This window comes from Brachyhypopomus gauderio, chromosome 6 (genome assembly GCF_052324685.1).
Source record: "Brachyhypopomus gauderio isolate BG-103 chromosome 6, BGAUD_0.2, whole genome shotgun sequence".
Lineage (NCBI taxonomy): Eukaryota > Metazoa > Chordata > Actinopteri > Gymnotiformes > Hypopomidae > Brachyhypopomus > Brachyhypopomus gauderio.
Window position 1 is genome coordinate 16,241,914 of NC_135216.1, and position 70,757 is coordinate 16,312,670.

At 48.2% G+C, this 70,757-nt stretch overlaps 1 protein-coding gene and 1 long non-coding RNA gene across 3 annotated transcripts; one reads left to right on the forward strand and one right to left on the reverse strand.

Annotated features, from left to right (window-relative positions):
- Positions 1 to 4,006: 4,006 nt before the first annotated feature.
- Positions 4,007 to 5,652, reverse strand: LOC143517063 (uncharacterized). Its single transcript, XR_013131838.1, has 2 exons — positions 5,123 to 5,652; positions 4,007 to 4,492 (listed from the first exon to the last, which is right to left on the reverse strand). It is a non-coding gene; the product is annotated as an uncharacterized LOC143517063 (long non-coding RNA).
- On the forward strand, positions 5,629 to 58,999 carry tnrc18 (trinucleotide repeat containing 18). Of its 2 annotated transcripts, none has more exons than XM_077009174.1 (30): positions 5,629 to 5,802; positions 7,360 to 7,691; positions 19,534 to 19,692; positions 25,148 to 25,252; positions 25,920 to 27,635; positions 29,090 to 29,192; positions 30,654 to 30,856; positions 31,422 to 31,565; positions 31,744 to 31,928; positions 32,031 to 32,442; positions 33,103 to 34,083; positions 34,474 to 34,625; positions 35,003 to 35,136; positions 35,296 to 35,439; positions 35,569 to 35,749; positions 35,844 to 36,219; positions 37,037 to 37,300; positions 40,332 to 40,586; positions 41,236 to 41,672; positions 43,433 to 43,561; positions 44,433 to 44,577; positions 45,002 to 45,119; positions 50,018 to 50,093; positions 50,568 to 50,676; positions 51,252 to 51,368; positions 51,758 to 51,910; positions 52,228 to 53,507; positions 53,697 to 53,933; positions 54,061 to 54,135; positions 54,438 to 58,999. In XM_077009174.1, exons 2-30 carry the CDS (start codon positions 7,481 to 7,483, stop codon positions 54,642 to 54,644), a joined length of 8,808 nt encoding a protein of 2,935 aa, XP_076865289.1. In that variant the 5' UTR covers positions 5,629 to 5,802; positions 7,360 to 7,480; the 3' UTR covers positions 54,645 to 58,999. The 2 variants fall into 2 exon arrangements, with proteins under 2 accessions (XP_076865289.1, XP_076865290.1); XM_077009175.1 differs by having other exon boundaries at positions 35,847 to 36,219.
- Positions 59,000 to 70,757: the final 11,758 nt, after the last annotated feature.

Sequence of the window (70,757 nt, forward strand, 5' to 3'; positions counted from 1 at the left end):
CGGACCAGGAATTGCAGTCGTATCTCCATAAAGTGCAGAGAAGGCTATAAAACAGATGGCACCTGGCCCATGGGACTGGTGTGAAGGCTTCATGTGACTGAAATAACAGCCACATGGGAGAAAGTCTTTAAATCAAAAATAATTCTGATTTTAAAAGGGTGTCTTGACTTGTGGGTGGTACTCTTGCTGGAAAGAAATGTGTCTCGCATGCCTGAAAGACAACAGTGACAGTGAAGGTGTACATTTCACTGTTTGAGTGCTTTTCATTTTCTGAGAGGTGCACATACGACACATTCAACGTCCTCGCGGCTGACCTCTCACAGGCGAGATGCAGAAGACCCAATCAAACAGGAGCCCCTGCACAGCCCACCACTGCAATGCACTGCAACTTTGTTCTGTACCATGGAAAACATCTCAACATATGAAAGTACATCTCAGTTTTTTATCAATTAAATTACAAATTCAATAGCAGCTTTTATCTTTAGCAGTTGATATTGTTTGCATTGATATCTTTTTTATTATACTAATTTTTCATGAACATTCAAATCTCTTGTTTTTAAGCAAGCTTTTCAACTGTATGGAGCAACACTTCTTGAGTAAAAACTGTACTAAAAAAGTTTTCTAGGGTTCACAGGAATTTTCCTAAGAGGGTAAAAAAAATACTGATTGAAATATGTGTGACAGGCATCTGTGAGTCATTGTGTGTCACTGAATTTAGCATTCACAAGAGAGACAAAAAACCCCTCCACTTGAAGTGAGGATTAAAAGGTAGGACGTTTTACAGCACCAGCCAATGGCAGACAGGTTTATTTTGTCCTTGACAGAGAGCTGAACATACCAGCTAACTAGCTTCACTATTGCTGATAGAACTAATTTTTGGTCATGGTCCAAAGATCTGTGCTTCCTTGCCCACATGCTTGGTAAGTGATGTATGGTGGCTGGTCAGATTCAGGTGCTTTGCTTCGTTTCTCCTGGGCTTGTTCCACTTTTGCATGAGGAGGCCATTCCAGATTTTGTAGTTCGGGTTAGGGTTACAACACCAGCCTGTAGATGGCGCTGTTCCTTGTCGGCTGTGGTGTGTGGTGTCTGTTTTAAAGTTTCCTCCAAAATACGAGCAGCAAAATAATTTAATGTTCAAAAACATTATCAATGAATAATTGACTTGCAGCCCACTGTTAACTCTGATTTTAATGACTTTACTGCTTGAATAAACTATGTTCAAGAATGTGTATAAACAATGTGGTCCCAGTGCACTACATAGACTACCACAGTCTACCACTGATACATACCAATACACCCAGCCTCATTCTTCTGCCTACAACATTTTTTGCACTGCCTGATTGTGATTAAAATAGCAACTCTGACCATCCTAATTTGTCATTATGTATCTTGTTACTGAAGCTTCAAACACTCGGATTAGAACCAGACACATATCCTTATCTTGTATAACAGCCCGGACAGTAATGTTTCTGTTTTTTACTCACATGCCTTTTTATATATATTTTTAAGGGCATTCATAATTATGCACTACGCCAGCAACTTTGCTTTCTGCAAAACCTTCTGGAGATATTGAGGTGTCTTTCAGTATGACCATACAGCTTTATTTACAAAGAATGTAAGCAATAAAATGGCAAGCCATCAGCTTTCAGATCCCAGCTGTTAACTGTTAATTCTAGGCTGCACTCATGCTATAAGTTCAGGGATTTCTGCCCAGTGAACAGTGACAGAATGTGAATTGTTTTGGGAAGCCCAGATGCCAGTAGCTTTTTTTCCACCATGATTATGGGATATTTTCTCTACTAAATGTTTGGAAAGCTTGTTTAAGCCTGCAAAAAACCCCACTGTGTCCTGTACCCAATGAGCCCATACCCCCTCAGGACCATGTCGTGCTATCCTGCCATACAGAACTCTTCATAAATGTTGAACCATTTCCTGTCATTTCATAGTTATCACATTTGTTATTTAAAGGATCTTTGTGGTCATGTTTTCAGTGCCAAAATATGCACAGTCAAGCACACAAGATACAAACACTGTCAACATTTGAACATAACTTCCAGCACTCAAATGAATAATTTGGTCCCTGTATAGCCATAGATACATTAACCACTTCATACCAAAACTCGTACTATACATCCCCAGGGAAAAGGCTTAGGCTATATATGCAAAATGTGCCAAGAAGTGTTGAGAAACAGTATATGTAGTGGAATCGTACCAAAATGTGTTGTATATTACATTTTGTTTTACTATATGAAAATCATAAGCTGACCAAAATAACAAGCAGTTTGTGTGGTGAGTGTTACATCATCTGCTTATCAGGTAGTCTTTAACCACTAAAGCCACACAACGTTCCCCAGCTCGGACGGTATCCGACATCATATCTGGATCAAATAAGGATGGTAAGGTTTAAAGACGGCCATCTGTGGTGAAAGAGATACCACCTCATTTCCAACAAGAAGTCTTCAAGCCACCCACCACCTGCCATTCTGTAGTCTGTGTTCTCAGGGCCCAGGAGTGAAACTTGGTCACCACTCTAGCTTCCCATAATTTCTATAGTGCCCGTGAAAATAAAGATTGTGTAGGAGAAAGCTGCAGCAACCACGGATGGCTATGAATGCTCACTGCTGTAGCTTCACGAATTAAAAATGAAAGAAATATTCTCCAGAGTGGTCTGTGCATAAAATAAAGTATCCCAATGTCTCTGAATCACATTATTAAGTCACACTTTCATGAAGAAATACATTACAGAAACTTTTTTCTACCTACACGTTTATTTTACGTGAAATCATGAAGTGGAAACGGGACTACTGCGTTACAGTTATGGTGCAACACGGAGACTATTTTAATCACGTACTTTGATTATTCAGCAGGGATCCAGGAGCGCGCGACCACTTTCCATATGAAGGGGATGATTAAATTCGAAGAAAGATTACCTTAACCTTCTCTAATATCCTTAGAAGGTGATTCTTAGGCATAATATTTTATGCAGAGTAAACATCCCTTTACGCAGTTTGTTGAATTTGTTGCGCATGTAGACCTAAAAAGACGCCCTGTTTTTAGTTTTCATAAGAGAGCTATACTCTCTCGCATTTCAATGCTGGATAATCGCCAGTTGCATAATTGTAAGATTTCACAGAGCAAGGCCTTTAACCAAAAATTTTAATGGTGCCTACATTTCAGTAGCAGGTTATAAATTCTGTTATACACAATTTACACATCCAGTAGGTAGCTACAAATGCAGGTTACAATTTATTTCGTAGCAGCTTTAAAAAGAGTTCGTTTAATAGTTTCTTTCCCGGTAGCTAACTGAAGGCTTCTTGCAACTTACACATGCAAATGAGGTTGGCCTACGTCGACTTAATTAGAAGAAAACTCGCGCGATTGCTGCAATAGGCTTCATCAAACACACCACCTCACATCAACTGATTGGGAGGTCACGGAGCATCTCTGGCACAGTCAGTGTAGGATGAGGACATTCTGGACATGTCGGGTTCTGTCTACTACTCCCGTTATGTTTACGTGGTAGCAAATGTTTAATTAAGTAAATTGTTTTGTACCATTTATTCATGACAGACAGATAATGAAGTGTGGCTAAGTGGAAAAACCTACAAGTTATTTCATTGTAGTTTTATTCTTAGAATACATCATCACTCGCGTTGCACATAGCCTATATGCAGTCAAGTCCACCTTGTGAGGTAATCTGCGAATACTGCTAAATTGGTTTTAGTTATGTAAAATTCAGTGCAGCCCATCTCATTGAATCCAACAATACTTTAACAGTAGTTTACATAGCTGAATGCAGCTGACTGAACAATATATCGCTGGGGCCTCGACTCCCATAGCAGAAACGTATTGTCCTAATATCGTTAAAAACGCCGTGTTCACATATAACGCAACGTTAATCATTCCAAATATTCTATTATGAATTATGCATGATTTATTAGATACAAATACGCTGTAATTACATATGCCAACCGACATAAACAACTGAAACAAACAACAATAGATCGAACGTGTTGATCATGTTTATTTGCATAAAATGCGTTCAACACCCACCTTAACAACCGTAGTGATTGTCACCGTGAACAATGGTTGAAGGAACAAACACTGTGTATCCAAAAGCAAACGTCCATGCCCTGCTGGACTAGCAGAACAAAGGTGTCGGTCTTACTGAGGGTTATAGAGCAGCAAAAGATGAGTTTGGCGTAAAAAAAAAAACTCTTGCTAACGTGAACCAAACCATTATGAGGCAGTTGCTATTTATTGCCGTTCCATTGATCATTAATAACCTGCCCAGACAGCCGTGAACCTCAAGACTGCATGATAGCCCTTGTTTCAACGAACCATTCCCACGACAAATCAGCTCTTATTGTTCCGGTGATCCTTGGGGGGCGGAATGAAACCGATCCAAAGCCAACGTTTGTTTGTTTTTTTCATTAGATGCCTAAAAGTCATTTAGTGAGAGTTGAAGACGGCTGTCGACAAACGTTCTCCTCTGAAAATGTAAATTCACACAGCTTTATCCAGTGCCGCATCACAATCTTGCTTACTGCCCTGTTCTGCCCGTAAGGGGATGCCTCGTCGGCGCGCGACAGGGGGTAGTTTGAAACCGCACCAATTTCTTTTCTTTTTTTGTAAATCAACATTCCCCTTTACACATGGAAAGTCCTGAAAACAACCTAAAAATCACGTACTTGTTAAATCTGAAGAACAAATGTGGCTGTTGTTACTAACAGAAGACGCACAATAATGTTTTACTAAAACACATTCTTTACATTGTGTAACATTATAAAACAATAAGAATATTTGTCCGACTTTTCTTGCGTTTTAGTTCAAATATACTAAAACGTCTTTATGGTAAAACATGACAGTAGCTATATAATGCAGTTCCCACTGACAGAAGTCTAAAACATCGTAAGTGGGCCTAAAACATCCGATTTATGTATTAACATAGTATACAATACAAACAAATAAGTGACATTTAAACAAACCTTAATTTACAACAAACGTGTCAAACCTAGACTTGCAGAACATAATCAATAAACTGCTATATGATTTATCACAAACACTGTCTGAACTTAAAAACGTAATATTAATTAAATGTGTCTATTAGTCGTTTACTTACCACTGCGTTCTTTTTAATAGGTGCAAATAAAACACCGCATTAATTTTAGCATTCATTATAAAGCGCTTGGAGTTCTTTCTAAACATAACCTTCACACAAATCTGTGAATGATGTACTTCACCACAGGCCAAGGCAAATTCCACTCATACGTCAAATGTTTATAAAAACGCGTCGCCCAGAACACAAGATCGGTCTGCAGTTTTGTAATCTGTGTCCATTGTGGAATAATCAAGTCTGTATCCGTCTATTTTAATCAGTAGAGCTCGAGCGGCCTTGAAACTGCCCTCCACAAATTCTCTGCTTGTTTTGATCACTCAAGTCTTGAAGGAAAGGGGGGCTTGAAACAGTCCGGCCTCCTTGGTCCATAATTGGTTTTATAGAGCTGGCGAAGAGCCAAAATGTTTACATCGCGATGATTGACAGTCCGAGAGACCTATCACGGGCTTCGTTGTAGAATTAGTCAGGTTGGGTTCATGGGGGCGGGGCGTGTTAAACAATGCTTGTTTCATTGCAGAAGAGTTTACGGAGATCTACAGTGGTTTGTGCGCGAGGCCTTCCTCCGTATAAGCGATTGCTCTGCGTGACTACGGATGGTCTGTAAATGGAGTGTGAGAAATATTCCACCCTGCGTCTGGATATTGCGACGAAACGGGATTCTATAAACTGAATCGCCATTGCAAGTAAGATGTCGTTACCGATAGTCCACGTTATGTAGTTTAGTTGCGTTTATGAAGCAAACCAGAGGCACTTACTCAAGAATGTAGTTTTGGTCTCGGCGGTGAAAAGGCGGGGAACAGCCTGGTTTATCATGGTTGCGTGTAAAAGTATTTTGTAAGCGCAAATCCGTTCACAACCTACTTCGCAAAAAATGGCTCTGAATGCTTAATGTTTCCGCGAAAAAAAAGTTTTGTCGCTGAAAATGAAAAAACACGTATCCGATACTAAAAGTTTGAAACGTGGCCGTCGAATGGGCCACTGTTGCGATGGAGCGTGGTTGATAAATACACGCATATATATATTTGTTCCAATTATGTAGCGATAGCTCAGGCCTAGCGATGTGATCCAGGTTGCTATAAACTTTAAATTCGAGTTGCTACAAACTTTAAAATTGTTGTTAAACTGGCAGCAGTTGAGCAGATTATTGAACTGGAACCTGTTATAGCGTAACTTCAAATCCAGTATCAAATATTTAACATATACTGAAGTCAGAACAGAATCAAACAAATAAATAATGATAGCTATAAATGTTTAGAAAACCTAGGATCGTCCACGGCGTTATAGTGCAGTAGGTAATGGTAAACCAGAGGCTTGGTATGCTTTCATTTGATAGCGATGTCTTCCAACAGTCAGGTTTCAAGATCTCGGAACAAATTAAGTGATCTATAACAAGGATAAAATTGCTTGGATTTCATAATAAAACCCTAGTTATTCTCTAGCGGTTTACACAATTGACGGAGACTTTAGCCGTGGGAGTTTCATCTGTCTCCTTTTCTTGTTTGTTTAGTCGAAATTGAAAGTCGACTAATGTATGTCTAATAATGAAGGCAATACACAGACTCCATTTATCCCACATTAAACCTGCGTTTTGGCTTGACAACGAATCTCTTCAACTGTGGACACAAAAATGAACCATGTCCCTGTGCGCTGGGTAAATAATTCAAAAATCAACTACAATTGGATGCCTCGGCGAAACTAGGATATATCCATATTTAATGCCACAAGTCTTTATTTTGCTGCTCATGCTGTGCGCGGTGGACATTTTCACGGTGGACATTATTAGATCTGATACTTCCCGCGTTTTGTAATCCATAACGTTTAAATGTGGAATAGTTTTCTCTGCGTGGTGGTCCTCACCCCTCTGCTGGTTCGGGTCACCCGGGCGAGAGCTGGAGCGGGTTCCCGAGCGCGAGCGCCGGACTGCGGGTGTGGGGAGCGCACGAGGAGCGAGACATGTCCCATTATTCAGGGCAGCGCACCACCATCAGCATCTGTTTAAAATGTACAAAGCTTCGCTTCTCTCGCTTCATCGTTGTTTGCGGTTCATGTGCCGTGTTCTGCACCGACCCAACTTGGGAGGATTACTTTTTTAAATCCCGGTTTAGTTAGATTCAAACTGCGTCATTACGCCCTTGTTTGGAATAGCCTGTTTTTTTTTAATCTACCTTTCAGTTCAATTCAAATTTCATAAATTGTCATTTATATTTATCCAAGACTCGGTTTTCTTTTTTGTTTTGTAGGTCGGCACAATGCCGGATAAGGACACTGATTTGCCTAGAGATCTAGGGACATCATAGCCTGAACAGGCTCCTTCGGAATAGCCGATCTCACAGTTTCTTTTATCAAGTTTACCCGTTGTGGATGATGGATGGCCGAGATTTCGGCCCCCCCAGATCCGTCCACGTCCCTCCACCGCTGCTCTCCGGATTGGCAATGGAGTCGCACCGACTCGGAGCTTCCGCTGCGGCCGGCAGAATGCCACCGTCTCCCGGGCGCTTGGGCGCGGGGCACCCGGCGGCTCTGCACGCTGGAAAATTTCTCCCCTCGGCCATCAACATACAGCCTCAACATAGTAAGTATCGCTTTAATTCAATACGAAGGATGCACGAATAATGCGAAACACGGATCGTCTTGTAACCTTGTATTTCAGGCGAAACTTCTTTTGGAAGTCACGCCAAGCTAATGTTGTTTGGTGCGGTGTTTAGGTGACGACTTTTAGCCAAGTTGCATTAAAAAAGATCGGAGACAGCCTCAGACTGTCATTTAAGTAAACGCTGAGACGTTATGCCGTTTAATGCTCTACTGTTGCAGCCAACGCAGCGCGATTGCATGTTCCGTCTTGCTAATCACCATTTAGTAGCCCGACAGAAAATGAGTAATATCTTCCCGATCTTGATTTATAATCTCTGCTTTGTACGAATCCAGTTATTTTCTGTATTCCAGTCAATGATCGAGCTCTTAATGGGCGTGAACATGTTTGTTTTGTTGTTGTTGAACGCTACATAGTTGTCAGATGTAATGTATAGGGAGAAATGACCCCAGTGTTCTCCATCGCTCGAGCGCAGGCTAAAACATCGGCCCGAGCGCGCGCTCGCAGGATGAAATAGTGATCGAGTAAATCTGAGCTCATGCTTGATCTAACACTGTTAGGCAAAAAATAAGTTTGATTCTGGTAATGCGTACGTAGGCCTACTGTTTCCTTTAAAGTGTCGAAAATCGTCTCTGCTGAAATTGAGCCGAAACTAAAATTGCTTACATCTCGCGCTCTTTCCCTCGAACGATCTGGGAGCGACACTATAATTAGACTCCTGCTTTACCAATGTGCGCTGTCGGATGCTTTACTGATCGCTGAATTGTGGTGCAATGCATGGTCACCGTCGGAAATAAACAAACGTCGTTTCTTCTTTGGAGTGAATGTTGCTGGGCTTGTTATGAATTAGTAGGAAAATAGCGATGCTGGTGTGAGTTAAAGCTCGACATCTAAACACTGCATTTATGGATAAGGGCTTTCGTAGTTGAACAGAATGTCCTTGCAAAAGAAGCATGGGTAGATATTGCGTGTAAATCAATATTATGCCACTGAACAGACTGTGGTTCTGTCACGTTTATGTAACCCTCTTTGGGTTATTGTGACTGAGACAAAGTGGCAGTTTTAATGTGGACAAATTACATGATATGTCATTGTTGCTTTATGACTGTCAATGTATTGCCACGAGATGCATTTAAAAGTAGATAAAAATGTTGTGACTACAGTGCAGATGATCTGCTGGAAGTAAAGATCATCTCAGAATAGATGTGGATATGGGCCAGTTGAGCTGCAGTGTCTGATGGGTGAAGTGGGGTGGAAAATGCACACTGTCATATGCACATCTGGAGTCTAGATGTACAGGGTTAACCTTCATTTGTGGCTTTCCTCAGTGTTGAGCAAAAGCTTTTGTGGTCACTGCCCCAGCCTGTAATTCAACAGTAGGAGGCAGTTTGTTCTATATGGTGTTTTTTTTTCTTTCCTTTTTAGTTATTAGTGTGTGTGTGTGTGTGTGTGTGTGTGTGTGTGTGTGTGTGTGTGTGTGCGCGCGCTACATCCATGTGTAGTTTGATTGTAGAATTGACCTTATTTCTGATTCGGTGGCAGCATTAACATGGTTCAACCTACTGATATTTCATTACATTTGATTTATCTCACAGATTGTTTCTTTAGGCATATTGTCTGTTTACAGTAGAATTTGCCACAATACAACATTGTACAAAAGGCCAGTCACTATGGGCAGACTGTAGTCTATATCTGTGTTTTCTTCAACATTAAAAATCTACTGGTTTTCAATGTGACCCTATACTGCAAACTTCAGCTGATCAATATAAAGTATGCTCAGACTTTCTCTTTCTTCTCCTTATGTCTACATTAATAGCTGCATTACTGTTTTGCAGTGCTCTCTGCCCACATACAGTCTATTTTAGACAATGAAGTTCTGTGGGACTCTTCCCATTAAGAGTCATGGGTGCTTTGGAAGGTATTAATATAAATACAGCATGCTGCATTAGGATATGTTTTTGGAATGTCCAAATATTACCCCAATACCTGGAGGCCTAAACTGGAATTTATTTATTTAATGCCATCATTTTCTTGCATAATCTGGTAACTGTTTTACATCAGTGTGAAGTTTGTCCTAATGAGTTCATATTTTGGTTCACCCTAAACTGACCCCAGGTGGACATTAATCAACTAAAAATAATGTTGGCACCCTGCTATCTTGGAATGCCTGTTCAATATTATCGATTGTTTTTATATTGATAAGATGCTGATAAGAAACAGACATGTCAGTGAATTTTGACTGCTCCTTAAAACTTTAAATGATTAACCTTTAGGAAGGATTGTTTGTTAGTGCTTTGATGTATTTTTCCTGGTTTTGATTTGCATTTGGATTCTTGGTTCTGAATTGGATAAAAGATTATCTGCGTGTGTGTGTGTGTGTGTGTGTGGGGGGGGGGGGTGTGGATGGATGGAGTAACTGCCAGTGTTTGATACGCATGGATGCTGTTTGTTGTGATTTGACGTGCTGGGTGTGTGCTGTTCAACGTTACTCTACCTATCTGGTCTCGCATGCCATCCCAGCAGTGGCTGCATTTCCTCTATGTTCCTGTTTTACAGTGATACTCTGGCAGCAGGTTTTTAGTTGTTCTTTGGCTGTCCAAGAATAGCATTCTCCCTAACATCTCTAGTGCAAAGGGCACCTCTTCAGACAGTTCCTTTTTTTTTTTTTTTACTTGAGTCTTCCCAGTGCATAAGGGAGGACTAGGATTACTCTTCTAGAAATTCTTCTTGTCTGAGGTGATTGTTTTGTATCAAATAATTTGAGTTTAACGGAAGAGGCCTCTATTCACAGTGCCAGTGAGCTGAAAATGCATCATATGTTTGTAGAATCATTCAGTTTCCTGAAAACTAATAATTAATAATAATCACTAATAATTCAACAGCCAAATTTCACTCATGGTGGAAAAAAAACAGATGTGGTCTGTTGTTTTGTAAGTTTTGTTCCAGAATCAACCTCCCTAATTAAATTAAATATATAAGTGCTAGTCTGTTTTATCTTTTGAGCGGTTTTATGGCAAAGGTTGATAAACACGTGGGTTAAGCTGAGGTTATTGGATAACTCGGGGAGAGAGTGTGCAGAAGTGAACGTTGTAAATGTAGTTGTTTTATCTATTGTTCTCATGCAGCAGGAAATGGGAAAATAACCTTTTTGGGTTGAATTGGAACTGCCCTTTTTTTTTTTGGAATTTAAAGAAGTTATAAAATAAGCCTGTCTTTGAACCCTGTGCACTCGGTCAGGCAGTGAAAAGGTTCTGCTGGGCTGGAACCAGGTCATATTCTAGATGAGCGGAGGAACTTGTGTGCAAAGCCCTGTGCCTCCGCACATCAGTGGAGTGAAGCGTTCCTCACATTTCACTCTAGCTTCTCTGAATGTGTAGATGTTCGTATGTGCAGGTTCTAATCAGCACCCATCCATGAAATGCAGTTTTTCTGTATAGTCTATTACACAGGGGTCTTTTCACACATTGCTCTCCATGGGCGAGGTGGCTGAGGCATTAGCCGGCTCTTCCTACCTGTAGGCAACGGAGCAAACGTCGCTTACAGAAATGTGCGGCGGGAGATGAATGTTGTTCGCTGAATTGAAATGGCGTTCTGAAGGAGTTCTGTGAATATGACCCCGTAGCTTCTACTGGCCGTGTAGTAAAACTGCTGAAAACAGACCCGTCTGTAGCGGACCAAGTCTGCTCGCTCCCCAACTCCTCCCTGTTCCCTAGTCTGGCTTCATCCGTTTCACGGGATTTGATGAAGCAGCCTGTCTGTAGCCCACGCAGATAGACGGATCAGTTGATCTATTTGTCTTTGGTATCTCCTCTTGTCAGCTACCTACATATTCTCCTTCTTCCCTCATTGCTTATATGAACTGATGAATACACTGTTCCTAGCACTCGTGTTTTACATGGCGAGCTGCCATACAGTTTCAGTGGTTCAGCTTGAAATGAAATGACTGATGGCCGTAGTTTAATGTGGCCTGATCCACTGCTGCTGAAGTCCATGTTTCATGGCCCAGTGAGGTTCCATGATGTGGTTAAATGTTACACGAGTAAACTATATAGTAATTACTTTGAAGGTCTTGGTTGATCTTTTGCTTTGCACTGGTTTGGTAAAGATTGGCCTTTTTGTTTGTTTTTAGCCATGTAAATAAATGCTCAAAAACCTTCAAGGTTCCTGATGGACACATTTCTTTGCATCATCGACAGTTATGGTGGCTTTGGATATGTGTGGGGTTTTATTTTTAATTGCTTGATTGGTCAGTTTTGAGCAGTTGCTGTGTGTTCCAGTTTATTCTTTTGAATCTACTGGAGCTAGAAGCTCAGAATGCTGATGCACAGGGAAACGTAGTGGGAACAAAAATCAACTAAAATTGTGTAATGGTCAATAACCGTAATTGCTTACAAGTTCAAATTTTGTCAGACCATGTTAACCTACTTGGACTTTATATGGCTTTCTATTCCTTAGAGAATGATTCACCAAATTGACTTGACCTACGTTTGCTGGTTAAAGTTTTTTCCATTTTTCTTTAGATAATGATCTTTCTTTTTAAGGCTGAACGCATTTCTGCAATCTTTTTAAGGTCTTTGACTTTAGTAATGATTGTGTCGTTGGGTCGAGCCATGCTAATGGCGCAAGAAGTTTAATGTTTGTTTTATTTTTTTACATTTCATTCATTGTGCACAGCATGAAATGAGTACATATTTCTGTGCCAAGCACACTAGGTTAAAATGGGGTCCATGAAAGCTTGTCTAACTAAAGGCCAGGGGGCGGGGGAATGTAAATCTTGGCTTGATGTGTGTTTGAAGTGGGGTGCCTTTGGGAGAATGCGATTGATCACCTTTCACATGGTGCATCAGAGATTCCAGCAGTTCCAGCGCTGCTGCCGGTTCAGGGCCTGCTTTGAGTTTGCGGATCCCGGTCGGCTGGCCTGCAGTCGGGGTTCACTGTTGACATCTTGCCCCTCTCTGTTTCCTGTTGTCTCATCAGTCCCCCACTTCTTTCTGTCCAAGTCCCTGTTGGTCTGCTCCACTACCCTCCGGCCCCACACAATATCTGTGACTCCGTTCCATTTTGTATACTAGGAGGGAGGGGGAGGGGTGTTATGGCAGTGACATGTTCACGGTTCTGTAACCTCCGTTGGCGGTGGAGACGAGCTCGCCCAAGGGCACCGGGCAGATTGGCACATTCGCGTGCGGCTCGGATCAAGGCTGAACTCCTGCTTCGTCTGGCTGGACCCGGCTGTCCCTCACGCCCTGCTGAAGCACCCCTGCTTGGGGTGAGCGTGACCGCTCCTGCCCCTCTGCACCCTCCTCATCGCCTTTCCACTTTAGAGCCGCGGTTTGGTTATGCTAGCTTCTGATGACTGTTGGGAGAATTGCTCTGTTGCCTAACTTAAGAAAAGGCACAAGACCAGAATTCCGCCCTGAAGGGCATAGGAGGCGATTGCTTGTAAACGCAGGCTCTGCAGGCCAGGTGTTATCGTTTCCACGCTTCTCTCCACGCTCCAGTTTCAAGGTTAAAGGCACGCTCCCATAAAGCACGCTGCAAAACTCTAAACTGGTGATTTGTCGCTGTTTGTTTAGCGGCACGTCTCACCGGAGCGCTGAATTGATTCGTGACCATCCCCCAGCCCTGGAAGACGGGTTTCTGCTGCCGTTGCCCTGGTGTTAGCCAGAAGTGTTCTGCTGTCGCTGCCCTGGGACGACGTCCTTGTTGTGATCCGCTGTGCCAGGCAGGGGGCTGCAGTAAAATTCAGGGGTACTTGTGTTTGGGGGTGGGCTCTCTACCCTCCCTCCCCCTGTCCGGCATGGTGTGGTGGAGGGGATGCACACACGCGCACACACACACACACACACACAGAGCGAGGGAAGGAGGTGGAGGGAGTGTGAGTGCCTCCTGCAGCCTTGACTTTCCTCTGAATTAAACATAAAGTGTTTAATACCCCGGTACCCAGCCCCGTTGCCTCATCTTTGCATGAGCTGTGTACTCGGCCCTCTTAAGAGAAACCTCCTGTCACACAAGTGCATTCTTATGATGGGAGATGGTGGTTTCCCGCAGGGCATCTGCAAGTCCTTTTATTTGCTCCTCTTAATGTTTGGATAAATGAGTAATTATCATTTGCCAAGAGAGGAAGGAAGCAAGCTTTCCTGCCATATTTGTCTTTTAATTTTCGGCTGCCTGTGTGCGTCTACGTAGGAATGGTTTTCTCCTGCAGGCCTTTTGATCTTTTTCACCTTTTTAAACCTACTCAGTGGGAAGTATGATGGCAATGGCGTGAAATAATGCTCAGTTCCTTAGAAAATTATCCATTGCATGCTGAAAATGGCTGGGATTAAGCACCTTGACTTGATAAATCCCTCATTTAACATCTGCCAGAGATGGCCGCTGAAGCAGCCTTATTAAAATGTAATTTGACGGTAAGTGATTGGAAGGCGGATGAGATCAGGTTTCTGTGTTCCACAGCCCTGTGCCCTAGAAAAGATACACCGTGTTAGTGCTATTTAATTCATCTCCCCATTATGCAGTCAAACACAAACGGGCCTGCTTATTCTGCCAGCCTAAGGCACGTTAGCATGTTGGTTCCTCCTTCCTTTAGTGGTGGAAGTTCTCAGTAGTTTAGTAGGAAGTCACATTGTTTGGTCTTTCATAACTGTTGTTTCACTCTGCATATTGCACAATGACACTGTCAAAGGTAGGTTCAATTGGAGAAGCTGATACAGGGGGAGGGGTCATTTTCTTTAGTAGTGGAGTGATATTACTGGTGCTGATAGCTAATCTACTTTTGGTTGAGTGGAGTCACAGGATGATCACACATGCACAGATGCACACAAATGTGGTTCTGAGGTGTTGGACAAAGGGTGTGTGTGTGTGTGTGTGTGTGTGTGTGTGTGTGTGGGCAGGGCCTCACACAGGAGCAGTGACCTGGCTGGTGCCACTAGGATTAAAGCGTGCCTCTGAAACGCTAACGAAGGCTGTGAAGTGTAAACCAAGCCAGCAGCTCTTCTCTCTCCTATCATGTGTTCAACGATCACCACAAAGTGTTGAAGAGCGTCCAACTCTTCCTCTTCCACTTCGTGCGGCAGATCCTGGTGAACAAGCCTCTCTTAGCAAGCTAATTCTGCCGCGTAAGCCGTTGTTTACATGGATGTGTAATTTGCACGCTTTGTTGTACACTTGGCTTAACCTCCCCTTAAAGGGTTATTGTGCTGCCTGTGGCAAGTCTGTGTCAGTTGTCCATTTTGGCTAAACCCTTCAGATTGTTACTCTGCTCTCCGGTTTCCGGCGTCTCGGGGAATCCTAACCACAAGGTTGACATTTTCTTCTCCTGGTCTCTCTCACTAGCCCATTTACTATGACACTTAAAACACTGTCAGACTTCACAAGCCTGCGTTAGCGATCTCCACATTCTCCTTGCTCCTCAAGTGCCCTAAATACATCACTAGCTTTCTTTACATGGCTCTGTGAATGTCTCACAGGTGCATAGATACAAACTGAAGAATCAGCACAAAGCTTGTCTACCTAAGAAGCAACGGTACCAGATATTTTGCAGATGTCGAACACATTTGGCAAAATCAGTTTGCTTGAACTATGAGCAATTTTCCGAAGCTTAAACACAAATAGGTTGTGAGAGACCATTATAGGGGGCGGAGTCTTTACCAGGATGCTAGCATCTCTTCAATGCAGAAAGTGTGGTTGCAATTTGACAGTTGCTGTTAAAAGAGCTTTAAAAAGCAGCTATTTTATACTTTGAGAGAGAGAGAGAGAGAGAGAGAGAAGGAGAGAGAATTCCTTTCTAGTGCTGTTTGGAAAGCCATTAAGCTGATATCGGGGAGTTTAGCAGGACATCACTGACACGGCACCGTTTTTATACGAGCAGCTCGTGTGTGTATAAATGCTTTGCTGTTATGAAGTTTCATCAGGAGATGAACTGTTCTATAGGTTATATTTATACTGGCTTCCCGCAAGCAAAACCATGTTCTCACATTTTGTTTATGGTGCACATTTGTCATTTCTAAACAGTTTTTAGATAAATGAGGCTTTGGTTGGTTAGATCTACACGACCAAACATAATTGCTTTGCGTCTGACCAGCTAAATTGTTGTTGTGGGGGAAAAACATTTGTATTTTGTATTGAGTTCTCAGCTCAGTCATGTTAAGGTTAGAGCCTTCTCTTTATTGGGCTTTATTTCTTTCATTTAGTTATTATCGAATTGTTCTTGTGAGCACACTATCTTTTGAGCTTTCGAAGATGTTTATATAAACAAACGGGGGAGGGGGGTCATCTCTGAGTTGGACTCCTGCATCTGTCATCGTGTGATCGCTCCTGCACAGCTGAAGGTGTGTCGGGTGAACACACAGCTGCTTCCTGCTCTTTAACGCAGGGTCCTGTGTGAGTGCGGCCTCGTTTCCAGAACCGCTGATCTACCTGCCCGTCTCGCGCGGGGAATGAAAAGGTGGTGAGCTGCTACTTTTCGACAAGGATATTAATGTCAGAAAGGCATCACACTGTCTGCACCTGCGTTTTTAAAAATGGGGTTCCAGAGCGGCGTGGCGGCGGCCGTGTTTCTACACCAAAGCCCGAATGCCACACGGAGTTCGCCACGATCGTAGCCTTGTTGGACTGAATAGGCCGTGGGGCCTTTTTTGGCTCTGAGCTTGGACACGCCCTCATCACTCAGACGGGCTCACGCAGCCCGTACGACCCGCTGCTCACTGCCGCAATTATAGTGTCACTCCCCTGTTGTCAGCAGAGCTGAAACAAGTTTCTGTTTGAGCCCTGCGGTACTGGAGAGGTGTAGGAATTTTGGCCGTCGGTGTGACATCCAGGCCGACGTGTTGGAGCGGGTAGGCGCCGCATGTTTTCGTTTCCTCGCAGGTGCTCCGCCGAGACGGGGAAAGATCCGGAATGTTGTGTTTTTCCAGTGGGTGGTGAAGGCATCAGAAGCGGCGACGCGGAGATCTGCTCCCTGCAGGGTAATGGCTTCAAAAATAGCCGAGCGGCCTTGAAGGCCCTTTCAGAAGAGAGCGGAGCGCCAGTCTGCGGGAGACTCCCGCCTTTCAGCCCTTCGCCCCCGTACCCAGTTAGCGGACGTCGCTCGATTTTTGTCGTCCTGCCTGTGCTGAGTGCCGCGATGCAGCTTCCTTTGAGCGCTGGGGCGATGTCCTCCGCCGCCCCGTTCCCCCAGTGCCTCGCTGTATCTGCGCTTGTTGACGGGAGGGACCAGACAAAGTCTCGCGGCTGCTGTGTCCAGCAGCAGGGGCCCATGGTCTGCCGCGGGGGGACTGCGGTACTGTCTCTGTGCTGGGTTGGTGTTCTGCCTTCCTTGCTATGGACGGTATGGGAAGCATTTCGTTGCTGGAACGCGGTGCTATCGTGTTCACCCAGAGGTCAACCGGAATCGCTCAACCGGCTTAAGTTTAACGGCTCGCCTTTGCCGCACGTGTTCCCGGATGGTCACGTATGGCCTTCCCAGTATCATTGGTCATGCTGTTTCCTGCGTGGTATTTCAGCTGTGCTTTTCCCTCAGGCTGTTTATTTAGCCCCTTCACGTTAACGGTAAATGTGCATGAATTAACGTGCAGTTCAGTTGTCTTCTTTGTGCCGCATTGTAATGACTCTGATAATGGGGGCCTTTGTAGCACAGGACTGTTTTTCCGAGCAGGTGCTGTGCTTTGTACGCTTTGGTCTGTGTATGTGTGTTTTTCCTTTTCCTCTTCCTGTGTCTTGGTTTAAGGTCTTGAATTCTAATTAGTGTCTCTCTTTTCTCTAATTTACAGCAGTTCTTTCAGGTTTGTCTTGAAGGGCTTTAATTATGGCGGGGGGGATTGTGAGCTTACCGTGTGTCCCCTGCTTCGCTCTCCAGTTCAGCAGTGTGAGCAATTAGGAAATTCCTGCGCCATTCAGCACACTGTCCGCAGAGCCCGAGAAGGGGAAGTGTGTGTGCGCTGCCGTTTTGAAAAGTTCCCGTGTGTTCAGGAAACCGATCTGCGACCCGCCGAACCGGAGGTGGACCGGGCGTGACGTGCTCAGCGGCAGGACGCTGGCTGACGAGCCGTGCAGGTTTTAGACGCAGAGCTGTGTTTAGTCAGGGGTGGGGTGGATTGCCAGCCACGGTGCCGCGCCGAGATGCTGCAGGAAACTCTGTGCGCTTGGACATGAGTCTCCGACGTGACCGGTCTTGCGTTTCATTACCGGTCCAGCTGAATGACACCCGTTCGTGTTCCCTCCTTTTTCCGGGTCTGTCAAACGGTGCTCAAGTTCATAGCTCTTCACGCCTTGGATGGGCTCGGTAAAGGCCAGGCTCTGAGAGTAGATGCATGCCAGGACATCTTGGCTCCGCCCCTGGCGCTGCTCTGATCCGGCCCCCCGTGCCCTGTAGGCGAGGGGTTCCAGGGCGCTGGTGGCAGGACTGTGCTGGAGGAGCTCCTCCTCGGGCACATTCAGGGTGTGAGCTCCCTCTGCGCTCCGGAGGCCTCCTCTTGCTGGAGGTGCCTGTTGTTCACACGCCCCTTCTCATGCTAATGGACCATTTACACATGGGGGAGAGGGGGAGGAAAATCATCCGGGCCCATTGTTGAAGGCGATCGAACGTGTGTGTGTGTGTGTGTGTGTGTGTGTGTGTGTGTGTGTGTGTGTGTGTGCGCGCGCGCGCTCATGCATGCCTATATATGTTTACATGTACGTACGTGTATGAGTACGTTTGTGCGCGTGTGTGTGCACATGGGCCTGTGGGCATGTATGTAAGCGTGTTCCCGCTTCTCTGCTATTTTGTGCAGTGAGTGTGAACGCTGGAGGCAGGCGGAGGCGTGTGGGAGGAGAAGAGCTTCATCACCACAAACACTCCTTCATTTTGACTGCTCCTTCTCATCATGCGTCACGGTCCACCGCACTAAGCAATGCAAAGGCTTGATTAGGCTTTAATTCACATTTAAACAGTAGGAACATTCTGCTGCTGGAGGCCGGGATCGATCTCTCCTGCTCCTGATCTTGGACACGTCCCCCACCCCTACCTGCGCAACCCTAACCCAGCCTGTACATACTGTGTCCCCACCTCTCTGTGGAATAAAGTGACCGTTATTACTGTCTCTTTTCTCTCCCCACCCCCTCAGGGTGCCCTTGAAAGCACTCGAAGGGCACAGGGCAGTAGGTGAAAATGTCCTCTACGTCTCTGCACGGGGCAGTAGGGGTGGAAATGTCCTCTACGTCTCTGCACGGGGCAGTAGGGGTGGAAATGTCCTCTACGTCTCTGCACGGGGCAGTAGGGGTGGAAATGTCCTCTACGTCTCTGCACGGGGCAGTAGGGGTGGAAATGTCCTCTACGTCTGTGTCTTTCCCTTTGCTACTTTGGGAGCTGCGGCACATTTTTACTCTGCCGTTCTCATGCGCTGCCTACTGTAATTTCGCATGGCTAATAATTATTTATGGCATTTATTTACAAGCAACAGCCACTTTACACTTGCTGTATCTGCGCTTCCCAGTACACGCGGAGAGGCCGATACGGCCGGCGACCACGGCAGAGGTTGTGGCCCTGCTGACGTTGAAACCCCCCTGTTCTCTGGGCTATGCTTTCAGTTTGGGTCCAGCTCTTTCTGTCCTCTCAGGAATGCGAGCGGCTCAGGTGACGCTGTGCTTGCACTTCTTCGTTTGCGCTGTCTTCCTCCCCGTGCTGACTCCGAGGAGTGCCTTCTCTCCTCCCCGTGCTGACTCCGAGGAGTGCCTTCTCTCCTCCCCGTGCTGACTCCGAGGAGTGCCTTCTCCTCCCCGTGCTGACTCCGAGGAGTGCCTTCTCTCCTCCCCGTGCTGACTCTGAGAGGTGTGCTTTGCTCCCCTGCAGGTGATGCCTTCCCAGGTGCCTCCGGTTTTCTCGGCGGCTACATGAGCTCGTCCAATCCGCATGCAGGCCCAGCCCCTACGCCCTCCGACCCCGCCTTCAGACCGCCCAACCCTGCCGCCAGCCTGCAGATGGGGCTTTGGGCTTCTCACTCACACGAAGGTAAGACACTTACTCACTCCCCCCCCCCCCGTTCTTTTTCACGTTTTTCTGTGTTTGTGTGTCCATGTCAAGCGGTAGATGAAGAATTGATCAGCATGTAACCGCTTTAAACAGGCTAGGATCTTCCAGGCCAAGACAAAGGCCAAGGGTCAGAGGCCGTGTGACAGGAGGGGGCCCCGCAGACCACCGCAACACAGCCTGAGGGGGCTTCTTGCCGCCTTTTTGAGCTGTTTCAGCTTTGAAGCTAAGGGCAATTGACTCTGGACTGGTAGTGTGAGGGTGTAAAGCTGGAAGCTCCAAACGCCGTGTCTCCATCACCGAGAGTTGCTTCTGCACGTGAGAAGGCTGGACCCTCAGTGACGCGAGACGTGAGCCCAGTGACGTGAGATTCTCGGTCCCAGGCTGCGTCGGCCTGCTTGCTTCACTTGTTCTTTCAGACTCAATAAACCATATTTTGTGTGAGCGGTCTGCTGGCGCTACAGCTGTAGCAATAAAAGTAAAAAAGCCCATTTTATCCCTGCAGCAGACCACATCACTGCTGTGCAGGAGAGCATTTGTAACCAGGCCCTCTCCTGAAACAGCAGCTGTGAGGCAATGAGCAATACCCAGAGGTAAATGGAGATATAGAAGTGTTGCACTTTCCACTTTGTTTTGGTAATGGTCTCTTGAAAAGTGTTGCTGTCTTTGCTTTATTAGCATTTTAAAGTTGCTGCTCTTTTCTCCTGTCTGGTATTTGCATGCCACCTGGGCTTCCTGTTTGTGCTCACCTGAGTGGGTCGTTTCCTCGTGCCCGGGGCGAGCTCTCTTCCTGAGGGGGGAGGGGGCGTTTGCCCCTTTCTCACGTCACTCCTTCAAATTCTCAAGGTGGTCCCACACTGCCATTTTGAGCAGGCTTACAAAATCCTGTCTTACAAAATGGCTCAGCCGTGTACGGTGGCGGCCGAGCGGGCAGTGAAGCGCACGCGGCCGTGGGCGGGTTATTAACGAGGCAGCCGACAGGACCCGCAGCCACTGGGGTTTGTTTCAAGTCTCGGCAGAGAAGAGTGTCGATTGTCTCTGAAGCTCCGGCGCTAACCGCAGCGCGCCTGCACCACTCTGCCTGTATTGAAACGTGATGAATGGCTGACATTGAAGAGCGCTCAGCTCGCGGGCCTGTGAAAATATTTGAACGCGCGAGTTCTGTGGTGCCACACCTGGTCCTTATTACCAGGGGAAGCAGAAATGGCGGCTACAGGATTCTGCTGTGTGGACGCGTGTGAAGCGGAGGGTTCCGTCGCGTGGCCGGCGAGCACACGGCCCGCTCACGTCTCTCCAGGCTCGTTTAATAAACACGAGCGCTGCAGTGTTTGAAATGGGGGCTTTGCAGCTTCTTGAATGATGACACTTCAAGCGTTGGCTCAGTTGACTAAAATAAGCAGCATTTCAGTACACGACGATAAAATTTTGCTGAGTAAGTGGTGTTCCAGAAGGATGAAGCCAGGCTCCCAGCCCTTCTGGGGAGCCCCCACCTCCCTCCCTGCGTGCCGCAGCTGCCATGGAGTTTGCTCCGTCCACTCGCTTTTCAAAACTGACGTAGCCCTCAGTCCCAAGGTCATTAGTAATGAGTGATGGAGCGATGAGGCGAGTGTTTGTTCTGCTTAATCTGCTCGCTGCACCAGGCTAGCGTGGGTTTGGAACGGGACGTGGAGATAACGCGTGCTGCTCACCTTTGGACCGTGGCAGTGGGCGGGTGGTGTGGGCGTAGTTCTACCGCTGCACGCTCGGCGTAGACCACCTCTTTGGACCGGCACCACTGTGCCGCTCCTAGGATCTTCCATTCAATACAGGAGACGTTTGGAAATCGTGTGGGAGCGGTTTGGAGATGCTCGGAGAGGAAGGTCAGAAGGAGAGTTGAGGTTTAAACAAAGCATGTGTATTTTGAAGTTCGCCTCCATTGTCGCCGGCCGTTGCCAATCTCCTCAGAGTTAACCCCACATGCTGTTGACCCTCTCCTCCTCACCAACATTACCCTACTGACTCCTGGGTTAAATGGACATGGCCCCCCCATGGGATGCTACTGGTTGTGGGGGCCGTCTCGGGAGTCCCGGAGCCCATATGTCGGAATGTTAATGGCTTCTTTCTGTGATGGTGTCATTTTAAGGCAGATTTCACACTATGTGGCTCACTTAAGCTTAACCTTTCCCTGTCCTTAGCAATGCATCCTGAGAGAATGAGCCAGTTCCCAGAAGCTGAGACTATATCTTCTCATTTCATGATCTCACTGGTCTGCCTCCTTAATCAGCAGGTTGCGTTTTGGCTGGATTGGGCTCTATTTTTTTTCTTTGACTGCTGACTGGCTGGTCTCCTCGTGTCCCTGTACAAAGCCTGTTAGGCACGTTGTGGTGTGAGAAAGCCTCAGTGCCACAAGCAGCCCAAACGAATCATCCCGTAGATATCGCAGAGGCTGAGATTTGCTTACTCTTGTACAAGAGAAGTGCAGTTTAGACGTGCCCAAATCTGGGTCGTCTTTGTCCACTTGCGTTTCTCACCCCGCGGGGTGGTGGGTGTGTAGGGCAACACAGAAATAAACAGAATAGTTTCCTCTCCGTCCCTGTTGCTAAGGGCAGAGGATCTCCAGTCCTCTCTTGGAATGGTGTCGGAATGCCATCAACAGCATAGCGGCATCGTGTCACCTGAGACGATCTATTAAAAGCAAGCTTTAACCTCCTGGCGTGGAGAAGGGCCGTTACAACTAGTGGCATTTTTAAAGTGGTCTCAGTGCAGTATCTTAATCAGTGTTGAATATTTTCTGTTTTTCTTTAAAGTTAAAGTGCAGTGTTTTAGGAGCCCTTTACTGTGGCTGTTTTGACAAAATGATAAAAGTGATTAAGCAATTGCAGTTAATGGTTGAGTGATATTTATTTTCTTTTTCTTTGAAATCCAGTCACTACCCTGGAGATGCCCATGGGTATTAAGCGTTTGTGAGCATACATGATTTGTCAGAAGTTGAGTTAATCGGAGAGACCAGGGAGTCTTGGTACACAGCTAAATATGTGACTTGTTGGGGCAGTTGTTTGATGACTAGTGTTATTTGTCACTAGGATTCTGTTCTTTGGGTGTAGTGGGAAGAAACTGGTTAATTGGCACTTAATCCACCGTTAACTAATCACCGAGGTCACAGTTAAGATGGAAGATAATTTTGGGATTACCTTTGGAGCGCTGCATCGAAAGGGTGATGACTGATGACTGACTTTCCTGTGTTGCTGTTCTACATCATTTTAGGTCTGGTTGTAGTTTCTCAAAATAGTTCAGCTTGGATGCTTTGCCTGTTTGTTACCAAATAAAACCACACGTGAGCACGAGTCTCACATTTTCCTGTTTTCCCACCCGCTCCGGTCCAAGGCCACCAACCGGGCCAGTCTAGGCCAGGGCCTTATCTGTGAGGTCAGCCCCACAAACCATAATTCATGAACGCCTTCGTGCAGAGACTAGGGTGTGGCTCTGTAACATGACTGCGTTTCTGTCCCAGTTTGACACAGGACTCTATTCAGAGCTCCGTTTTTAGCTGTTTTAAGGGCCAACTGAAGTTTTAGCTCCTTCCAGGCCAATCTGAACGATCTTGAGCAGGCCCCATCTACATCTACGTGCTCATTCAATCCCCTGCACATTTTAAGGTTGGCTGACCCCTGACCCAGGCCCTGGTAGACCCTGTTAGGTGCCTGTCTGTCTCTCTGAGCTGTGCACCCATGCAGGCGAAGCTTATGAAACATATTGATGATGGGACTTGATGTTAATTACATAGATGCCAAAGCTAATCCATTATGCTTATGGACCTTTTCAGAAAACTGAGCCATCAAAGAAATTTTTTCAGAGTTTTAAGTATACTAGAACTGTGTGTGCGTGTGCGCGCACGCCTTTTGCCTTTTGAAGATGCCATAATTGTGCAGTTTGTTGCAGATATGCTGTTATTTGGTGATTATTAAGCAAGTTCTGATCTCTGAACGTCAGAAGTTGTTTTGTTTTTTGTTTAGTTTTTTCCACTCCTGCAGATGGAAGCTGCAGTATCTTGCCATAGATCTTGCTGGCTATGGCCCGCTAATACGGCAGGTCACCCTGTGCTTGACCTCTTCTCCGGCGATGTTGGTCTCTTTGGCCTGGAGGAAGCGAGGCGAGCCTGGGCTGCTTTTATTTGCATTGTGGGCCTTTGCCAAGCCTGCCTTCCCTCCTGCAGACCCAGCGTGTGCAGTGTGTTCAGCACTGTGACTCACGGGTGACTCATCTCATCGAGGCTGTTCTTATGAGTCATCCCAGCACCTCTTGACCCCACCCCCCCCCCTCCGCTCAAATCGCCATGGCTGTGAGGGCTGTAAATGATTGCATGCTTTCGAGACGCCAGCTTGGGGGCAGGGACAGGCCCCAACCAGACAGCAACATTTTAGTACGTGGGTGTGTGCAGGGCCCTAGGGGCAGAGGCGGCGTGGGGTTCAGAGCGCGCTGGAGGCCAGGGCGTTTGATGCCTCTGCCGTGTTGCCAGGCTTCTCCGTAAACGTGGCAACAGGTTGGAGCGGTTTTCTCCTCCTCCCTGCCCTTGGGGGCGTGCCGCCTCGGCTCCTCCCTCCAGAGCAGAGCTCCCTCGCCCGGCCGCCGCGATGGAATTAATCCTTGACAGACGCGATACCATGGAGGCTGTTGCGTAGCTCCGTATTGACCTGTGGTGAATGGAGGGGGGCGGGGACGAGAGCAGGGAGGGGGTGGGGTAGAGAGCGGGCGGGGTAGTGAGCAGGGAGGGGGCGGGATATGCGAGCGGAGGTTGGGTCTAAGCATTTGCTGCTGCCTTTTCCTAAGAGAAATGTCAATTATTTTTATCTTTAAAGGGCTGTTTGTTCATAGTGCCAGCAACCTTGTTGTGCCATGCGAGTGCTATTTAAAGCAGAGGAATGTTGTCTCTCTCCCGATCCGTTTCCCTGGGCCTTCTTGTGGGAGTGTTTGTACCCATGTGTGTAGTGCATACTCCTCTGGCCTTGGTTAAGTCTTGAAATTCATGACTTTGGGCGTGTTTGAATGGGCCCTCCCCAGTGACCAGTTGTCAGAAGTGAAAAATATTTTTTTCCTCTGCTTTTGGTGTTCATAATTCTGTTTTATGATTCTACCAAGGCAGTTCACTGCTCCGGGTTTGACGTAGATTCATGAGGAGAGATTAAATCTTGAAGTCTGTTGTTCGCTTGTGAAAAGAGGGATAAACTATTGAAATGGTAACCAAGTCTGGCAGAAATGTTCGCTTGACAGTTCTGAAAATGTGATGGTCTTTCAGGATATTTCTAAAGAAAGGAAAGGAAATATAGGTCTACTGTTGAATGTCATAATGCGTCTCTGGATAATTAGCCTGGCGCACATAATATCAGGCACCTGTCTGTCATTCTGTCCTTCTGTCATTCTGTCTCTCTCTCCATCTGGTAATTCTCTTTGTTCACCACAGGGTTCTCTCACCTCCCGAGTGGTCTCTACCCCAGTCCTTATCTGCCCCTGGGGCATCTGGAGCACCCACAGCTAGGCCAGCATGCTCTCTTCGACTCCCAAAAAGGTTGGTTTGACCAAACAAATGAAGAAGAACTGCCTCCTCCATTTTAAGACATTTTAGTCTTCAATGAAATTGCTTATATTGTGTGTAATCGTCTTGGGAAGATTAAGTTTGTCATCTCGTATTTAAACCTTAACAGGAGACAGGATCAAGATTCCTTTCTAAAAATGTATCGAGTTCATTATGCATCAAGTGATATTTTCCTTAGCCTGGAATGAATTGTGCTTTGCCAAACATCAAATTCACTTCATTTGTGTTCAGATCCAATTCACAGACATTAGTGTAATCTATCAAAGAGCAGCTGGTGCTGATGGTGGGTAGAACAGTGTTTTTCTCTCTCTGGTCCAGAAGCTGCAGGGGGTTGTTTTAAGCCAAATGGTCTTGCATTTTTTAATGCAGCATAGCTTTCTTTACAGTACATGTCACCAAGCACTCTTGTTCTGTAGCTCAGCTGAAAGCTGCTTCCCGCTGCAGAGCAAGTTCTGGTTCTGCTTTACAGAGCGTCTTGATATCCCTTGATGGCCCCACCACAATAAAGCAGGAAATTTATTCTACAGAATTTCTCAGGATGGTTGGAATATAGCTAACCTTTTTTTCCCATGCTCCTGGCAATTTTAAGAGCACTGAGCCGTTTTAACTTTTAACCCTTTCTGTCTGTGGTCTTTTGCAGAAGGGTTTTACCTGCCAGGGTCAGTCCACTCTTCCCAACCTACCATGGCTCGCGGACTGGTCGCCCACATGCCCGGCTCTCTCTCCCGGGAGAAGGAGGCCCTGCCTCCCCTCAGGAGTGCCAAAGACCCAGGGCGTGAGATGGCCAAGGACAGGCCGTGCAAGAGCGAGCAAGGCCACGGCGTCCAGCGGCGGGTGCGGGAGGAACCGCGTCCCCGCAGCGTCGTGGACCTCACCCAGGACGTGAAGGCGGAGGACGATCGCAGGGCGGGCGGCTCGGAGCGGCCCGCCAAGGCGGCAGAGTACGCGTGGCCTTTCTTTCACCAGCACTCGCCTGGCGTGGGGGCTGCGGACGCCAAACCCAAACACCCCCTCCAGCCCTCCTCGCTCGGGAACTGCAGGAGTGGCAGCGGCACGCCGGCCAGGTACCTGAGCGCGGAGCAGGAGAGGCGCGAGCGGGACGCCGAGAACGTCCAGCCGCTGGGTTCAGCCGACAAGCACAAACGGCCTGACCCGCTGGCCCCGTCGCTCGGAGCTCTGCACGCGTCTTGCACCAGCCCCACCCCCCTGCAGAGCAGCCCCGCCCACCTCCCAGGCAGGCTGGTGTCTTCTGGCACCTACCCTTCCGCTCACCACATGCTGCCCGGCCTGTACCCGCTCTATTCGGCCGCCAAGGAGTCGGCCAAGGAACACAGAGTGACCGCTCCAACTTATGTGCCTTCTGTCGAGGTTTACGACGAGCGGAAAGGGCCCATCCAGATCGCCTCGCAAGCTCGGGATAATAAAGCTGACAAAAGCAGGGACCGGGACGCACAGAGAGCGCTCCCGCTGGTGGGGCCCGAGAGGGTGCTCGCGGACCACGGGCGCTCTTCGGTTAGGAGCGAATCTCCCGCTCATGGTGATGTCAAGAGAGACGTTGGACGTGAAGAGGGCTCGGTGATCAGGGCCACAAGCCAGGCCATGAAAAGGCCACCGCCCTCTGATCTGCACGCGTCCAAATCTGGCCACAGTCCGGATGTCAGGGACTTGCCCGGTGCCGTGCCCAAACACTTGATCAAAATGGGCCTGGAGGTGGAAGGGCGGAACCAGGAGCGTGACGTCGTGCAGAGGTCCGGCCCTTCCTTCTCCTCCCTAGACCCAGCGGTGCTCCACTCAGCCGAGACCAAGTGGAAGAGTTTCGAGATGGGAAACTACACCAGCCACATGGCTGCCTTGGCGGCTCAGCATGCCCACGGCTCCCGGCCCGAGCAGGAGGGGAAGCGTATGTATCTGGACCCGGCGTCCGTGCCGCGACCCTTGGGCAGCAGGGCCAGCCCGGGAGGTCTCCACCCCGAGGCCCGTGGCGAGGTGTCCGCTATGCAGAGCCTCATCAAGTACAGTGGCAACTTTTCAGGCGAGGTGGCGTCCAGGCAGGGCGCGGAGAGCCGTGGCCCGTTCGGAGGACTGGGAAACCTGAAACTGGAGGCCGGTCAGCCCCCGGGCTCCAGGGCCCAGCCCGTACCACCCCAGCAGCTGGGGAAGCAGCTGAAGAGGGAGCCGGAGAGGCCAGAAAGCGCCAAGTCATTTGGCCGGGACGGGAGCTCCTCGCAGGGGGAGGCTGAGGTCCGTCACCCGCCCGTGGGCATCGCTGTAGCCGTGGCTCGGCAGAGAGACAATAACACCAAGCCCAGTTCTGTATCGGACCGTGACAGGACTCTGCTGGGTGGAGGCATCAAAGGTAACTTGACTCTTATTAAAATGAACCCCCCCCAACGATCCAACGCAACAGTCGTTCTAGAAAGCCGTTGTGCTTTTGGGCATGCCTTGACGTTCAAAAATCGATTCTCTAAAATAAGACGCGGTCCCGTCGACCTTGCCAGCCTGGGCGTGCAGGGAGCGTGTTTGTTTGGCCGTGCCTCAGAGACAAGGTCACGCTGCCCTCGCCGCGGAGGCAAAACATGCACGGGGGGCGGAACCCAGGCACTTCCGTTCCTCCAATCGCTCGGCGGAGGCCGTGCGCCAAAGCCGGCGCTCGGGGCCTGGCCGTGAGCACGCTGCCTCGCCAGCCCCCGAGCGCTTCCCGCTAGCGCGTGGAGAGCGTTGAACCTTCCGCTAAGGAACCGCCTGCCGGCCTGCATTAGAAATGTAATTCACAGAGCAGAACTAAACGCTGTAAACAAGTGCTGAATTCTAATAAGGCTTTAGGTTTGTTGCTAAGCAATAGAATCAGTCCAGAGAAGAAGTTTTGGGGTGGGGGGGGGGGGGGGGGGGGGGGGTGGACATGTGGAGAGAGGCATTAATTTATGTCCTCCTGTGTGCTGAGGGATTGTAGTAATAATATTAGTCCTCTCACGGTGAGATGTTTGAATTTAAGTATTTCAGAAGGAGGGGTTGAGAGATGAGTGTGTGTATGTGTCCGCGCACGCGTGCCACGAGCCCTGCTTGACCGGTCTGCAGTGTTTCTGAAGCAAACACGCAGCGTGTAAGACAAGCTTCTGGTAACATTGGAAACAGGCGAAAACCTTACCCCCCCCGGAGCACAGCGGAGATCTGTATGTCCCGTCTGAGGCGGGAAAACGCCGTCTCCTCCCAGCTACTGACTGACGGTATCACCAAGGTTCAGTACAGTTTGTGCTGCATCACTCTCAGGGAGTCCGACTGCAATCGGCCTCGACAAGGGTCTGCACCTTTATCTGCGTGTGTGAACACGCTTAGTGTAAGTGGAGAATGCCGTTTGTCTCAATCAGAACTCCCAAATGGTTATGGTCCTAAACCTTCCCATCACTTCATCTCCTCCTGCTATAATAGTAGTGGCGAGGATTGTTTAGTTAGCCCTAAGACAGTCTGGAGCTTGTTCTGAGCTCTCTGCAAGTGGTCTTTATGGTCGCTTTGTATTGCCAAATCGTGCAAACTTGTTGCTTTTGACTTGTCTGAACTTGAACCCCTGTGATTAATGGAATCTCAGAAGTGGCTGTAAGGCAGATTTTTTGCCGTTTTTAGTTGGAAAACACTAAAGCTAATGCTAGTTTTGCTAATTTCACTTTGAAAATTCCAAAGATTATTATAAGATTCATGTCATAATGAGGCTTTCCAGACCTGTTGAGTAACCTCTCATAAACCAGAACGACTGTACGTCAGTACTGCGGACTGAACCATGGCTCTCCGTCATGATCGAGTGCTTTTGCTCTACAGGCCCACGCCGTGAGGAAGAGGAAGAAGGTGACGAACGAGTGCGTCACCGTGACGAACGCCTCCTGTCGGTCCGTCTTGAGCGGGAGCAGGAGAAGGTCCTGAGGTGAGACGTGGTGGGAAGCTCCTGGGCCTTTTGTAGATGTAAACGTGATGCGGTGTGACGTGAAACGTGAAGAATCTGCTGGTTTGGGCTCAAATTGTTCTTGCAGCATATCTCGTGTTCCTGTAGTGGACTATGGCCACCCCCTCACCCCCACCCCTGTGGTTTTATTTTTATGAATTCTGCCATTTTTAATCCGTAATTCTTTTCTCTGGGGATCTTCTCCAAACTCCCAGTTTCGCGTTTCACAGAACATAAATTTAATAGTGTGATGAAAGATGCTACGCTAGTCTGAAGCTACCGGGGGGGTTAAAATCACATTGGCCTCGGGTCAAGCCAGACTCTCGGAGCAGAAGGAAATGTAATAGTTAGGAAACCTGGAGCTGTTTTGGATTGGGAGTGGAGTATTGAGCATGTGGACACTGCATTTCTGATGTTGATTATAGTTCAGAATTGTGAGCTTTTATGGTGTCATCATTATATTTACTCTTCTAATATGAATACTTGGTGATGTGATATATATATTCTGCCCTATTGAGCTCATGTCCTATACTTTGCTGTCTTGGCTTTTTGATATTAAGAGAAACATTCCATGAAGTTCACTGGCTTGTATGCATATCTCTATACACGTGACATGTGGTCTGAAGTGTTGCCCAAGTTTTGTATTGGCTGAAAGATTGTGTGTGTGGTCTGAAAGTTACTCAAAAATAGGGACTGGTGTTGAGACTTTGACTGGGTCGTAGCCAGAGTGGATTTCTCTGCTCTGCTCTTCAAGAAGGCAGAGAGAGAGTGCAGTTAGATCATTAAAAAACATTTAAAAATCTTTCGAGTCCTGTAAGAACATCCCTTGAAGGCTCATTTATTTATTTGTTGCTCTCCCCTTCAGATGGGGATTCTTTAGTAGATGAATTTGAGGGTACTTTTGCAAACCTCATGTGTGTTGAGCTTTGAATTTAATTTGGAACCATCCCCAGAGTTGCTGTCTTAGTCACAGCAAGATGACATGGTGGTACTGACCGGCCCGGGGGGCTTGAGGGGATCCGAGAGCACCTGGCAGCTCTTCTTATCTGGGGAAATGGGTCAGAAGCCTGTGTAAAGGAGTATTGCTGCAAAATCTTTCATTCTTTATATTTAAAAAAATGACACATGAATTCTGATGGTGCAAATGTGTCATTGTGTGCGTGTCCTACCTAGGGTATAATTCCAGATGAGTGTTCTATAAGTGTTTTGATGAGTAAACAAATGGTAATTATTTGATTCCAAATAATTTCCAATTCTTGCCTACAAAACATGGAGATTCATGAGTGTGCATTTTAACATGTTCATAATAATGCACCAGTATTGTGTGTGTGTTCCTCCCCCATGTTCTGAAGTCCTGCTGTCTAGTTTTCTTGCTGCCTAGCAGGTTTAGTGTTTAAACCAAAAACACGTATTGGATTTCATTGCGACTTTGTTTATCTCCAGAGAGAATAAGGAGTTGGCAGACTACACTCAGATGCATCCTCCCATGGTGTCAGCGAGTGGACTCAACCCCAACCTAATGGTCACCGGTGGCCCCTCCCTAGGGGCGGGCCGCTGGACTACAGACTCCGCCTCCCATCTTGCCTCTCATCCATGGTTGCCCCGCCCTGGAGCGTCCTCTATGTGGCTGCCTGGTTCTCCATACGGCAAGTGCTTAGAAACCCTGTCCTAAAAGGCTACATTTAAAACGTTTTGTGAAGTATTTGAAAAACACATCTATGGAATGTGTATCTTGTAATTCTTGATGGCTACCTCTCTCGGGGTGAGGACGGCAATTGTCCTCTGTCCTTGCGATTATTTCTTTCTCCCCCTCTGTCCCTGTTCACTTACCAGGACTTTCCAATGGGCCCAAGGCCCGAGACGTTCTTAGAAATGTACCCAGACCATGCAAGCTCTCTTTCCAAAAATAACACAACACAGTGACTCTGGAATTTCTGTCTAGACTTTGCTGGAAAAGCATCAGTGTCCCTTAAAAATGCAGCGTTTAAAGTGCTGGGACGTCTGTCAGCAGTGGAGGGAGGTCTGCTCGGGAAACTGTGGGGTGACGTTATGGTGGGAACAGGGACTCTTGGGGGAGATTAGCTCCAGAGCACGCATGAAACCGCCAGGCAGTGAAGCAATGGACCATCAACTGGAGCCTTGGCAGGGAACGCCCTCATGAACTCTGCTCTCTCTCTCACTCTCTCTCCCCCTCCCTCCCTCTCTGTGCAGGATTAGGACCTCCCTCACTCCACCAGGCCCTGCCCCCGGGCTACCCCACCCTGCCTGGATCCGTTCCCCCGTCCTACCAGTTTGCCCGTGACCCCCAGACTGGACAGCTGGTCGTCATTCCTACCGAGCACCTTCCACACTACAGTAGGTGTCTCCCCCACCCCCGTCCCCCCCCGCCCCCACCGCCTCACTTCTTGCGTCCGTTTGTGTTCCCACGTCTGACGCCGCGTGCCTACACTTGCACGTGCACGCCCGCGGACGTGTCCCATTGTAGCGCAGGTGGTACGTGAGCGCCCGCTGACGCTGCCCCCTCCTCTTGCAGCGTCGGAGATGTTGGAGCGCGGACCTCCGCTGTGGCCCGCCGTGTTCCCGCCGCCAGACGGGAGCCTGCAGCACGCACACCAGCTACAGCTCCTCTCACACCAGCAGCTCTTCCGACAGCAGGAGCTCTACATGATCCAGCAGCAGGCTGCCCAAGTCATGGAGCTGCAGAGGAACCATTTTGTGGTAGGAGACCCCCCCCTCCCAGTCTCTCCTCCCCCTAAACTGGGCGTTTCCTGTTACTTGAGTGCACAAAGTGACTCCTGACTGTGTGTTTTGATTGCTTAGGAAAGGTTAAAGGAACAGCGTGCGGACCTGGAAGACAAGGCCAATAGGAGAGGTGGAGAGGGGCCCAAATCCAGCCTGTCGGGCATCCCCACTTCAGTCCTGCACGGGCGCAAACCGCCCATTCGCTCTCCCACCCCCTCCACCTCCTACAGGAAGGCCCTGACGCCCCTGCCCGTCACACCGCTGCCCTCCCCGGTCGCCACCCTCAAGTCCGAGGAGAGGCCCAAAGAGGGCGCTCTGCCCCAACTGTCCTGCTCGCACCCGTCTAGTCCCGCCCCCCACCTGGTCAGCCCCGCCTCCCCGCCGCCCCCCTCCCCCATCCGCCCCAAACGGGAGTCTGTGGAGGTGCCTGAAAAAGACGAGCTGGACCTGCAGAAACCAGCGTCCACTTCCTTCCCCGCTTTATATCCCGGTAAGTAAACTAGGGCTTTTTATTATGCCTTATAAAACGCCTTGTGGTTCTGCATAAACAGTTATGAACCTTCATCACTTTTGTTTTTACGCAGTGACATAATACAGCTACTTTTATTTGCGCACCATAACCTGCCACTAAGGCTTTGCGCTAAGGTCCTCTGTTCCTCCTGTGCGCTCTGCCGCTGGGCCCGGGGGCCGTGTCGGACGCACGCCGCAGGCACGCAGCCATTCTTCATGTCTCTGTGCGCTGCCTAGAGGAGCCTTAATGAGTAGGCTGCAAATATCCCCACATATGGGATTACCAGCTGCCGCTCCACCCAGATGGAGCTTCTCACGGCAGCACCACTTTAGCTACCGCTCTTCCCTGCACTCTCCCTTCTCAAACGTTCAGTGTTTGGAGCGAATGGATATTTATGTTCTCTCAAGACCGTATGGGGGGGGGGGTGTGTGTGTGTGTGTGTGCGTGTGTGTGTGTGTGTGTGTTTCTGAGATGCTTGTACTGGGGCCATGGGCTCATGAAAGTTTCATAAAGCGCCCCCGTGCTGAAGAGTGTGTGTGGTGATTAATCATTTTGTCACTCTGTTGTGAGGTACTAAGCCCCTCTGCTCTTTGCATAAGCACTCACACACACCGCTCTGTCTACTGCGTATTTTGGCAGAAATCCCTCCTGACTACCCCTACCAGGCGCTAACGGCACCGTACGGCAGACGCTACCCCTACCTGCTGCAGCCGGCGCCCGGGCACGGCACCGGGCCTGACGCTCTGGCCGCCGTCCCGCTGCAGGCCAAGGGCGAGGAGCGTCCGACCGGGCCGCCCGACGTCAAGCCCCGCCTCCTGTGCTCCCCGGTGGCGATTGAAGTGTCCAGAGAGGCAGAGCCTATGGAGGAGGACAGCGTGCCGTTCAAGGAGGAGTCCAGCCCGGACGACAGCAAGGAAGGGCTGGGCGGGGTGGGCCACGTGGAGCCTCTCCGTCCTGCGGCTCCTCTTCCTGGGCGGTACCCCGGCGTTCTGACTGAGGAGGAGTCCCATTCCAGAGCCGCTGCCTCGCCGGTGGAGGAGGAGGAGGAGAACGAAGACGAGCAGGACAGCAAAGTGGACATCACCTCGTCGAGCTGCCAAGGACCGTACCAAATACTGGACGCTGACTCCGACAGAGTCCCTGCAGCAGAAGATGCAGGCAGGGCCCTCCACCTTCCAGATGCTGCCTACGCCCACCCCTCCCCCAACTACGCCCACCCCTCCCCCAACTACGCCGACTCTCGGCCCACGGAGCATCGCTGTGACTCCCCTTCCGTTCGTGGCGAGTTCCTCTCGCCGCGAGACCTCCACGAGCCCGCCTCCCGTGGCACCCCCGACCTGGAGACGCCGTACAACGATCTGGCCTTCCCCTCCAGCGTCCTGGCCACGCAGCCCACCAGCCCCGGGCCGCTTCCCATCCTGCTGGAGGACCCCCTGGCAGGGATGTTTGCCCTGGTCGCCGCCAGCGAGATGCCCCAAGCCGCAGCCTTGGCCATTCGGGCGGAGTTGACCTCCCCAGGGCCCGCGAGCCTTCTGGAGACCAGCGCAGCGGAGGGCATGGCTCTCCTCAGTCAGCTGGCCGAGCTGGAGATGCAGCGGCACCAGAGAGAGGCGGAGCTAGGTAAGGAGGAGGCGTGGCTAGTTGGCGGGGGCGTGGATGGATGCGTAGGAATAATCCAGCTTGCTGGAGAACTAGAACCCTGCAGCCTGGACTCTCCTTAGTGCGGGCGCTCTTAAAGCTTCATGCATCTTTTAGAGTAAAGGAGTAGATCAGAGGGGGAAACGAAGGCGGTGCACGTTAGTCTCATCCCACGCAGAACATCCGGATCCATTTAGGCATCTCGACACACAGCACCCATGTTTTCTGCAGATAGACTGGCCCGAGGCCTTCCCCGTGTAGGCTGCTCATAATGAATGTCTGTATTGATTGTGTGTGTGTGTGTGTGTGTGTGTGTGTGTGTGTGTGTGTGTGTGTGTGTGTGTGTGTGTGTGTGTGTGTGTGTGTGTTCAGGCATAATGCACTGTGGATTAGAGAGTCTCCTGGAAGCTGGCAGACAAGTGCTCCTAGAGGCCATCGAGTGGCAACCTCAAGTCAGCATCCGTCTCCCCAGAGAGCTCGACCCCAACAAGAAATACAGCTGGAGGCAGAAGAAGGACCAACCCGTACGTGCCTCTCGCGCTGCACCTCAGGCTCCGCCCCCTTCCCAGGCTCCGCCCTGAACTCGCCGTTTTGTCTGTGTTTTGATGTTGAAATCTTGTGGTAACGGTCATATGGGGCCCATAGGAGCTCATCAGGAGGACGTAGTAGCGCTGTAGTTTGTAAATTAAATGAAGGAGATGGCAGAGAAGATGGCGTCAGCTTCACCTTCACTAGTAGCTCTTTGAGGATTTGGATTTTAGTTGTTGTATCTCAAATTGGCCCCTTTAAGACTGATGAGAGCGTTGTTATTTAGTGTGAACAAGTCACCTTTACAGAGATGCCGGAAGACACTCAGTGGGTCGGGGTCGTAGGTCATAACTTGCCTTCCTCTTCCTCCCAGATGTTTTCTAAAACTTCTCTGGAGGGGATGGAGACGGTGGAGGTGGACTACCGGGTGCGGCTCGCTGAACTACAGCGCCGCTACAAAGACAAACAGAGAGAGCTGCTTAGGCTCCAGAGACGCCACGAGAAAGCGTACGTCCCCCGGGGTCATGGCCCCGCCCCCTTGACCCTGTACACACCCACCATCCTCCAGCACTGTGGGAAGCTGGTGGCGTTAATGAGCAGATTTTTCTTATTTTTCATTCCTGTGGGGTAAACGATGTTCACTGCTTCTCCTCGTGGCGCTTGTAGAGAGAAGCAGCAGCCATTTCTGCAGCACTGCGAGGAGAGGAGCAGAGCCCTGACCAGGAGAGGCCCCGGCCGGCCACCCAAGCGCAGGCACGGACCGGCCGCTGCCTCCCCGCCCTCCAGCAAAATGGACACCAAGTGTGGGAAGTGAGTGAGTGGAGGCCTGTGCCATGCATGAGCCCCCAGCCAGACGCATGGGCCCGTCGATGGTGAGCTGTTGGCTGCCAGAGCTCATCCCTGTGCTGTGTGTGTGTGTGTGTGTGTGTGTGTGTGTAGGTTATCCAGGAGCTCGCTGTACTCCGAGGACTCTGAGAACGGAGAGATGCTGAGGAAGCGTAGCCACGCCTCCGTCCGCGAGGACGAGGAGGAGGAGGAGGCGGACAGCGGCGTGACGAGACCCAAGAGGAGGAGCAGGAGCTGGAACGAGCAGGAGCCTTCCTCCAGCTACTCCCTAGAGGTGGGTCCAATCAGAACCACTGCCTCTAAATCCCCCACGTCTGCTCGTGCTTTCCTCCTCCATAAAGGATGTTACTGACGGCGTTGGCCTTCAGCAGGTGTCTAAAGGCGGCGGGAAGAAGTACCGGCAGAGCGAACAGGAGCGGCTTGCTTCCAAGCTGGACAAGGCCCTGTCCCTCAGCAAGCTGAGCAAACTGAGCAAGGGCTCGTCCAAGGCCCCCGAGGGCCCCGTGGGGAGGTTCCGGCCCACCCCCGGGGATGGGCTCCCCATGCACCCTGACATAGACATGAGGAGCAAGACTGCTAAATCCAGCCTGTCCAAAGATCTAGGCCTCTTTTACAAGTCCTCCAAAGAAGGTAAAAGTAAAATGACCATCATGTCGAAGCCCTCAGACCCGTGTCTTAAGGGCAAAGGCCAGCGGAAGGCTTCCTACTCTCCAGCGAGGTCAGAGGTCAGCAGCTACTCCAACAGTAAGTCAATTACCCGTCACGCTTGTGTGTCAGGGATTTTATGTTGCATACGAGTAGAAGAGCGTCATAGTGGTCCAGGGGGAGATTATTAATCCTTCAGAGCACGATTTCTGCAGCTACTTTGTCACTCGTTTCTGCTAAAATTCTGATGTTAGATGTGTGCCGTGCCTGTTTGTGCTGTAAGGGTGCATTCATATGGCGGAGCAGATTTTCTTCAAAATGCCATCATATCCCACGGCAGGATGTGGATTCTGCAGGCTCTGCTCATTCCGCCACACACACACACACACACACACACACACACACACACACACACGGATCCTTGTGGATCGAGTTGAGAAAAATTCAACTTCAGCAGAAAAGCTCTGCACATCAAATGTTGCTTCTCATGGGATGACCAATGGTGGGGGGAGAGAAAATCCCACTGGCCCTATGAAAGCAGGCCAGGGTCTCCTGTACACCACAACCGAAGAAGCTTGGAAATATGCCTGTGTTTCCACAAGAATATTATTCAAATAGTTTACTGTAATGTACAAATATATTGTTAGCAGTTTGTTTGCTGGTGGTGTTCAAGGCTAGTAATTTGAGCACACAACCAGAACTGAGGACCAAAACCAGTAGGAGGTAAATCCAATGATATTGAGAAGATTTAAGGGTTGTAGTAAATGAGGAATAATATCCTGGCCAAACCATTTTAAGGAATCGACTCCACCATGTGAACACCGCCCAATACTCCGCCCAGCTTGCGTTGATGTTAATCAGAGTAAAACTGCATCTTGAAGCTCAAGTCTTAAGCTCTGTGGTCTCGTTGTAACAGACACCGACTCGGAAGAGGAGGACTCTGGGAAGGAGACTTGGTCACCGTGTGGTGTGCGGCCCAGACCAGGCCCCTGCACACAGCTCCACCCTCGCGGGTGCAGCTCTCCATCCAAGAAGCAGCGTCAGTCATCCACAAGGGTCTCGCTGACCTCCTCATCCTCGCTGAAGTCAAAGCAGGCGGCAAAAGAGAGGAGACACAAGCACTTTGCTTTGCTGCTGCAAGAGGCGGGCGTCAGTTCCTCAGAGGACTCGTTTGATCAAGGTTATTAACCAAACCTTCACTATGCACACAATTGGCTTCGGGCCCCATAAGCCCTCTGTCTGCCAAGGCTATTGGTGACTTTTTTAATTTGTTTTTTTTTTTTTTTTTTGAGAAGCCATAATATAGTTATGGTCGAGTTTGCTACCTCACCTCTTGTATGCTTGTATATAATATTATGGGCTCTATTTAGAGGCCCCTTTTATTTTTATGAAGCGGTTGCTTTTTATAAAGTTGTCTGACTGTTTGAAGCTCCTGTAGCATTGTGCATTAAAACTTGTGTGGCTGTGTTCAAACTGTTCCTAAATTGTATTGCAGTTTGGTACCCAAGCTTTATTAAACATGCTGGTTTTAATTCCTACTGAATGTCTGTCTCGCTGCGTCTCCTGCTGGAATATTCGACTGCAATATGCTGCACATTTCTAATTTCCTGTTATTCAAATATCCCTTTTCATAGTCACCCTTCAGACTGGAGACTAGGAACTGCTCCGATCAAAGACGTGGCCGTGGTAATGAGTGTGGGGGCCTAAAAACACCTTCGCTTTATTTATCCGTGTGTCATTACTCGATGAAATTGCCTCACAGTTTGGAGAGCCTCACCAAAACCTTGTGGGTGGTTCATAAGTGCATCTTGGTTTTAAAAATCTGTTACCAAAATAAAGGTAATCAGCCTTCTTTCACCACCATTAGGAAAATGGCCCATCTTGGGGTTTCACCCATTGTTCACAGTGGCTGGTTTATGATGGGGATATTTGGAAAACGAGGATGCCTCTGTTTTACTAAAAGAGAGAAAGAAAAAAAAGAATAACCTCCCTTCTGTAGCCTGCTGGTCCTCTCCCTGCAGCTGCTTGGCCACCCATCCACCTCTGACCCTCCACCTTTGACCCCTCCTCCTACCCATGATGCTTTTGAATGTCTTTCGGTCTGTGCGTTTGTGCTTGTCCTGCTGCATCAAAATAAGAGCGCGAGAGAAGCCGTGCGCTTGGCGGGGAGTAGAGCGTGCCGCCACACAAGCGTGAGGTCACTATCCATGTCACCTGAGCCGTGGGCACTGTTCTGTAAGTAGGCTACCACCCTCTTTTGTTGTGACTTCTCAATGAATAATTTCTACTAATCTGTTCTGATGTTATGTTACAGACCAGGGGGAAAAAAACGGGGGTGGGGTGGTCAAAACATTTGATAAATACTATATAGAAAACAATGGAAGAGGTGTTGGAAATGCGGTACTTCTAGCTATCATGTCCTCACAAAATCGCCTCTAGTTTCGTGCCCAGAAGCCATGGTTACGCCTCGAGTTGGTTTAGGATAAATCTTGATTTTGTGAGTTTCAAGCGATTTCCAGTTTAATAATGGGTTTGTGGTTTCCTCACCAGCTGGGCTTCCTGTAAGTCGTTGGGTTTGCAGCTGCTTGATTAATTCCAGTTTCTTCATCTGAACATGTAGAAGTTGTTTGTTTTAATTCATCACGCAGCCTGCAAAATTAGAATAATGGAAGCCAGCAGATACTGGGAGGAGAACATGCACCATAAGGTCTTGGCTGATGTTCAGACTTGGTTATAACGTACCATAACTCTCTCTCCATAGCGAGTAGCATAAATCTGAGCTGCACGTTAGCGGTGCTGTGTGTGGAGGTGAGGTCACAGGAGCCACGTTCTTCCAGTCTCTTCATGGTTGACCTTGGCTCTGTGGAGTCTGTTCAATTTCTCCACTTTGAGTTCTCAGCTTCCTTATGTTTGTGATGCAGATGAGGAGATATGGTGGAGTAGGAGGGGAGGTGAGGGAGTTGTGGTTGGGTGGGGGAAGGAGTGAGGCGAGGGTCTAACCATGGCTTTGGAGGCTTCACACTCCTCCGTCCCTCAGTGCACGAGAGCAGTCACACGGCCCCAGGAGTCATGGAGGGTCTGTCCTCAAAGAACCTGCTTTGGGTGCCATCTTGCTAATACCTCTGTGCAACCTGTGCTTGCTGACGCTATGTGTGCTACATACCTCAGATCTTCACGCCATTCTCAAACGTGTCTTTTTAACCCCTTAATTGTGTGTACGCATTCTAAAGGTCCTTGTCTTCCCGAACGCCATACGTTTTCCACATGTATGTTAACCGACTCCTGCCGTCAGCAAACCTAACCACTCCAGAATAATCTGTGCATCTCGTGTCTACCTCTGTCTTCGAATCTGTCCGTCACCCTCCCCTGGAAGTCAGAAGGGTGGTGTTGGCTGAAGCGCGTTCCTACTGTCTTACAGTTAGTCCTTGAGAATTCTCCCTCCCCTGATCAGCTTAGACAAGCGCTGTGGCGAGCGGGCCGTTAATAATTGATGACTCTCTTAGTCAGGGCTTCTGCCTGCGAGCCGTGTGCGGTTTCCTGCAGCACGCCTGCCGTCTTCCCTCTCGTGTTCCAGCAGTGGAACCCATTCAGCAGAATGGTCAAGGCTGCTTATTTCCTGCCCCACACACACACACACACACTTCTCGGTTCCCCTCGTTTGGGAGGAAGCCGGCAGCCATGCCGCTCTAAACCCCCCCTGGACGCCTCCGTCTGAGAGCCGTGGCCCACCCAGTCTGCTGGATCGCTTGCGCATGAAGCCTGGCTTTGTTCCCCGGCGAGGAATCTCGTGTAGCGGTGGGCGGGCGTGTGTTTGCACAGGAGTGCCCGTGTTGGACGCGGTGGTGCTAGATTACAGTGGCTAATGAGGAACGCGTTAACTGTAGTGTTAAGTCACAGGAAGTGCTCTGAGGCACAGACGGAGTGATGGATGAATGACGGTGATTCGGTATTCACCAGCACGCACATCTTCCAGATGGCTTTGTGGCCCGTGCAAGATGCAGCCATTTTGAGAGCGCTGTGAAAACACCTTTTGTCGTGCCACATTTTGCAAATGGCCCCATTCACCTTTTTCGAACCGCCCAACTTCCCAAGATCTTGTGAATTGTCGGTCTGAGTCGGTCTTGACGCGCTCTAAAAGTTCACTTCAGTCCATGTGAGGAGGCTTTGAATGTTTTGACAGACTGCTTTAAACGTTTCTCCTTTCGTCGCAGAGTACATCTCCGAGAGGGACGATTATGAGGAGGAGGAGGAGGAGGAGGAGGATGATGATGATGAGGAGGAGCTGCCAGAGCTGGACGAAAGCGACGGCCTGTGCTCCTCCTCGCTGGAGGAGAGCGGCCTTGGTCTCCTGGCTCGCTTTGCAGCCAGCGCCATCCCCAGCCCGGTCACCGCCACCCCTCTCTCCCTGGTGCAGCTGGAGGCCAAGCAGAAGGCCAGGAAGAAGGAGGAGAGGCGGAATCTCCTGGGTGAGATCTCCCCGCGTGCGCCGCTGTGTACACGTGCCTCCCACATTCAACTCCTGTTCCATACACGTGATCTCCTCCTGAACAGGAGATCCACCCCGTGGGACAGTAATACCCCAGTAACAAAGTGATGCTGTGTGTGTGTGTGTGTGTGTGTGTGTGTGTGTGTGTGTGTGTGTGTGTGTGTGTGTGTGTGTGTGTGAGTGAAGCACATTGTGCTTGAAGCACTCACTCAGTAGGGGTGTTATTGAATGTGGACACATCAGTTTTGTCCCACCTGCAGACCGGAGAGCCATTATCTTTTCTGTGTGTGTGTGTGCCGTTTCTTCCCTGTGCTCACCAACACACTAACCCTGACACTTCTGTGATGATGAAATGTTACTGGGAGTTGTGATGCTGGGAGACACTGGTGTCTATTGAAGGCCTTACAGCAAAGAGCTCCTCCCCTCTCATTAACCCCGCCTCCACTCCCCATCTTGGCAGCCAAATAACATGATCTCCCTAACCTACATCCTTCCAGTGTCTGCATGCCCCAGAGGTCTCCCAGAGTACATTTTGGTTGAATCACATCACATTAGTGCACGGTATGTGTGTGTGATTGTTTTTGAGTTGGGAATGTTGCTAGTGCTGACTTGTGTCCTCTCGTCTAAAGGCGTGGAGTTTGAGTTCTCCGACTCTGAGAGCGACGTCAAGATCCGCAAGTTCCCGTCACTCCTGCACGGCAAGCGTTCAGCTCCAGAGCTCCCCCTGCTGCCCCCGGCCAGCGTGCAGCGAGAAGACACCGGCCCCAGCAAGCGCGGCCGTAAGCCCAAGCCGCCCAAGCCCCAAGCGGAGGCCGGCCTGGACTTCCCGCCTGACGGCAGCGATGAGGAGCGCTGGACCCGCCGCAGGAGTGAGCGCATCTTCCTCCACGACGCTGCGCAGGCCACGCCCCTCTCACCCTCCAAGGCCACGCCCCTCTCACCCTCCAAGGCCACGCCCCTCTCCCCCTCCAAGCCTACCATGCCCAAAACACCACGCCGCGCCAAGACCCCTCCACAGGGATCCAAGGGGCTGCCCAGCGTCAGGGAGGCCAAAGCCCTTGTGAAGGTGTGTGATGTTGGAGGGAGAGTCTGGTGAAGGGGTGTGTGGTGTTTGGGGGGGGGGGGTGATGTTTGGGGGGGTCTGGTTAAGGGGTGTGTGGTGTTTGGGGGGGGTCTGGTTAAGGGGTGTGTGGTGTTTGGGGGGGGGTCTGGTTAAGGGGTGTGTGGTGTTTGGGGGGGGTCTGGTTAAGGGGTGTGTGGTGTTTGGGGGGGTCTGGTTAAGGGGTGTGTGGTGTTTGGGGGGGGTCTGGTTAAGGGGTGTGTGGTGTTTGGGGGGGGGTCTGGTTAAGGGGTGTGTGGTGTTTGGGGGGGGTCTGGTTAAGGGGTGTGTGGTGTTTGGGGGGGGGTCTGGTTAAGGGGTGTGTGATGTTGGAGGGAGAGTCTGGTTAAGGGGTGTGTGATGTTTGGGGGGGGGGTGATGTTTGGGGGGGTCTGGTTAAGGGGTGTGTGGTGTTTGGGGGGGGTCTGGTTAAGGGGTGTGTGGTGTTTGGGGGGGGGTCTGGTTAAGGGGTGTGTGGTGTTTGGGGGGGGTCTGGTTAAGGGGTGTGTGGTGTTTGGGGGGGGGGGTCTGGTTAAGGGGTGTGTGGTGTTTGGGGGGGGTCTGGTTAAGGGGTGTGTGGTGTTTGGGGGGGGTCTGGTTAAGGGGTGTGTGGTGTTTGGGGGGGGTCTGGTTAAGGGGTGTGTGGTGTTTGGGGGGGGTCTGGTTAAGGGGTGTGTGGTGTTTGGGGGGGGTCTGGTTAAGGGGTGTGTGGTGTTTGGGGGGGGTCTGGTTAAGGGGTGTGTGGTGTTTGGGGGGGGTCTGGTTAAGGGGTGTGTGGTGTTTGGGGGGGGTCTGGTTAAGGGGTGTGTGGTGTTTGGGGGGGGTCTGGTTAAGGGGTGTGTGGTGTTTGGGGGGGGTCTGGTTAAGGGGTGTGTGATGTTTGGGGGGGTCTGGTTAAGGGGTGTGTGATGTTTGGGGGGGTCTGATTAAGGGGTGTGTGATGTTTGGGGGGGGTCTGGTGAAGGGGTGTGTGATGTTTGGGGGGGGTCTGGTGAAGGGGTGTGTGATGTTTGGGGGGGGTCTGGTGAAGGGGTGTGTGATGTTTGGGGGGGTCTGGTGAAGGGGTGTGTGATGTTTGGGGGGGGTCTGGTGAAGGGGTGTGTGATGTTTGGGGGGGTCTGGTGAAGGGGTGTGTGATGTTTGGGGGGGTCTGGTGAAGGGGTGTGTGATGTTTGGGGGGGGCGGGTGATGTTTGGGGGGGGTCTGATTAAGGGGCGTGTGATGTTTGGGGGGGTCTGGTTAAGGGGTATGTGATGTTTGGGGGGGGGTCTGGTTAAGGGGTATGTGATGTTTGGGGGGGGTCTGGTTAAGGGGTGTGTGATGTTTGGGGGGGTCTGGTGAAGGGGTGTGTGATGTTTGGGGGGGGGGGGGGGGTCTGGTGAAGGTGCAAATCAGGAGTGCTGCATGGCATCAGGTTTCCACAACCTGCTTTAAATGTGTCGTTGGGAACGAATGTTCACCAGGCTGCAATTACCAGTAGTCGCCTACCCCCCCCCCTCAGCCTGTTTATAGAGCTGTGAACAGGGTGGCCCGTTAATGTTTATTTCCCATCAGATGCTTTGTAATGGGAGGAGATAACTCTGCCTGTGTCTTGTCGTACCTTTCTACGAGGCCATTAGCTGTGTGAACGTGTGTTTGTGTACAACCCGAGCGTGTGTTTGTGCGTCCACGTTTGCCTGCGTGCCTGTGCCCGCTCATGGTCTGTCTCTCGGGTGTCGTGGTTGCAGAAGAGGCGGTTGAAGGAGAGCCCCCTCCGTCTGCCCCCACCTCAACTCTCCAGCGCTCCCTCGGAGAGCAGCACAGCGCCCCCTGGCAGCCCAGATCGCAAGAGCAAGGTCAAGCCCAAAGCCAGAGAGGTACGCTCTTCCTTCTACTGTCCACACCGCTAATAACATGCTAACGATGATGGGCTCCCTGCTTTTCCTCCTCGTGCTGGACTCACACCCCACTCACCGCAACATTAAATTCTGAAATCTCATAATGCAACTGGCCTTGATGCATTAGCTCATAAAATATATGATTCATGCAGCATTAGTGATAATTTTTTACAGGGCAAAGACAAGAGGCCAGATGATAAATATTTGAACGATGGGGAGGCGTGAGGAGTGGCCGTTTGGTGTGGCTCTCTGGGGGGCGGGTGGCGAGCGGCTGCTGAGTGCGACTTGGTCCCACGAGGAGCGAAGTGAAGGGGATTAGAATAATTTCACCCGGCAGGCTGAAGGCCTTCCCGTGGCCCGCTGGGTAAAGCCGTGCATTTGAATGAGCCGGTCCTGGTGAGCGGGACCCCGGGTCCCGTGCTGTGCGGGCCTCCTCCGAAACCCCACTGCACGAGCTCTAGGAGAGTGCAGCCAGTCTAATTGGAGTGGGAGCGGAGAGTCAGAGTTCTCCCGCCAGAGTTCCTTGTTTACCTGTTTCTGCAGTCATTTATTTACTTTCCTGCACGTGAGGAATCTGTGCTGTGTTGTTCTAATGCAGCCACTCTTCAGGGCTTTACACGCCGCTCACATGTTGTAAGACGATGAGCAGAGGCGCCTTCCTCCCCCGCACGCGTTGGCATTTTGAAATGGAAGATTCTGCATCTGGCATGTTGAACCAGTCACTCATCTAAATGGGTTCTACCGAACAAACTCTCGGTGGCCAATGGCGCGGCTCCCGGCGGCGGAACGGGCGTTTTGGGCGGCGTGGAGGTGCGCGATGCCTCATGGGCCGTGTGCTCGTCTCTTGCAGCAGGCTCGAGGGAAGGGTGGTGCTGTCAGCAAGCTGATGGAGAGCATGGCAGCGGATGAAGACTTCGAGCCCAACCAAGACAGCAGCTTCTCCGAAGATGAGAACCCCCCTCCCAGCGCTCAGCCTGAGAGACCCTGCACGCCTGGTGAACACACACACACACACACACGCACGCGCGCCACACACACACTCCTGGCCTTGTTCACACACACACATTCTGTCAGCAAAGCTGGTGAGGTCTTCTCATCAGTCCTCTCCTGTTTTTTAATTGCCATTTTATGACTAAATCAACCCCTCCCTTTCCTGCCCACGCCAGTCGTTAAGAAGCGAACGGCTCCCAGTGGCGGCAGGCGGATGTCATTTCACGCCCTCACTCGCCTTAATCCAGCATTAAGTCTGACAGTTGATTTGCCTTGATTGCGTTGGTATGGTAATGTGTGTGGATGAGTGGTGTTGCACCTGGAGACGGACAGCCCTCCGCTGGGATGGCGCTGCCGGGAGCGGCCCGTCATCGGGACGGTGTGGACGTGTCCCAGCTCACTCCCCTCTACGTCTCTGTGTTCATGCAGCTCCGCGAAACTGCGCGCTAGACAAGGACGAACTGCAGGACGGACTCCGCGTGCTCATCCCCATGGACGACAAGCTGCTCTACGCTGGCCACGTCAACACTGTCCACTCACCGGACATGTAAGGACCCCCGCCCACACACACACACCTCATAAAATGAGGAAGAGGAGTTGGGATGAAGAGAGAATAACATTCATTATTTGAACGTTCAATGGTTTGAGTACCATTCACACGAGTCCTGTACTATGCATTGGGGTCATGAATAATGATATCGGGGGGTCCATTTGTAGGCGCTATCACATGGGCGGAGGAGTGCGATGAGGAATGTGTTCATTTCTTGAACGTGTGTGTGTGTGTGTGTGTGTGTGTGTGTGTGTGTGTGTGTGTGTGTGTGACTCTAATGGTGTCTGATCTACATGGCTAAGCGAGACGCGGCCTCTTGCAGAGCAACCGACTGTTCCAAGGTGCTTCCATGTTGTCTGATAACATTTGGAGACTAAAATGGAGTGTGATTATTGAAGCATCTGCTGGTGAGAGCTTTAATGGGGCCTGAGCTCCTGCTCCATGACACATCACACTCTCCCATTGTGCGTTCATTAGGGTGCTGGGTTCCTGCGGCTCCTCTGAGGTGCTAGTGCTGCTGTCGGACTAGTTTAGATGTTGGTCCGAGTTTCTCATTGTCGTACTCTAGCTTGATGATGCTGACTTGAACGGAGTGCTGAAACTTTTGGATGGTGCGGTCACATTTCCTGCTCACTTTTAAAATAAGTCTGCATGTGTTTGTCCAGTGTGCAGGTTTAATGTGCTTGAATAGGGGAAGTGCATTCACATTATTTTGAGGCTTAGGTCATAAGGTCTGTTCTCTCTGTCCCACTACGCTCTCTGCTGTAAAGAACTCGTCAACCATGTAAGAACAACCAGGCGATCACCAAAAAAAAAGACTTTGTATGGCATTATATTTTGTAGGCGTGCTAAAACACGTCTGTTAATCAAGAAGGCATAAACTGTGCCCAATTCATAACCCTTTTAAACAGGACAAGTGTGTGTGGAGCGTTTAGATATGCAATAGATTGCTCTGTTTGATCATGGTACTGGCAGCCTGATGAAATCTGGCAGTCCTGTGATTGATGGAGCCATTTTGTGAATTAAGTCAATAAACATTTAGGTCACAATGTTCAAACTAAAAAAATATATATTTAGTCAAAATGAGCTTGTGGCAATTCTGAATTTCCCCATTTATTTATTTATTGGTTTGATGTCAACTAACTGAGTCCAAGTTAGAATGTTACAGCTCCTATACTGTGATGGTGGAGTGGTCTGCAACTCCATCCACATCATTCTCTCAGTACCGAGTCAGGTGACATTCTTACATGGAAGTACACCTAGGTCTATATGTTTCTGCAGTGTAATGAATGGCATATGACCGAGTGGTTTAAAACATTTGATTTCTCATTTGAGTCATTGGGTGTTTAAGATAAATGAGGTGTCAGTCATGTTTCTCTCTCTGTATGTGTGTGTGCATGCACTGTGCTAAAAATACCCCCTCCCTTCTGGGGAAGGTGCCTTTGTGAGAGTCTGGGCCCTCCCTTCTGGGGAAGGTGCCTTTGTGAGAGTCTGGGTTTGATTCGCCAGCCTGGGAGCATGGTTAGTACTACAGTGAGAACTGGTTGTGTGGAGAATTAATATCCTGGTGTAGCACAGGCGAGAGAGATGGAGGTGTTGCTCCCGGGAATAAACCCCCCCCCCCCCCCCCCCCTCCATGCGCTCTAGCCGCGAGTGCTCTACGACACCTCGATCGCATCCAGATCCTCCGTTCGTGACCCGTCGGATGGCGACAGACGGCAGCACTTTGGTCTGTCGTGTCGTTCTTCGTCACCCTTAGCCTGTGTTAAGGTGTGTATAAATGGACCCATATGCACACACAGACACACACACACGCTTTTTACCTGTGTTGAGCTGCTGGGGATGGACTTGCTGCAGTATCCAAATGTTAAACAAATGTTATTACCAATAGGGGTGTGTGTGTTTACCAGATCTTGGTGAAATGTTAGTTCCTGTGATTAATATTCCTGCACTCTATTTAAGCAAGGGGGGTGATCCATTTCAGTTTCCCACTGGGTTTAAAACACTGTCCACTGGGGTGATGGGTTAAGAAATCTCCTCTTGTGGGGGTGGGGGGGACTGTGTTAGTGTGCTTTTTGTGTATTATAGGGTTGTTCTCAAAATGCTTTAAACAGTACCAATATTGCATTTGAGCATAACACATTCTCCTGCTTTCCAAGAGTGCAAAATTGTCAGTAAAAGGGGGCCGAGTGTAATTTTGCAATTCAGAAGAAGACCTGACTGTTGTGTCTCTTCCAAGGACGTTCACAATTATGAATGAGGGGAAAGCAGAATTTTCTCTTTGTGGTAGATGTTGATTTAGGACTCTGGAGGAAAGGGCTGTGCTTTCACCAGGTCGTGCTGTTAAAGGCAGTGAAGACTGGAGCTAATGGCTCTGCCTCATTATTTATGGGTAATAGGAAAATAGTTTGAAGCGTTCTCACCATCCTCCAGTGGCTTCTCATTGTTTATTTATGTGCCAAGGCTTCAAGCTCTGGGTCAATGAATGAAACAGAAATTATCGCCTTTTGAAGAAAATTAGTTCCAGTTTCCAGGTTTCAGTCATCAAGGATTTTTAGATTTTTGGAAAATTTTTAACTGCAAATAGCATTTTCGAGCCAAACATGTAGCTTCTAGTTTTTCTCCAATACTGATCAACTTGTTCACATTAAAATTAGATGTTTGTCTAATCAGATTAATGCAAAATGTATAAATAGGTACATTTTTTGTTTTGAAGGTAAACAAATATATGCACTAAAATATTTTATGTAGTTAAATAATTTAATGCTTTCTTACCATCATACCCCCTTAATAATTTTTTCTTTTCACATCTATGATTGTTTGAATTGTGAAGCCCAATTGCCCACCGTCCTTTAACCTCTCCCAGTCGTCCTTGTGTACAGCGCCGGGGAGTCCGTGCTTGACCTGCTAGTATAATTGCCCACCGTCCTTTAACCTCTCCCAGTCGTCCTTGTGTACAGCGCCGGGGAGTCCGTGCTTGACCTGCTAGTATCCCGAATGTCTTCACATGGTCTCCCTCCAGGGAGCAGCTGGGGTAAATTTAACCAAGGCCTCAGGACACAAGCAATCCACTCTTCCTAGCAGCAACCCCCCTGCCCCCAACACACATGCACAGAGTACAGGCCGAGTCTCAGGAGAGTCTGGTGTGTGTGTGTGTGTGTGTGTGTGTGTGTGTGTGTGTGTGTGTGTGTGTTTGGGGAGGAGGGAGCCCCAGATCACCTCGCTGGCCTGTGTCTCAGTAATGGGACTGCCACTCACTCACAGACGTGCCTGACACATCCGTCCTGCAGCTGTGACTACCCTCATGCATTCAGATGAGAAGAGGTCAAACGTCTGAGCATTGTGGGGAGGTAGGGAGTTAGCAGCAGAGGTTACAATGCCCCCCCCCCCCCCCCCCAAACTGGCTTAGAGGACACATTTTCACCGCTTTCTCTACAGACTGTTGGCTTGCACCTCAAAGACTCGTACATTCAAGCATATGCACGATCCAGAAATATTCCATTGTTATATACATAATACTGAGAACTACTAAAAACATGGTGGAGGTGTGCATGTGCGTGCTTCATGACGACAAAATGGAGATCTTATTTCAATCACCTGCCACAGAAACAGGCTAGCACCGTTCTCACATCTCGCATCTCTCAAGTCGGTGCTTTATTTTGCACAGTTCACTGGAATTTGATGGGCAAATTGGTACCATTGTGAAATCACGCTTCTTCCAGCTAAATAGCTAAATTAGTTCTTGGTCTCCTCTAAAGACCTCTAAACAGATATCATGCGTTCATTTTGTTCATGGTGACCAGACGCCACAGTCTGGTCTCCTACGGCTTCAGAGCTGGTGCCCCCGTCAGCTCCTCCATCCTGCCTGATGGTGGAGGAAGACTCTGTCTCCTCCCTGGTTGCTGTGCCACTTTGGAATGAGGAACCTCTGCCCATTAGATCATCTCACTGGGAAATCGGTTAAAAACACACCTTTTCACACCTAGACAAGCTGGGCATGTTGGCTTTTGCTGTTTTACTTTAAACATTTATTTCCCTTTAAATTGAATGTTGACCTTATGCTCATGCGTTTCAGTATGTATTTATGTAAGTGAATGTAAAGTACTTTGGTCAGCCATGGTTGTTTTTAAATGCGCTATACAAATACAGCAGGCTACACTGTACCTGTACATGAGAGCACTTTGCTTGTACAGCTGATGAAGGACCTCTGTCCAAAACGTCCTGTTTCTCTGGAAACTCTCTCTCGTTCTCTCTCGTGTTTATTTTATATAAACCAAAGCTGAACTTTAGACCCATCACATTCCCACACAGTGGCTCAGTCTGGCAGTGTTTGTAGATCAAATCAAGGGTCAAAATCCCTCCACCATGGACAGGATGAACATGGCAGGCAACGGTTCTTAAAAGCATCGCTGTATGTTCAGGGCAGCAGGACGTAGGAGGGGAAGGGTCCTGTAACCGAGTCCCACCCGAGCAGAGCTGCAGCCCGGGCCATCCGGGCCGCCCCTGGTGTCCTGCACAGCACTCTTGGGCATAACCCCCACTCTAGCAACCTACACATGCGGCCTGGTTGTGTCATTTGGTTTTATTTTTGTTCTTGTATACTGTGGCGTTAATATTTTGCAGTCCATCGGGATATGTGGCCGTTCTTATTTGCGCTATTTTTACAATGTGCTTGTGCCTGCGTTTGTGTGTGTGTGTGTGTGTGTGTGTGTGTGTGGCGCTTACACATGAGTTTCTAAACTTTCCTGATGTGTACAGTACTTACAGCCGAATGCCCTGTAGGGGTCTTTGTTTAGTGTGTACCGTGTCATCGGAGCAGGTCACTCGTCTGATTCTCGCCTGTCGAGCCGAGTGGCTCGGCTGAGGTGCTAATGACAGCGCATCCTGTCTTGCAGATACAGCGTGGTGGTTGAGGGTGAGCGGGGGAACCGTCCTCATATCTACTGCCTGGAGCAGCTTCTGCAGGAAGCGGTCAGTAGCGCACGGCCTCCTCAGCTAATGAGACGCTCGCACGCACGCCAGCGCACGGTGGCATGGCCGGGGCGGGACTCCCGTCCCCCGCTAACACGCTCCAACACAGGGCTTCTGTAGCTCCTTGCTCTCCTGCTACTCTAAGGGCATGTTTCATCCCCCTAATTCTGACTGCTGGTTTAGGCAGAAAGGCTCTCTGCTCCTGCACACACACACACACACACACACACACACACACACCCCCCCCCCTTTCCAAAGAGCCGCAGGACACAGAAACACAGCCAGAATCATCCTTGGCCATGCCACACTCTCAGATGGATTATATACAAAGGAGGAATGTCGTGTTGCCAGAAAGTGATGTATATGTAATTTGGCTGAGAATTAGAACAGACGGCAGTTAGATTAACTGACAGAAGCAGGTTAACACACGAGGTGAGCGTTCGCTGAATGTTTCTTGTTGACCCTGTCCTGCAGATCATCGACGTGAAGCCCCCCTCTCTACGGTATCTGCCCCAGGGCACGAGGATTGCAGCTTATTGGAGCCAACAGTACCGCTGCCTCTACCCTGGTACTGTCGTCAGAGGTATGACCCCCACTACAGTAACACTGTGTCCACCACCTCGTCGTGCAGACACTCAGTCTGCCTCAGTCAGCCTTTGTCAGATGCCAAATAAATAAATACAATTAATAAAAATCAATAATAAATAATCATTTTTACAGGTAACCTTTTCAGGGCAGGGTTTTGTTAAATTTTCTTTGATTGGCCAAGGGCAGCAGGCCTGCTGGCGGAGGCTGGGCGGTGCTGGGGCCTGGGTGGTGCGGGCGGAGGAAGTGAGGGGTGGTGTGGTTAGTTTAATGCAGCCCTCTGCTCCGACTGTTATTTATTTTGCCTCCCAGTAAGGCAGGAGCGAGCTGGAGGCTTGTCAAAAAAACTCTTAAAGGGGCCGTGGCCACTGTCAGCGCAGAGAACAGGGGCCTTGTGTGTACCGCGGTGGCCCCGAGATGCGCCAGAGAAATCGGCTGGGTTGTTTTGCTTTTTCTCGTCCTGCTCGACGACTTTTTGCGTGTGGTGCCCAGGTGGGGGAGCCACCCTGCTCTGTAAATCCAGGTGATATGAGTCCCTGTGCCTCAGTCTGAATCCCTGTTCCACGGTTACAGGGAGCCCCGACACTGATGAGGTGGACGACTTGATCACTGTGGAGTTCGACGATGGAGACACGGGACGGATCCCGCTTTCGCATATTAGGCTCCTCCCACCAGACTACAAGATTCAGTGTGAGTCTCTTGCTCCGCCTCTTCTGGCCCACGCCTGAACACGCCGGTTGAGAAGAAGTCCAGGCAGCTGCTGATTGATTTGTTTGCTTTCACTCTTGAGGTGCGATGATGGATTTGGTGAAGGAGTGTGTGTTTTTTCCCTTAGGTCGCCTGCTGGGGCTAGTTGATCAACTTGTCATGTTTATGCTCATGCGTAGCCCTTTAAGAGCGTTCATTAAATATTAAGAGTCCGGAGGAAAAAACAAACACATGCTCTGACAAGTAAACGAAAACGGAACAAGTAAAATGCAAAGCTGCTATGCCTTTTGGAACCGAAAGGAAACGGAGTGTTTGTGTGTTGATGTTGCCATATTTTGGTGCTGTGGAGTGAAGTGCGGGTTTGTGCACAGGTGCGGAGCCGTCCCCCGCCCTCCTGGTGGTGTGCACCAAACGGCGGAACAGGAAATGCAGCAAGGATACTTCTGAGAATAAAGAGCCCAAAAGCCCCCTGGGTCCTGCCCCTAAGAACCGGGGCAGAGGGAAGAAAAGCACAGCCACCCCTGGTGATTTTTCCACCTTCCTCGAAACGCACTCGTACTGTCAACATCAAACCTGCATGTGTTTAGATGCTCACTTGCTTCTAATGAAAAGAATATTGAACCGGCAGTGCTGGAATTAATGAAATGGCAGAGTCTGTGATTGAGCAAAGTAAAAACGGGGTGCAGTTGGTGGTTTCATGGATAGTAAATCATTTCCTTGTAGCAAGAGGAATCGAAAGCTCCCTGGCAGAACAGGGCCAGCTTTTAGCCCCACTGCATCCCATGTAGGTCAGTGTGGGGCTCGAGCATATTAAACCCCTCCCCTCTCTTCTGCTTTCCAGAACCTGAAGTGTCTCCAAAGGAGCATGAAAGGCCTGATGCATCAGTCCCTTCCCAGGTGGAGAGGCCCCTGTCTGCCCAGAAGAACTGCCCAAGGCCAGGCAGAAAGAACCAGTCAGCTGCCGCCACTGGCTCCTCCATCCCTATGCCCAGCGAAGGCAAGAAGAAGACCACAGTGGCCAAGCCTGCTGCTAAAGCGCGCTCACAGGCTCAGTCTGCCTTTTCGTCTGCTCTTTACGGAAAGGTTCTGTCTGTGGACCTCTACAACGACCCCTCCACGTCGCTGACTTCCTTCGTGTCCGGCGGTGAGAGCGGCAAGGCGCAGCCGGTCAAACGAGCGCGGAAGAGCGAAGAGGAGGGAGCGGGGTTTGGGGTGAAAGGTCAGCGCAAGCAACCTCAGACGGAGATCCTCATCAAGCTAGACCACGAGGGGGTGATGTCCCCCAAAACCAAGAAGACCAAAGCCCTGATGATGATGGAAGGCCAGAACTCTGCGAAAAGGGAGAACAAGGCTGTACTGGGAGTGAGCTACGCCTCCGCCCCGGTGGACAAAACACGGAGGCTGAAGAGCAAGCCCAAGGCTGAGGGAGAGAGCACGGACAACCCGGCTGCCTACAACATCCACAAGCAGGGCGGCGACAGTAACCGTCCGGCGAAGGTGAAGAACTCTGGGGAGAAGAAGGAGAAGGATGAAGAGGAGGAGGAGGAAGAGGAAGGTCAGTCAGGCAGCAGCAGCAGTAGCTGCAGCTCAGAGTCTGAGGGAGAAGAGGAGAGGAGGACCTCGACGGAGAAGAAGACCAAACAAGACAGCAGCTCCACCAGTTCCCGCGCTTCCAGCCCCACCACCTCCAGCTCCTCCACCAGCAGCTCTTCCTCATCTGCCGGATTCAATTCTTCATCCTCGTCTTCCTCCTCTTCCTCCACAACCAGCGAGGAAGAGTCATCTTGCAGCTCGGACGAGGAGGTTCCCGCTGTGCCTCAAGACCGCTCCCCTCAAGAAGAGGCTTCTGCACAGGACGAGGAAGAGGACACAGAGGAGAAGACTAAGGTGAAGTCTGAGCCCGCAGCCACCAGTCCCAAGGCCCAGAAACGGCAGGCTTCTCCCAAACGGCAACAGAAGGTAAAGAAGAGCGTGGGCCGTCCTAAAAGAGAGGGTGTCCACTTACCCACCACGAAAGAGCTGGCCAAGAGGCAGAGGCTGCCCTCAGTGGAGAACAGACCCAAGATCTCTGCCTTCCTTCCAGCCAGACAGCTGTGGAAGTGGTTTGGGAAACCTACTCAGGTGACACAGTCTGATTTGATGATCGTTTTTAATGCATGTTCCTTAGAACATTAACATTTAAAGAAGGAGAATCTACCTTCTCCTTACTGATAGTACTGCCGTTTATGTGCAGCTGCGTTCTTAGCTTCGTTTCTGTACTCTTGAACTGTTTAAGTTAAGCGTTCTTTCTTTTCCTTTTCTCCGTTGCAGAGACGGGGAATGAAGGGCAAGGCCAAAAAGCTCTTCTACAAGGCTATCGTGCGTGGGAAGGAAACCATTCGCATTGGAGACTGTGCCGTTTTCCTGTCTGCCGGACGGCCCAATCTACCATTCATTGGTCACATTCAGAGCATGTGGGAGTCCTGGGGCAACAACATGGTGGTCCGTGTCAAATGGTTCTACCATCCTGAGGAAACCAATCCAGGAAAGAAACTTCATGACAAAAAGGTTCATTCTCATTGTTTATGTATTTGAATATACCTGAAACTGGTGTATTTTTGCTTAGTTTATGTGGATTTTTTTTTTTTTGAAAATCTGCTTGTCATTTCAATGCTTATCCGTTTTATCTCTACAGAACTGGGATCAGATGTCTGGAAGTAGTCTTCCTGCTGTTTTACAGGCCTCCAACCAGCGGAAGGATTTCATGGAGGTGTGTAGACATGCAGTACCTGTCAAAACTTTAGACGCACCTCGCTGAACATGCTTGTAAAGCTGCCGCCACAGTATAGGACAGTTACTCCAAACTATTTCAAATCTGCTATTTATCGGAACATAACATGTTATTGAATTGGATTTGATACCTTCCCTTTTTTAAAATAAAAAAAATAAGCGTAGGTGTGTCCAAACTTTTGATTGGTACTGTACATCTCAACATAAACACAATATCTATGCAAATGAGTGTAGACACCCGCTTTGTACCTGTGGATCTCTAACGTGCGTTCGTCTTTGCAGCGGGCCTTGTACCAGTCCTCTCACATAGACGAGAACGATGTTCAGACCATTTCTCACAAGTGTTTGGTGGTCAGTCTAGAGCAGTATGAACAGATGATTAAAACCAAGAAGTACCAGGACAGTGAGGACCTGTACTACCTGGCCGGGACCTATGAGCCCACCACTGGGATGATCTTCAACACCGACGGGATTCCCGTCATCTGCTGAGGAGTGTTCTCACCCCATCTCTGAATGTTTCAGGATTGAAATGGAGAGCTGCACCTTACAAAGGAGCTCAAACCTTTGTGCAAGATTAACAAGGGCTAAACAGATGTAGGAGCGTTAAATGGACGTGATGGCGTACAAGTTTCTGGGACAGCTGCGCCAGAGTCCCACGTGAGGGAGCTCCTTAGATTGACTGATTTGGAGAAGTCCTCTTATTGTCATTCTGGAGACGCGTACATGGTTTGTTTTGAGAGACCTCCGAGACTTTGGGTGGGTTCAAATCAATGGCAGCTCACAGTCTGACAGTATTGTTAAAGTATGTACTTAGAGGGACTTGCAGTGCAAACATATGGAGGATGTGTGGATCTTGTTAATGGAGCATGGTCCGTTTCGCCTCTGATGCAGCAAGATGAAGACGAGTTTCGGCTTCAGCGTTTGGGGGAGGGGGGTGGTCTCCATTCTGGGTAAAGCAAAGAGAAAGTGTCTGGCCTCATTAATGTCACGTGTGTGTGCGCAGCTGAGCTCCTCAGTTCCCAGCCACCAGCAGCAGAGGTTTGGTGATTGAACAGGGTTGAGTCCACCGGGGGCATGGGGAGGAAAGCCTTGGGGAACCAGTCCCACGAGTCCCAGGAACAGCTTGAGGAGGAAGTGGTTCAGACTGGCAGGACGGGTCACACTAGCTACTCCGGTCCAACCCGAGGAGCTAGAATCTGCCTCCATCTCCTGCGACCACCCGGTGAAACCAAGCTGGAACTTAACAGGACGTCAGCCGGTTAATGAACTTTGATGGCAGATGACATGCGGGACTCTTAATGCTGTAGTGCACACTAACATCTCCATGTGGGGGGGGGGGTGTATAGGAGAAGGATTTAAGGCACTTAAAAACATGAATAAATAAAAATAAGAGCAGTCTGTGCTGTGACCTACAGACACGTCTGTGGTCTGTTGTGATGGAGCTTGAACTGTTCCAGCGTGCTGCACTGTTTATTCACAGGAAGGTGTGAGTCACTTTTCCACCAAGCAGCCATAAGATCTCAGAATATTTATATGCCCCTGTCCTCCAACTAGCTAAACAGAAGGGGCACTTTGACAATTGAGCTGTCATGGTCTAAACTGTTGTACACATAGCTACATCTGTAAATATATACACGTGTACAATCTATATACAGTATAGACCCACATTTTATTTTCATGTACCATAGATTTATGTGAAAGTAATTTTTTTATAGTTGTAAAAGGAAAAAAAAGCTTTAATAAACTGTGAATAAGATCAAAATTAAGTAAAGCATTAGGATCTGAAGAAGATTAGACTTTTGGATCTCAGAAATGATCATCTCGGATGCCCACTACACTGACCACGCAATGTAATACTGAATGTTATTGAGGAAACGATTACAGTACATTGTAGAGTGCGAAGATGTTCAGAACCAGCTGTTCAGTACTGCAGTTTTACAACAGAAAGCACTTAATTCTGCCCCTCAGTGTCATGCAGGAGCGATTTCCTTTGACAATCCCCAATGCAGGTGAACTAGGTATGTTCACAGAGAGAATGTGTCTGCTGTCATGGCTGCCAGAATAACGCCTGATCAGACATCACTAGTTGATCCCCAGTTTAGGCCCTTGAAAGACGTGTTTCGCTTGATTGTTGTGCTATTTCTTTTTTGCTTTTTTTCTCAAAAAAGCATTCCTTTTATCTCCTAGCGCAATCTCTTCCTTCCAAAAGCAATTATATCTCATGCATGAAAGCACTTTGTTACCATGTACAAGTAACTGAGCAGTACAGCAATGAAACAAAAGATATAAAGAGTGCTAGATGCTGCTGCATGTGTGTGTGTGTGTGTGTGTGTGTGTGTGTGTGTGTGTGTGTGTGTGTGTGTGTGCGCGTGTGTGTGTGCGCGTGCGTGCGTGCAGCCCCTCCTCAAGATCTGTCCCACTTTCTCATTCCTGCATCCTGCTGGTATTGGTCTATGGCCTTAATGGCCCTAACCTTGGGCCCCAGAGGCTGTTTAATGTTGGCCCAATCACACAGTTTGAATGTTGCTCTTTGTATATAGGTCTCTCTGATATTGTATTCCAAAGAAGGCGCCATCAGTCACCACCGGCTCACGCATGTCCATACAGGATCAGGCTCTATTAGCTGCTCCTCAAATCAAGACCAATCAAATGTATTTGATTTATGTTGTCTTTATATGCTGAACTTTTTTTTTTTTTTGCATACAAGCAAACACTCGTTTTCTTAATTGTTTTTTGTTTTGTTTGTTTGTTTATTTGTGCTTCCTTTTGTGGCGCGAAGAACGAATGTTGTCTAATGTCTAAATATCGGACATGTTTTTATGTCCAGTGGTGTGTGTTTTCATATTGGATTGAAAGTGGTCCTTGTGGGCATGCCAGACGTGTGTTGAGCTTTCATGGGGATGGTTGATTTTCTTTATATATATATATATATATATATATATATATATATATATATAATTTTTTTTTTTTTTTTTTCCCTAATTTTGGGGGGTGGGTGGGGTTCAGTTGTTCATTTGGTTTGTGAGTAGTACTCGTATTAGGTATGTCTGGCAGCCTGCAGACTTGACACTCTTCCTCCATTATATTCAAATGCTTCTGAACCAGGCTAACTCTGAAATTGTGACAAATTTGTAAGATAAATTTATTTAAATGTCACCCATGTATGCACCATTTGAGCCAGATCTCCTGTGCCAGTCTTCTCCAGTTTATTCAGCGTAACCATATTTGTTCTATGCTGCCCTTATTTTAGCCATATTTTAAATGTCTGAATTACACCCCAAATCTCTTACATCTGCTTTTAATGGTGTGTGTAGTTTTCTTCTTTTCATTTTCCCCTCTTTTCTCAAATCACAGTAACTCTGGTACCATGTGTATTTTAATGCTGTTTTGCCTATTAAGCAGAGTTGATTAGTTTACCCTCCTTCCGCGGTCAGCCCTGTTTCTGATGTTGTGTAGGGATAATAGAGGGGAAGAGAATGTACACTAGAGGTTTGGCCTTTTAACCTGGAAACAGGCCTGCTCTGTATTTCACAACTATATTGTAGAATGTGTTGACACTATTACATATGAGAGTATATTGGTAAATATGTCTGGGATATTTTTTTTCATGTTTCATGTAACATTGCCCAGTCTCTCTTAAAGAGATGATATCTTGTTGATATTCAATAGGTTATTTCTTAACATGTTAATCATTATATGTAGTCTTGAGGCAAATTGTATTTTCTGTCTTTATATCAGGTTTGGACTGTTTCTCTGAGTCTTCTGATTATTTTTGGTTGATGATTTTTAACAGACCCAAAGCTAACTAAAATGGTGCCAAATTATCTTTAGTCACCTAAAATCTGAAGCAACACAGAGCAAGCAATCATATTCCAAAATTCTCTGAAATACACTTTTATTTTGTCTTTATCAAGTTTGTACAATTTAAGTGCCCCTCAAAAACAAACGTTTACTTTGAGCTTGAGAAAAAGCTGTAAAGCACTTTTAGAATATTTGTCTGCATGTTGTAGAAATAGAATTTATGCCTCTAGGAATGTTATACTAGAGCAATCAAGAGAGCTATTTTGCTCATCCTTAACATGGTGTGAATTAAATCCAGCTTTGAGTTCATCCCTCTGCCCCATTCTCAGGTCATTGGAAGAGACCGCGGCCTGTGTCGGGCAGTCGTGGGGTGGGGTGGGGGGGTTTGTTGATGAGTGGTAGCTGCCTTGCGTCAGGGTCATGTTGGGATGTCTCATAACGTACAAGATTTCCTAGCTTTTTAGAAGATGGTCTTCATAGAGGAGAGTCAGGCCTTCATGGGCTTTGCTGTTTGCATGATTCTGTTAATTTTTTTTCTTTTCTCTAATCCTGTCACACCCCCCCCCCTCTCTCAGAACAATTGTCCTCCATGCTTAATGTGCAATACTGCTGAATGTGGTTCCTGAGGGGTAGCTGCTAGGGAAGGATGGAGAGCGAGAGAGAGAGAGAGAGAGCGTGGAAAGGAGGCTGGTCCTTCACTGGTCTTTGTCTGCTGGTCCATCAGCATTGGTAAAGTCCTGTTACAAAAAAGCTATAGTTTTAAAATTGTGATTTTTGAAATTTTAAAAGCATCAAGGTTTTGTAAATGGTCCTTTGAGAGGGGGACATACTTTGTACACACATTTAATCCTGTAAAAAATAAGTAAGAAAAAATTGATAAAGGATGCATTTATTAAATAAAAATGGAAAGCCAGTTGTAAAAGATTGCTGTTGACCTGTGTGTAAACTTTTTTTTACAGAAGCAACCAGCTTAATCAGTGTTCTTTCCAATTCGTTTAGTAACTCGGAATTTTGTAGTTCATCAATAAACATCATAAAAAGTATTTGTTTTCTGTCGTTATCTTTAAACACACAGCACGCACTTAAATACCTGCGGTCTGTACTGCATTTACGATGTTTTCAGAATCGATGTTTTCCGTTTAGCACAAGCCTTCACGTTTTGCTAATGAAAGCGTACGTAATGACTGCTCAAACGGAGTTCCGTCCATGAGGCGAAATGATCCGTTACGTCTTCGTTGCGCCATCTCCGGTAATCCGCGTCAGAGCAGCTCGTGCCTTGGGCTGCGCCGAGTGCTGCTCGCGTGCTGACCTGAGTGCAGCGGGCCACGCGGAGAGCGACGCTGCTGTCTGGTTCGCAGCCATTAAGAGGAAATCCACCATTCTCTTAAAGGGTAAATGTTTGTCGTTTTGTTGAGTCGTCCCATACATTAAAGATTTTACTGAGCTGTGCGTGTCCACGGCTCAGACAGACATACGTTTTAGCGTTTTTGTGCAATAAAAGTGGCAGTCTTTATCTGCAAGTGGCCATTCATGGCAGCGAAACGGCTTTGTTTTGTGTGCACAGTTAATAAAGTTGCAGTTAATAAACCTGCTGGTAGTCGGATTTTTTTTGCGCTAGGAAGAAAAGGCCTTCACATTTGTACAGTCTCGAGTCTACAATCCTGCAACTATTGAACAGCTTGTTTCCATAGCCTAGTCTAACGTATAGGGCTTGTGAATCGCTCGCCTCTGAAGTTCGGCTGGACGGTCTACAGACAGCCTATCTTTCCTTTCATAAGGGCGGCCTCCCAGTTTACAGTAAACATTAAGATGAGATCTGAAAACGCATCCATTTTTTCTAGTAATGGCATAAAATTAGCATAATGCAATCTAATATAAGTGGTTCTTAATTTTATTACAGCCAAAATGTATCTTGCATGTTCAGTCCCATCATCAATTTTCGCAGATTCATTTTAAAGTAGTCAGGGTGTAGAAACATTGTGATTAACGTGTAACGAGATTAGAGCTTACCCTATTTAAGCATGTGTATAGATGCGTAATGAACTGTTTGCAATAGGAATGCAATTTAATTACGTCACCTTTCTTGTGTCACGTGCTAATGATGTCTGGGGTTATGATGGATGAGAAGAAAGTTGTTGTCCTTTTAAGAACACTACTCTTCTTCAGCGGAGACAGTCATGCCGCGCTCAGATATGCCTGACTAGAGAACTTTGATGTCGTATGAAGGAGAAAGAGCGCGAGCGTCTTTCATGTTTGTGGTAATCTTTTATCAAGGAAACGTGTGAAAAGCTGCTGTTAAAAAATCTTATTGACTTCTCTTGGAACAACATTCGCTTCAGCTGTCCGTGCTGCCGACAACCTGTGAAACATTTCGAACACGTTAGATTTTGCATGAGAAGGGAACCTATTTTCAGAGAAAGATTAATTCATCTACGTTTTTTTTTAGCACTGGGCAAAAATCCAGAATACACTTGCGTATATGAAACATGATTCCAGTGTGTGTCAGTTCTAAATTGTCATTTTAAAAGATGCAGAACAGAAGCTCCGGGATCAGGAACGTGACCCCAGTCATCATCGCAGCCCACCAAGCGTGGAAATGACCGCAGAAAAAAAAACTGTTTGCTCTGAAGAGGCACATATTTATTCTTCACAGCTACGGAGTAAAAGGCTGAATCGTTTAAGGGAGTGTTTTTAAGTACAACACTCTGCCTCCGAGGAGTCACCGCCCGCCGCTGTCAGTGCTCGTAAAAGCAATTAATTGTGTCAGTACAGCCTCTCGCGGTCGTTCACTTACCGCACCACAATAAGCCATGTTGGCGCGCGCTCACTGGAGGAGCTCTTCGCACAGCATCATTATGCTAATTAGCCCCTCCCCCCAAAAAGGAGACCGGCCATGCAATATTCATACCCTCCTTCGTGATAAACGATTCAGGAGTCATTTAGCTGGGATGCTCGTTTAATGAACTGAGGCAGAGGACAATTAAAGTGTGCTGTGTGTGGAGGGGGGGCAAAGAAAGTGTCCTGTGGTCTTGTGGTCTGAGTCAACTCAAGGGATGTGTATGACTCACTCTCCACGCCCAAATGGATGACCTTTCTTTACTCCTCTTCAATAGCCAGGGTCCATTTTGTGTCATCATTACTGTCAACATAAAATGGCCTCCATGCTGAAGTGTGTTTGACGTTGTTAAGAGTTTCTGTCAGCATGTTGGTCAACACATATTTGAACTGATAGGTGACCAGCTGTGTGCTTCATGATGGGCAACTGTTGTCCTTAAAGCAAAGACCTTCAGCTGAAGTTGGTCCAGGTTTGGATGTGGCACGTTTGCCGCACAAACCTAAACTACGTCTTTATTCCATTAGATGGAAATGGAAAAAATGGCATGATGCTGAAATGATTGCTAGGTGGAAAACTGGTGGAAGACTGACCCTCTGGGCTTGTGCTGTGCTGGGGAGAGATGCAGCTTAACCAATCACAGAGATGAGAGTTGTGACCTAACCCTCCGCCCCTCCCCCCTTCCTCTCCCTCCCTCAGTTCAAGGCCTGTCCTCCTGTTTATTGCCCACAGTGCTGACAACGCGTGAGTGCTTGTGCACTGCATGGGCCTGGGAGGCCCTGTGGGCCCAGGGCCTGAGCACAGCACATATCTCTGCCCTGGCCCACCCAGCAGTGTCCTACAGGAACCAGGATTTATGGCAGCATGAAGTCTCCATCGCCAGATGGATGGCTCTGACCATGCGCTCCCAACCGCAGCGCTCACTACAGGACGAAAAGCCTCGGGGAGGTCCCTGTTCACACTGTAACTATGCTCAGGGGAACCGCAGTCACTGTCTGTCATAAGGACAGTGGGGATAACAACGCTCAGAACGCACATGCCGGGGTGTGCGCTTGTGTAAGGGTGTGCAGCGGAACACAAATTAAAGACAGAAGACGTGTGCGACGGGCCTCATCTCCTCGCCAGAGGGCCATTTACCTTGTTGTTCCAATATCCCGCCGTGTGGACACATTAAGGCCCAGCCCCCTCGTTCCGGCTGTCACGGAGTCTCTGAGCGCACACTGAGGGAGGAGAGCGAGACACAGAGCGACACTAATGTTGCAGTGTGTCATTCTGCTTCTGTGGGTAAAATGCTAGATTGCTGAAAGCCAGAATGACCAGTCGTATTCGTTTTTCTCTTAGCCCCCCCCCCCCACACACACACCCCAACATTAAGGAAATGGCTTGAAACGGAAGCGCAGATGGTTTGTGCTGTCAAATGTCAAATCACACCATGCGATAGCATGATGGGAATAAAGCAGGCAGATTTGGCCAACGTCGTATCTGCGTATTATTCACCCCTCACAGCACTGTCCTTATCTGCAGACTTCATAATGAAATCTGCAGTCAAGCGCTTCCAATTTCTTCCTCAGCATTTCCTAGCAGAGAAGCATTTCTGCAGCTCCACCCTGATACAGAGATGTGCCCGTCGTGGCAGCATGCATGAGCGCTGTCTATTAGTGCCATACGTTCCCACTGCAATTTAGTGAGAAATATGTCAGGCGGCAAAATGATGTTTGTAAAATGCCATTGGGTTCCCCTTGGTTTCCCATTAAGTGATGACTGCAGCGAGTTCGGCGCGTGTGGCCGAATGGAGTGATTAATGTTGCATGCTGTGTTCCAGAGCGAGTCCGCAGCACCGAGCACGTAGCGCACGTCCGTGTGCTCTCGTATCACCCGAGACGCCGCCGTCATCAGATGAGCGTCAGTGCCGGGGTGTGTGAGCCGACACACAGAAGCCTAAAAGCCCGGCTACGCCTCCACGCTCTTCCTTGAAGGGGACTCTGTGTGAGGGGAAGCCTGTCCAACACAAACCAACGCAGCTGGAATGGTAGCACAGCACTCTGTGAGTGTTTTGGAAAGGGGGGAGGTGATCGCAGTGGTTTGATCAACGGCTGTTACGTCCTCCAAAATGGCCGTCTTTAAATCCTGTGGTGCCTTCTGTCCAGAGATTGCTGGTGTACAAGGCAGCGAGGGAACGGCAGCTGGGGAGAAAATAGAACTATCAGGAGGGTGAATTGCTTTTCTCTCTGCCCCCCCCCCCCCCCCCCCCCCCCCCCCAAGTTGGTGTGCCGTTAACAAATTACTGCCGATCTATACAGAATTAGCAGCTGGGCCCTTCTGTTGGCGGGTCGGCCGTGGAGAGGTGACAGACCGAGGTGTTAATAAAAACACCCCCGCCATAGCAGTACAGAGGCAGGCCGTTGAGTAGTAATCAGATAGCGATAGGCCACCGTCAGTGCTGTGAATTCAGCAGCTGTAGGTTCTCCAGCACACCACACACACACACACACACACACACACACACACACACAGCAACCAGGGTACGGAATGGAAAGACTTAACTGTGATTCCACTCCTATGTCTGCGAGAACTGTGTAATAGCAGGGGAGGCAAACAGAAGGACCCACAGGCCTTGGGAAAACGGGAGACCGTTATACACCTGCAAATCATATCGGCCCTTTGAGGACGGGATAAAGACAAACGTCCATGTTGTGACCCCACCCATTTAAAGAGCTCCATGTTTGAGTGATCTTCAAACAACACTTGAAGTGTTCTATGCTTGGGTGCTCTCCAGCCACTTTAATTTAACATCTTGCCTAAGAATTGGATCCGTTTCAGATTGGTGGCACAGAACACTCGAAATACTGTACAACCATCTGTCAGCTGGAAAGGAGAGCCACACATTGTGCATTTGGAATGAAAATCCCGAGGCTTTAATAGAACTTGCCAACTGAAGAAGCAGGGTTCACACAGCCCTTCTCTTTCTCCATCTGAATACTTTGTTCCCTTTTTGTGTCTCTTTAAAATTCTGTTCTTTCTCCTTTTAAATGTTTTGAGTGTAAAAATATTGTTCTGTTAAATGACAGTGAAGAGCTGGGCAAAATGCGTTTGTGTGCTTCATTTCCCATGCGGCTGCCAGTTATTATTCACAGAAACAACGCAGAAAAGATCAAATGAAATCACAATGCGTGTGCGTAAAAAAAGGCAGCTTCTCTGCCGCTGATAACACAACGTGTTCCTAGCCGTTCCATATCTGCATACCGAACCTTGATCGACTTCTTAGGAAGGCTGTTAAAAATATTTAGAATTTTAATGAAAACCAGAGTCATTCTCCCCAAACCCAAGTTCCTGTCTTTCTGCTCCCTGCTGCCGTGCCGTCATTGTGATGTTGGGTCTCCTGTTGCATGGCAGTGCACTTCTCTCACTCGCACAATAGCCCATCCATCACAGCCACTATTGGTTTTTAATTGCTTCCATTCTTGCAGCAGAATATATGACGCTCCCAACTGTGGTAATAGCACAGTGCTTTGTGTAGGGTGTGAAATTTCACAATAACTCCGTCTCTGGTTCAGCCTTGTCCATGTCAGTGCTGGCAGCTGAATGAAGAGCGTGGAAGAGGAAATGAGGGGTACGGAGGTCCTTCAGTGCAATAGGCCCTTGCTCCATCTCCCTCCGGCAGTGTTTCGTGGCTTGTCCCTGCAGACTGACTGATAAGTTTAGACTCAGGACTCTGGAGAGCAGCAGGCTAGCTATGAGTATCGGCTGTGGTTCTTAGGGTGGGTGTCTAACTGTTCCATATCTTCAGGGCTGGACTTTGCGGAACTCCAAGGTCGCGCTCCTGAAGTTTCGTAACCGTCGGGGTATGCAGAACCCTTTCAAAGTCTGGAATATTTCTGACAGTTTGACTCTGGAAGTCAAATAAAGCAGTGATCTGTTTCAGAGCCTCCCATCTCCTGAGGCAGTGACCCAAGAAGAAACAGGCTTTTCATCATCTGCAGAACCTGCACGCATGTACATACACACACATGTAGCCCCTCGCCGTTTCTCCCTCTGCAGTACCTTGGGGGTGTATCTTCACTACTGTAGCATGGTGTGTTTTGCTTGGTAAAATCATCTCCTCTCCAGCTCATAATATGTGTGTTAGACAGACGCTATGTGACCTAGTCAGACTAGGAGCCAATTATTTACCTGATCCCTCCTATCTGGTCATTCCTCCTGCAAATGTGGAGTGGTGAGGGAGTAACAAAAACACCTCCAAATGTGCCAGGAGACCCACCCGTGGAGGCCATGCCGAAAGGTTTCTCTGAAGTTGTTTTTTCGTTGCCATCAACCAAGAATTGAGGTTTCCTGTATTCTGCCAAAACCCACCCGTGAGACCAGTGTTTGTGGTCGAACGGGGGGCTGCCACTCACAGGCCACCGGACCGAGGCGGCCATTTGCAGGAGACACTGTGGAAGATCCTGCAATCCAGGACGCACGTGTCCCTCTTTCCTGCTTTTCCACTATGCTGTTTATCCACTAACCTACTTCGTGACTGTGAAAGGGGTCAGTGTGCAAGAAGAGGGTGGCAAGAATTACGTGGGTTTCTGTGTGAGTCTTAACTGTTTGGAGCAGAGCCATGGAGAAACGCTCCCCTGACAATGTATACAAACAGGGCGGGGAAGTTCAGTTATTCACTCATGTTTACCTTATATAACCATGACCAGCAGGTGGCAGCACGACCAGCAACGCACAAAACAACCGTGCATCAAAGAAGAAAAGGGGCATGTTCAAAAGCACACGGCAACCAGGTATTTAGGCTTGCCTTGACTAGCAGAGCTCTCAGATTTTCTCTTCACTGAAGGCAGACCTACAATGGCATTTAGTAGCCAATTTAATTAATCTAAGCAGTAGTAGCATGAGCCTGATCAGCATTACAATGGCAATAGATTCACACAAGTTCAAGTTACTAAGGCTAAAATTCACTAGCATTATTGTTGTTTTCAAACTCCAGTTGAGCATATTAACGTACAGCCACTTTGTTCTGTCATTCCAACTCGGTGCCATTTATTTTCTCACACCATTTGACGTCATTCACGTACACACTCACTCTTCCCAAGCTTCCCTTTCTCAGAATGCTCACACAAGGAGTAATGCAATTTAGTCTGTCTACACTGTAAACATACAATAGCTAATCCTGTTGTTTACATTTTACATTTATGGCATTTGGCAGACGCCCTTATCCAGAGCGACTTACATTTTTATCTCATTTTTATACAAGTGAGCAATTGAGGGTTAAGGGCCTTGCTCAGGGGCACCTCAGTCATGGCCTCAGGTCTGGGAATTGAACCCACGACCCTCCGGTCACAAGACCAGTTCCCTTACCACCAGGCCATGACTGTTGTTTGTATTAGTTAGTAGCAGTAGTTTGTGTTAATAACTATCATTTATTTCCGTTAACTTGTCTGTCTCTCAATCAATCGGTTGATACCAAAATAAAAAAAATCATATGTATATGATTTGAGAAGAAATATAAGTATTATATTGTTTAACTAGAAACTAAGAATAGTGTTAATTTTGGTTTGAACATTATATATGAAACTAATTAATTAATGAGCCAATTAATAAGATAAATTATTGAGGCATGGTAGTCTTATGTAACTAGAAGAAACACTACAATTAGGCTACATCACCTCCACTCAATTTGCACAATATAGCACGTGCAGTGGAAACAGCACGGGGCGAGAGGAGGCATCACACATGACGACGTGAGCATCAGGACCAGAAGGTTTAATAATGTTCTCCTTTGTGGAGCGCACCATTGGTGGTACAGCATTACGCTAACTGTTGTAGCAACAAGATTCTCATAACTCAGGTCAAGCAGTAGTAAGTCCACAGTTCCTGAAAAACTGCACAATAACAGTATTCACAGTAAATATTTGTATAATATTGTAAAGAGTGGGCAGTTCAGTTTCAATATTATGTAAAATAGCATTTGTCAGTTTGCCTTTTTTTAATACTAGCCTTAATATGTTGCACCCTCATGACCAAAAAATAATTGTATATTAATATTATATTTAAATTTTAATATTAGATTAAATTTTTACATGTATATTAATATCATATTACATGAACATATAATGCAAAAAATGTCCCACTGAACTTTCAGAAACGTATATATCAATTGGCATGAACAAAGACATTTCAAAGTACTGCACTGGTAGCTGTACCATTTCTGTTATGCTCTTATCACCATCACCCTCTAACATTGAGCAAAATATGCAATAATCCTCTGCATCACTTATAAACTGTCTATAAAACTATCCTACCTACAGTTTTGGTGGTGGACGCATGTTCCGATAAGGTTATGCAGTCTATAAAATGATCCTACCTACTGTACTGATGCCAGAAACACTCTGATAAGGTAATAGGACTATAGACTACAAAACCTACAGTATTAAGAGATTTTGAGATCTTGAGATTTTGTCTCTGCGATTTGTTGAAGTATGATCCATCCATCAGAAAATACTCTCATCAGAAAATCGTGTTTCCCTTCTCCTCCATTGTACTTTTAACAGAGCGTCGTAGAAAAGACGACGCAAACGTCATTCACGTTACATGGTCATTTATTGTATTTAAGAAAATTACTTTAGATTCAATGCAACCCCACTTACTAATTTACACACGTCTATTGAATAGAACTGACCATGTATAATAAACAGTAGATAATTAATTCATTATACAGTTAAACATTTTAAATGCAATGTAAACAAACACTGCCTTCCGTGTCACCTATGTGTCTAGAAATGTAAAACAGCCAAGCTGAACGAACGTGAAGTGTTAAGAAGTGGTTTTTTAGGGTCAGTGACCTAAAACCAGTTAATGTAGGACGGAATATATAGAGATGGATAAGATAGAACACGGTTGTTTATTGGCAAGCGTAAAACAAACTGACTTGTAGACATTTGGAACCTCCACGTGTTAGAAACACTCGAGCAAACAGTAATATTTACCAGTTTTTGGGGGGGGGATATTCACAAAAATATTTAACAGTTGTCGCCAAAACACAATAAAACGCGAAAAAGACTTGAGTTGCAATATGATTAAATACGACAAATGGGCAATACTTACCGTAATTCCAAGAGAAAAAAAACGTTCGTTTTCTACCGCTAGTAGCACGAAATTATGGGCGTGCGCTGAACGTTGACGTGAAGTAGCATGCGCATGCGCACTAGCCCTAGGTAGCACAGCTCGGTGGGTAGCTCAGATTTTCAGAACACCGATCTGAATTGAATCCTTTCACTGTTGTCTTTGGGGATGCGGATGAACACACAGCCCAGGGATCTGAGAAGAACGTTCCTTGCAGCGTATCTCCAGATCCCCTCAAAGCTGTGCGCCTCCCGTGTGCACTCCTCTGCTCTTGATCTGCAGGTTTTCAGCAGAGTGCAGATCAGGACATAAGATGCCCATTGCACCAGTTTGATTCTTTGCTCATCTGGAGGGACGTTTTGGATCAGAGTACTGCAGGATCTAGCAGTGATCTAGCATCAGATTTTCTGGCAAAGCTAGGTAGATTTCATCATAACATAACAATGTCTCCATAGCGCTCAGAAGCAAAAATTGTTTCATAATGTCACATATCTATAACCATATTTCACAGAGTATGGTCTGTGTGGGCAGATATAGTGGACACACCCAATGGTAGAAGCTCCTCCTCCATGTATACAGTGTTTGATACCTAGACATCCCTTTCTAAGAACGTTTATCACATTTACAGATGATTTTAACATCTTAATTATAGATCAGTATTTTTAGGCATATTCTAATTTGGTCAGTTATCAGTCAATGTCAGTGAACACCAGGGAAGTCACAGACAACCAAATTAACTGTAAAATCTAAACATAAATTGAAAGATACGTCCATTACAATTCCATAAGTGCCAACACAATTATAATAAATGTCACTTTTAGTTTTACATGATTTACACGAATTTCAAAACTTGCAGGTTTAGCAAATGGCAGAGTAGGATATGAATCAGAAAACATCAGAAGATGAAATCAGATATTTAGACTTACTCATTATTTATCCACACATAACCCATGAAATTGAGTTTTATTAACACGCTTATTAAAAGCAGCATTTCTCCCACATCAAGACCAAGGTTTTTTTTTCAGTCTTTTTATGCATCTTTGCCATGGCTGCCAAAAATTCCAGACGACACCGTAAAGCATTATGTTTACATACAACTGGCCAATGAGAGAGAGGGGGCTGTGGTCAGTCACATAAACACAATTGCTCGGTGATCATCATCGCACCATATTGCATGATTACACCCCTCAGTGAAAATCTGGTCGTTCTCCAAAAACGCACTTGTGTTTCAGAGAAAAATGAGCAAGCCGTCCAAAAAGAGTAATAGCGTGAACAGTGTATTATGTCCTCAGCCCCCTGCAATATGTTAGGCTCCCCCAGACACCCCCACCTCACCCATTACTCTAATGAAATACAGCAGCAGTGGATATAGAGCCTGAATTCTGTATGTATGAGTATAGAGTTACATCATGTACATCAGCCAAGGGCGCAGGGAGGTTCTGCAGAACTGCAATGAATGGTGTGATGAATGCAATGTTCAGTGAATTCTATCTATAATATCCAAGCATATTGAACTTAGAATCAAATAATCTATTCATTTGGATGATTCATTATTCACTATGTCAAACCTTTGCGAGATATGCTAATAGCTGCGGAGTCAGCATGCTCGTGCGCTCAGTCTGCGTGTTTTCTGTTCGACGCCATAATGAAACAGTTCTAAAGACCAGCCCTGCTTGAACTTTCCTCAAAAAAAAGTCTGTAACACAGGACAAAATCTCTAGCCATTTTCTCTACAGCTGTGCAGCAGCGCCGCTTTTAATCAAATGATTTACGCTGATGTTGGAAGCGGTGGAGATGGAGAACGTGTTCTGTGAAATTTTGCTTTTAAGTGGTGTGATGCCTGGAGAACGTGTTGAATTTTACTGTGGATGAGGCAGGAGAGCAGGCTGCTTCATGTTCTCTTATTCACCGATTTTAAACTAGAAGTCATATTGAACGTCGCCGATCTGTAAAAAACAAAACTTTTACAGCATCCACAAAGCTCATCAGATTATCAAGATGTTCCCCATCGATACCTTGCCAGCCGTTAGTCCCTGAGGCTCAAAAAATGATGAGAATTTTGTAAAAGAGGAACCCTTTCTGCTTAGCCCAGTCCTTCTCTGCCCTGCCAAGGCAAAAAGAAAAAAACCCTAATTCAGAGTAACTTCTCACAGTAGTTATACAGGTAACAAGTGATGCATCTTATTGACGGAGGTTTAAACAGACCACGAATCTGCTCCAGTAGTCCTGCACTATACTGAGGGAGCGGAGCTCTGGCCTCCATCCCGATGCACAGCGTGGATCCCGGAGCCCTCCAGAGTGGTTCAGGCCGGAGCTGAGCCCTCACACGTGCTCTGACCAGACATCACCCACCCCCACAAAATTGCTTGGAGACCTCCACTGCTCATTTCACCATGGGTCCATGAGTGGCCCTGTAATACAGTGGATTTAATGGCACTGTCGCCCCTCCATTTCACAAATTCCCAACTGCAGTCCTCTAACTGCTCTGTGTTTCCCACCCATCGCATTGCCCCCCCCCTCTCTCTCTCTCTCTCCCTCTCCCCCTCTCTCTCCCACACACACACACTCTAACTGCTCATGTGTGCTCTCCTGGTAAAATGATCTGTTCCAAATTCCTGGAAAAATCAAAACCTCCTGAACATGTGAACATAAGGTTGTACAGGTTGAGAACTGCTGGTCACTACAATCTGCGTGAGTCTCTTGAACCACAAACTGCTATGGAAACGCATTCGCACTGTGGTCACACCCGCAGTGATCCATGGCACTGTACAGGCAGTGCACTGTGATTAAACACACTTCATATGATTCAGCTGGTTGGTAAGAAGGCATGATATCATGCATGCTGTATCTGAAGATGG

Bases quoted from the DNA above. Each gene is read 5' to 3' on its own strand.
- tnrc18 (XM_077009174.1), top strand. From the start codon at position 7,481: ATGATGGATGGCCGAGATTTCGGCCCCCCCAGATCCGTCCACGTCCCT. The intron at 19,693-25,147 runs GTAAGACACTTA...TGTTCACCACAG, and splicing joins GGCTTCTCACTCACACGAAG to GGTTCTCTCACCTCCCGAGT. The intron at 54,136-54,437 runs GTGTGTAGACAT...TCGTCTTTGCAG, and splicing joins AGCGGAAGGATTTCATGGAG to CGGGCCTTGTACCAGTCCTC.